Source organism: Carcharodon carcharias, chromosome 9 (assembly GCF_017639515.1).
Source record: "Carcharodon carcharias isolate sCarCar2 chromosome 9, sCarCar2.pri, whole genome shotgun sequence".
NCBI lineage: Eukaryota > Metazoa > Chordata > Chondrichthyes > Lamniformes > Lamnidae > Carcharodon > Carcharodon carcharias.
Window position 1 is genome coordinate 16,918,952 of NC_054475.1, and position 72,089 is coordinate 16,991,040.

General features: G+C 43.8%; 1 protein-coding gene across 1 annotated transcript; it reads left to right on the forward strand.

Annotated features, from left to right (window-relative positions):
- The first annotated feature begins 16,153 nt into the window (after nt 1-16,153).
- On the forward strand, nt 16,154-35,326 carry fam72a (family with sequence similarity 72 member A). The gene is made up of 4 exons (XM_041195923.1): nt 16,154-16,280; nt 21,438-21,515; nt 25,940-26,064; nt 35,228-35,326. Exons 1-4 carry the CDS (start codon nt 16,216-16,218, stop codon nt 35,314-35,316), a joined length of 357 nt encoding a protein of 118 aa, XP_041051857.1. The 5' UTR covers nt 16,154-16,215; the 3' UTR covers nt 35,317-35,326.
- The last annotated feature ends 36,763 nt before the right edge of the window (nt 35,327-72,089 follow it).

Consider the following 72,089-nt stretch of genomic DNA (forward strand, 5'->3'; position numbering starts at 1 on the left):
AACATCTTACCTGCATCTACCCTGTCTATTCCTTTAAGTATTTTGTATGTTTCAATGAGATCACCTCTCATTCTTTGAAACTCTAGAGAATACAGGCCCAGTTTGTCCAATCTCTCTTCACAGGACGGTCCCACCATCCTGAGAACAAGTCTAGTGAACTTTCGTTGCACTCCCTCGATGGCAATAATATCCTTTCTAAGATAAGGGGGCTAAAACTGAACACAGTATTCCAGTAACCAAGCTTCTAAACAAATGAAGCAAGACTCAAATCCCATTGCAATAAAGGTTAACGTACCTTTAGCCTTCCTAATTACCTGCTGCACCTGTATGTTAACTTCCAGTAACTTATTGACAAGGACACCCAGGTCGCTCTGTACATCTACACTTTCTAATCTCTGACCATTTAAGAAATACCCTGCACATCTGTTCCTCCTACCAAAGTAGATAATGTCATATTTTTCCAAATTATATTCCATCTGGCATGTTCTTGCCAACTCACTAAGCCTGTCCGAGTCCTCTTGAAGCCACTTTGCATCTTTCTCACAACACATATTCCCACCTAGCTTTGTGTCATCTGCCAGCTTGGAAATATTACATTTGATCCCCACATCCAAATCATTGATATATATTGTGAGCAGCTGGGGCCCAAGTACTAATCCTTGCAAAACCCCACCAGTCACAGCCTGCCAGTATAAGAATGACCGTTTATTCCTACATTCTGTTTTCTGCCTGTTAAAACAAATTCTAAATCTATGCCAGTGTATTATCTCCCATCCCATGTGCTTAAGTTTTGCAAACCAACCTCCTGTGGGGCATTTTATCAAAATCCTTCTGAAAATCCAAGTATATTACGTTCACCTACTCCCCTATATCGATTCTGTTAGTAACATCCTTAAAAAAACTCCCAACAGGTTTGTCAAACATGATTTCCCACTCATAAATCCATGATGATTATACCCAATCAGACCATTATTATCCTATTAAACATATCACATCCTTCATAACAGATTCCAGCATTTTCCCTACTACTGATGTAAGGCTCACAGGTCTACAGTTCCTCATTTTCTCTTTCCCCCCTTCTTAAATGGTGGGGTGACATGGGCTACCTTCCACTCTTCAGGAACCATTCTAGAATCTATTGAATTTTGGAAGATGATCACCAATGCATCCACTAACTTTACTAATACTAATTTCCTTCAATTCCTCACTCTCTCTAGTCCCTTGGATCTCTAATTCTGGGAGATTTCTTGTATCTTCTTCAGTGAAGACAGACACAAAGTAATCATTGAGCTTCTCTGCAATTTCTCTATTCTTCATTATAAATTCTCCTGACCCTGCCTGTAATGGGCCCATATTTGCCTTGGCCAAATGCAGAAGCTTTTACAATCCGTTTTTAGCCACTTTACATTCATATTCTATTCTCCCTTTCTTTATCAGTTTCTAGGTCCTCCTTTGCTGTATTCTCAAATGCTCCCAATCCTCAGGTTTACTACTATTTCCAGTAACTTTATAAGCCTTTTCTTTTAATCTTAAACAATGTGTATCTTCCTTTGTTGACTGACTTTTCTTTTTGGGTTTTGGGCCTTGAAGGAATCTACTATTGCAACAAACTATGTAATAATTCTTTAAAGACTTTGCCTGTGTACTGTCATACCTATTAATGTATTTTCCCAATCCACCTCAACCAATTTGCCCCTCATACCTTCATAAGATGAGGTGGCGGCATAATGGTATTGTCACTTGGACTAGTATTCCAGAAGCCCAGGTTAATGCTCCAGGGACACGGATTCAAACCCCACTCTGGCAGATGGTGAAATCTGAATACAATAAAAGTCTGATAATGAGCATGAAGCCATTGCTGATTGTTGTAAAAACCCATCTAGTTCACTAATGTCCTTTAGGGAAGGAAATCTGCTGGTCTACATGTGACTCCAGAACCACAGCAATGTGGTTGACTTTTAGAATGCCCTCTGAACAAGGGCTATTAGGGATGGGGATTAAATACTCGCCTCCCCACATCCCATGAATGAATAAAAGAAAAAGGATCATTTCCTTTGTTCAAACTTAACACCCTCACTTTCAAACATAATGTAACATTCTACATATTATGGTCACTCATCCCTAAAGATTCTTTTACAATAGGATTATTAATTAGCCCTTTCTCGTTACATAATACTAGCTCTAAAATAACCTGTTCTCCAGTCGGTTCCTCAACATACTGCTCCAGAAAACCATCCCTAATCTGCTCCAGATATTCATCCTCTGTAACATTAGTGCTCATTAGGTTTTGCAGGCTATATGCAGATTGAAGTCACCCATGTTTACTGTACTACCCATGCTACATTCTTCTCTAATCTCCTGATTTATACCATGCTCCACACTACCACTACAGTTTGGTGGCCTATAAGCAAATCCTACCGATGTTTGCTGCCCCTTGGTGTTTCTTAGCTCCACCCAAACAGGTTCCACATGTTGTTCTTCTGATCTGAGATCCTCCCTTACTAATGTACTGATCCCATCCATTATTCAACCAGAGATCAAGCTATTTTGGATTTCATAATGTGTAATGAGGCAGGCTCAATAAGTGATCTCAGAGTAAAGAATCCCCTAGGAAACAGTGACCATAATATGGTAGAATTTAGCACTCAGTTTGAGATTGAGAAACTTGGGGTCGGAAATGACTGTGCTAAACTTAAATAAGGGTAATTACAAAGGAAAGAGGGCAGAGTTAGCTGTTTAGCAGAAAAGACAGTTGATGAACAATGGCAAACGTTTAAAAAAACAGTTCATTATTCACAACAAAGATATATCCCAGTGAGGAAGAAAGATTCTAGGAAGGGGATAAACCAATCATGGTTAACCAAGGAAGTTAAGGACAGTATCAAATTGAAAGAAAAAATGTACAACGTGGCAAAGATTAGTGGTAAACCAGAGGATTGGGAAAGTTTAAAAAACCAACAAAAGATGACCAAAAAATAATAAAAAGGGAGAAAATAAACTTTGAGGGTAAACTAGCAAGTAATATAAAAATGGACAGTAAAAGCATCTTTAAACATAAAAACAGGAAGAGAGAGGGCAAAGTGAACATTAGCCCCTTACAGAATGAGGCTGGGGCAATAATAATGTGGAACCAGGAAATGGCAGAGAAGTTGAATAAATACTTTGCATCAGTCTTCACGGTAGAAGACACTAATAAGATTTCAAAAATACTAAATAACCAAGAGGCAAAAGTGGGGAAGGAAATAAATACAATAACTATCACTGGAGAAAAAGTACTAGGGAAACTAATGAGGCTAAAGGCTGATAAGGCCCCCTGGACCTCATGGGTTGCAATCTAGGATATTAAAGGAAGTAGCTACAGAGATAGTGGATGCGCTGGTAGTAATCTTCCAAGAATCCGTAGATTCTAGAAAAATCCCAGAGGAGTGCCCACCTGACCTACCCTCCCGCCTGTCGTGTCCAGCCGCATTCAACTCCATTGGGAACGCTGAACACACGTCCTTCCTTCCGTAGCAGCCTTCCAGGGGCTGGCAGGGCCATATTTAAACCGGCCGCTGAGTCGCCATTGGAGCCGGCAGCTGACAGGCCCCTGCCCGCCCCTTCCTGGCCAGTGTGGAGCCTCGTTTCAAACTGGGCGGGCCTTAATTGGCCCGCCAGCGTGAAATCGTGGTTGGGGGCCGATTGCGGGTGGCGGATTATTTCCCAGCCGCTCCCAGGCCCACCCGCCTCACGACCTCAAAATCCTGCCTTGTGTCTTCAGGTGGGGGAACGAATAAACTGTCATGCAATGTTACAAGGAAGCAATGAATCTGGGCAATTGAACTGAAATGTCTTAATTTACTCTTTTAGTGGTAAGGTTATTTAACTTCTCTTTCCTCTCACTCCCACCCTCTTGTCCTGAGCTCCAGTCTAATTCCTGAATATAGGCACGCGAGCACATCTGGCTGCGGCACGGCCAAGCACTGCGGGGGAGGGGGGGGGGGGGGGCGGTATGGGAGAGCTGCCTTGGCTGGCTTTCTCCATGACCCTCTCTCCTTTTTCCAACAAGGAATTGTGGAGATTCTCCCTGCCTGTCCGTGTGCCAATCCCCAATGCTGGAACCAAGACCACGAAATCAATAGAGTGGGGGAAACTCCTGGCAGGAGATGGGCCTTTGCAACACTGTGAAGCACCAGGTCTGCTCTGCTCTACTGAACTCAACCCTGTGTTGTGAGAGCCACCGCTGGGAAAACACATTTTTTGTCAGTTACTGGACTGCGCAGCTCAAGGGAATTCCAGCTGTCAAGTTATAAAAATAAGTGTGAATTCCCTGAAAGCCTGAATGGGAACTTCAAGCTGAATGGCTCCAATGCAATTTTTTTTAAGTTACAGCACATTTTCCAGATGGAAAGTGGTGGATGGATAGCAGGAGTGGGACTTCCCTTTGAAAGCAATGATTTGTATTTATTGAGTTGCTGTCCATACCTCAAGCTGGAGCAAACTGCCTTGTCAGTCACAGTCCAGGGACAATACCACTATGCCACCGCCTCCTTTTTACTGGACTAGTAATCCAGAGGCCCAGGGTAACGCTCTGGAGACCCGGGTTTGAATCCCCCACGGCAGGTGGCGAAATTTGAATTCAATAAAAATCCGGAATTAAAATCATATGATGACCACGAACCATTGTCAATTGTCACAAAAACCCATCTGGTTCACTAATGCCCTTTAGGGAAGGAAATCTGCCATCCTTGCCTGCTCTGGCCTACATGTGACTCCAGACCCACAGCAATGTGGTTGACTCTTAAAATGCCCTCTGAACAAGGGCCATTAGGGATGGGCAATAAATGCTGGCCTAGCCAGCGATGCCCCACATCCCGTGAACAGATAAAAAAAAACACCTTTTCAGGAAGTAAATAAACCTGCAGGCTGGCCTTGTGTTGGATTATTGTGGTCACTGTCAACAGGGAAAATGTTCCCTCCAAATCCCACAAAATTTTTTCAAATGTTAAACAGTATTTAAATGTCCATACAGCATGATGGGTCACCAATCTGTCACCCCCTCACCATCACAAGCTATCCCATCCACTCCCACTCTCCTGGTCTACCTCGTCAATGTAACAATTCCTCGTTACAGTCTTGCCAATCAATGTTCACTGGACAAAGCCTGATCCCAGGTTGGAACTCAGCTTGAAAGTTTCTAACTTTTATTTGTTTGTTTAGATACATGGAGGGTAGCTACTGAACAGAGTCACAGGAGTCAGCTGATGAACTTTTAACATAAGCATAAACCATTTATTCAACAAGAAAAGATGAACTACATTACAATAATCCTTCCTACACAATTAGTACTTTACAAATATATACAGATTTGTAAGGATAGCACAGTTACCAATTGGCTATCTTATACTCTAATGTTCACAGTAAGTACACAGCCTATATAAACCAATAGGCACCCTGTGGTCAGACACACTACGCTCTGAAAGTGACAGTGTCGCCAGATGCCACTCCAGATAGATGCTGTGGATCACTCCTTAACTGCTCCCAGACGCTTGTCACACCATAAGCTAACCAGTCTCACTGAACTCCATCAGTCACACCAGGGTTTCCAATCTCCACTCTTGAAGGACTCGCTTTGGAATCTTCTCCCAAACCGATGCTTTCTCTCAGCCTTCCGCAAGGGTTCACCTCCAGGATTTCAAACTCTCCTTCTGATGTTCCTTTCCCTTGGGTCACCACATGCATTCAAGCTTTCTTCTATGCACTCTCTCTCACCGACTCAGCTATCAACAGTACACCACTGCTTCACATGCCTATAGCAAAGAGTTACAGACCTTCAGCCATCTCTTTGGACCTTTTTGCCTCTTGCAAGCTGTTCTTGCTTTAAATCTACTTTCTGCCGCTTTTGTCTTTTTAAATCTGAAGCTTGGAGTTTTTCTCTCTGCCCCTCACTCTTAACTTCACTTAACAGCACTTTTTCCAGGTTCCTGTCCTTCTTTTGACTAGAAAGTCTGCTTGGGGCTTTTCCCTGTTTCTGTCTCAGTCCTTTGGCCTTGGGACCCTTTGGTTCTTTTGGGAAAGCTGCTCTCACTCTGCAGTTCCCTCTCCCAGTGTCCAGTCTCTCTGGAGTCCTGGCTTCAAACTGAACTCAAAATTGATGTTTCTTTAATTTTTCTGTGCGTGTCTGTGGGAGGGACCTGCCTCTTTGGAACCATGTTGCTAGGCAACAGCACTGTCTTTTCTACTCTTGTTTGTTTAACTTAGCTGCAACAGTCGTAAACCTCTCATCAGAAATGCAGGCACCTTTTAAAGTTAAACGAAAACACAATTGGGCCTTTCTAAATACACAGATACAGAAGTACAAATCAAACTTAAACATTAAAGCCAGAACACATTCCCAACACCCACAAATACCAATATAGCTTGCTTAAACCAGCTCTATTTCCTAACACCCCTGAGTGCTGAGGCCCTACATTACCCTGGGAGTGGGTGCGATCGGATCACTCTGATAGATTACAGACAGTAGAATCTGTAATTTGTGTTGTTCAGTGCACCGAGCAATGCATTTATTTACATATTTTATAAACAGATGGATGTTACTGTCACCACTAAGCACCCAGTAATTTACAGCACTCTTTAATAATTATGAGTGAATGACCCACTGTGTGCACTCAGATGCCACAGGCTACAACAGCATCATAACAATCACCAGGGGAAATAGTGAGGTGTAAATGAGCACATGCAGGCCAACTAAAGGTAATCACATAACAACTACTGTGAAACACGTTTGGACATAAATGGGGGTAATTATTTATGTGCACCGCCCCAATTGATATGTGATTTAGAGCAGTTATGAAATTAAATTTAACATATGTGCTTTTACATTGCTTTAATTCAGAGTCAGGGAAAGACCCTTCTGCCATTCACACAGCTGAATCCAGGTGTCAAAGGTGTTCCAAAGAAGAATCATATTGGATTTGAAAGGTTAACTCTTTCTCTCTCCACAGATGCTGCCAGACCTGCTGAGTTTTTCCAGCACTTTCTGCTTCATCTGGGCAGCAGATTAATAGCCCCAGTTTCCTAGGTCAATGCGTCAATGCCAGAATTAAGGAGCTGGATTAATTGGCGGTATAACTTTGTGACTTAAATTTAAGAATTCTTATTAATACAAGGTAAAAGCAGCTAAAGTAAGACCGCAAACAAAAATGCAACTGGTTTAAGCAGCTTAACCTTTGATTAGTTAGTGGGTAGCAATAAGGACATAAGAAATAGGAGCAGGAGTAGGCCATTCAGCCCCTCAAGCCTGACTCACCATTCAATAAGATCACGGCTGATCTGCCCCAGGCCTCAACTCCACTTTTGTGTCAGCTCCTCATAGCCCTCAACTCCCCGATATTTCAAAAATCTATCTACCTCCTCTTTAAATACTTTCAGTGATCTAGCCTCCACAACTTCTGTCGAAGGGTCATGAGGACTCGAAACGTCAACTCTTTTCTTCTCCGCCGATGCTGCCAGGCCTGCTGAGTTTTTCCAGGTAATTCTGTTTTTGTTTTGGATTTCCAGCATCCGCAGTTTTTTTTGTTTTTAGCCCCCACAACTTCCTGGCGTAGAGAATTCCAGACATTCACTACACTCTGAGAGAAGAAATTCCTTTGTATCTCAGTTTTAAATGAGCGTCCCCTTATTAACAATGTCCCCTAATTCAAGATTCCCCCACCAGTGGAAACATCTTCTTAACATCTACCCTGTCAAGCCCCCTCAGAATCTTGTTCGTTTCAGTAAGATCACTCATCATTCTTCTAAACTCTAATGAATAAAGGCCTAACCTGTTTAGCCATTTTTGATAAATCAACCCCTTCATCCCAGGAATCAGCCTAGTGAATTTCTTTTAAACTGCCTCCAATCCTTTCTTAAATACGGGGACCAAAACTGTACACAGTACTCCAGGTGCAGCCTCACCAATACCCTGTGCAGTTGTAACAAGATTTCCCTATTTTGAAACTCCAATCCCCTAGCAATACAGGCCAAAATTCCATTTGCCTTCTTAATTACTTGCTGCACCTGCATGCTAACTTTTTATGTTTCATGCACAATAACATCCAGATCCCTCTGTGCTGCATTTTTTTGGAGTCTCTCTCCATTTAAATAATGGTCTGTCTTTTGATTCTTCCTACCAAAGTGCATGGCCTCACACTTTCTTACATTAAACTCCATCTGCCAAGTTTTTGCCCACTCAGCTAGAGTGTTGCGTGCAGTTCTGGAATCCGCATTAGAGGAAGGATGTGATTGCAATAGAGACAGTGCAGAGGAGATTTACCAGGATGTTGCCTGGGCTGGAGAGTTTAGTTATGAGGAGAGATTGGATAGACTGGGGTTATTTTCCGTGGAGCAGAGGAGATTGAGGGGGGGCATGATTGAGGTGTATAAAATTATGAGAAGCATAGATAGGGTAGACAGGAAGGAGCTTTTCCCCTTGGTGGAGAGATCAATAACCAGGGGGCATAGATTTAAGGTAAGGGACAGGAGGTTTAGAGGGGATGTGGGGAAGAATTTTTTCACCCGGAGGGTGATGGGAATCTGGAACTCACTGCCTGAAAGGGTGGTAGAGGCAGAAACCCTCATAACATTTAAGAAGTATTTGGATGTGCACTTGCAATGCCATGGCATACAAGGCCATGGGCCTAGTGCTGGAAAATGGGATTAGAATAGTTAGGTGCTTGTTTGACTGGCGCAGACTCGATGGGCTGAAGGGCCTTTATCTGTGCTGTAGACCTCTATGACTCTATGACTGTCTATATCCCCTTGCAGATTCCTTATGTCCTCATCATGACATGCCCTCCTCCCTAGTTTTGTATCATCAGCAAATTTAGATACATTAAACTCTGCCCCCTCCTCCAAGTCATTAATATAGATAGTAAATAATTGAGGCCCTGGGACCAATCCTTGTGGTATTCCACTAGTTACGTCTTTCCATCCCGAAAAAGACCCATTAATCCCGACTCCCTGTCTTGTGTGGCCAGATTTTTACCTTGTCGGGTGGGCCCGGGAGCGGTCGCAGAAGTTCGTGAGTGCGCACAATGAAAGCTCCCTGAGGCACAGAGCTGTCTCAGGGAGCTGAAGATTTAAAAACACAGAAATAAAAAATTTACCACTGTTAAAAACATGTCCCCTCATGTGACTCGGTCACATAAGCAGGGGCATGTTAGGAATGAAATTTTTAAAATTATTTAATTTATAATTGCTGTTGGAAACGGCTGAGGCCTCCTAAATATCCAAAGGCTGCCTTTTAAAGTTGGACGGCGAAAAATTTCAGTCAATTATTACTTTAATGGCCTTAATTGCGCCCGCCGACCGAAATGTCACGCAAGTGCACAATGATGTCGGGATGCTCGTCTGACATCATTGTGCGTCATTTTACACTCAAGCGGCTTGAGCGCACACCCGTCCGCTCAGCGCAAATTTGTGCCTTTTGTGTTAACCAACCCTCAGTCCATGCTAACACATTACCCCAATACCATGAGCTCTTATGCTGTTCAATGACCTTTTATGTGGCACCTTATCAAATGCCTTCTGGAAATCCAAACATACTACATCTACCGGTTCCCTTTTATCAACTCTGCTTGTTGTAATCGCAAAGAACTCTAGCACATTTGTCAAACATGATTTCCCTTTCACAAAACCATGTTGACTCTGTTTGATTGTGTTAAGCTTTTCTAAACGTCCCTCTATTTCTTCCTTAATAATGGACTCGGGCATTTTCCCAGTGACAGACATTAGGCTGACTGACCTATAGTTTCCTGCTTTTTGTCTCCCTCCCTTCTTGAACAGAGGCGTCACATTAGCAGTTTTCCAATCTGCTGGGACCCTCCCGGAATCCAGTGAGTTCTGGAATATTTTGACCAATGCTTCCACTGTCTCTGCAGCCACTTCCTTAAAAACCCTTAGATGCAGGCCATCAGGTCCTGGTGACTTGTCTGCCTTTAGCCCCATTAGTTTGTCAAATACTTTGTCCCTCGTGATAGAGACTGTTACAAGATCTTTCCTCCCATTAGCTCCTTGCTTACCTGATATCTTTGGGACGTTTATAGCGTCCTCCATGTGAAGACCGATACAAAATATTGGTTTAAATTATCTGCCATTTCCCTGTTCCCCATTATCAATTCTCCAAGGGTCCCACACTCAATTTAGCCACTCTCTTTTTATATACCTATAGAAGCTCTTGCTGTTTGTTTTTATATTTCTTGCTAATTTACTTTCATAATTAATTTTCTCCCTCTTTATTGACCTTTTAGTCATCTGCTGCTGGCTCCTAAAATCATCTGGCCTACCACTAGTTTTCGCTGCTCTGTATGCCTGAGTTTTTGATTGGATAGTCTCCTTGACCACCTTTGTTAAGCACAGGTGATTCATCCTTCTCATTCAGTCCTTCTTTTTTTTAAACCAGGATAAACTTTTGCTGAGCGTAATGAAATATCTGCTCAAACGTCTGGCACTGCTCATCCACTGACCTTCCCCTTTGCCTATTTTCCCAGCCCGAGTTGCTCGCCCTCAAACTGAATTTGAGATTCTCTCACCTCTGAATTAGAATGTTGTGGCTTTCACTTCAGAGACCTGAGGACCACATTAAGGTTGCCGGTCCAGTGGAGCACAGGAGGAATGATGCGCAGTCGGAGGCACTGGCCGGGATTTTATGGCCCCATTGCGGGTGGGACCCGCCGTGGGCGAGGTGGTGCTCCAGACTTGTGACGGGACCGGACAATCCCGGAGGTGGGCGGGGTGCGGAAAATCCCACCCACTGTCTTTCAGGTGAGACATTAAATTGAGTCTGCCCTCTCAGGTGGTTGTAAAAAAATCCCATGGCACTATTTGAAGAAGAGCAAGAGAATTCCCCCCGCCAGTGTACTGGCCAATATGTATCTGTCAACCAATGTCACTAAAAACTGATCATCTGGCCATTATTTCATTGCTAATTGTGGGATCTTGCTGTGCACGGATTGGCAAAAAGAGAAAAAAAAGCCTAGGCTAATAAGGGGAAAATTCCTCTGCGACTCCCTCAGATAATTGAAACTGGTCTAGGAGATCCCACGGGCCAAGTGATATTTGTCTTTTGGAACAGTGACTACATATCAAAAGTACTTGGGTGTAAAGCACCTTTGGATGCCCCGAGCTTGTGGAAAGTGCTAAATAATTGATTTCTTCAAAACAAAATGCTCCCAAGATGCCTTAAGCAGATGAGTAAGGGAATAGATAAATGGGAAAAAAAGGAATTGGATATGAACCATGAAAGGAGAATTAGAAGAAGCGAATGAAGCTTGGTCTAAAAAATGAGTTTTGAGAAGGTTTTACTGATGGATATGGAAATTCAGAAGCAAACAGTTTTGGAGAGAGCTTTAAAGAGTAGGCTCAAGGCAACTAGATGGTCTGTCACTAATGATGGGTGAAAATAGGTGAGACCTGCTCGATGAGTATTTTAGATTCAATTTATTTGTGGTGAGGAGTTAGTGTCAATCAGAGAGGACTGTGATGGTGAGTGCCTAGCCAGTTGTGTTCATTCCACAAGAAGTGGCTGACAGCACTAAACAAAATGGTGCATAGAAACATTTTAGTGGTGGTGTTGAAGACCCACGCAGAGCTAGTCACTTCCTTAGTCAAGTTTTCCAGTAAGCTTGGACACTTATTTCGCCACGTGACAATGTGGAAGACTACCTAGTTATGTCCTATTCATAGAAAACAGGACAAATTTAACGTACCAATTACTATACCATCAGTCTCTTCCCAGGCATCAGAAAATTGATGGAAGGAGTTACCAGAAATGCCATCAAGCAACAGTTTCTCACCAATAACATACTTGTCCAGAATCACTTAGCTCCAGATCTCATAACAAACTTGATCTAAACATGGGCACAAAACTGAATGCCAGGAGAGAGGTGTGAGTTACTGCCGTTGATATTGAGGCTGGAATCAACCAACTGTGACACCAAGGAACCCTAAAGGAAACTGAAGGCAATCAGGATGAAAAGGAGAATCATTCAGTGGCTCATAGTTCATAGAATAGTTACAGCCATTCAGCCTGTTGTGTTAGTGTTGGCTTTGTGAAGGAGCTATTCACTAAGTGCCATTCCCTCACCTTCTCCCAGTAACTCTGCACATTCTTCCTTTTCAGGTAATAACCCAATTCCCTCTTGAATGCCTCGATTGAACCTGCCTCCACCACACTCCCAGGCTGTGCATTCCACGTCCCAACCACTCGCTGCGTGAAAAAGTTTTTCCCAATGTCTCCATTGCTTCTTTTTCCAATTGCCTTAAACCTAGGGCCTCTGGTTTTTGATCCTTCCAAAAATTGGAGCAGTTTTTCCCCATCCACTCTGTTAAGAACCCTCGTGATTTTAAACATAAGAACTAGGAGCAGGAGTAGGCAATTCAGCCCCTCGAGCCTGTCCCGCCATTCAATACGATCATGACTGATCTCATTTCAGCCTCAACTCCAATTTCCCGCCCTCTTCTCATAACCTTTCAACTTGTTACTAATTAAAAATCTGTCTATCCCCTCCTTAAATTTATTCAGCGTCCCGGCATCCACTGCACTCTGAGGTAGTGAATTCCACAGATTCACGACACTTTGAGAAAAGTAGTTCCTTCTCATCTCTGATTTAAATCTATCACCCCTTAGCTGAAAACTATGGCCTCTCATTCAAGAATGCCCCACAAGGGGAAACATCCACTCCACATCTACTTTGTCTATCCCCTTTAGCATCTTATATACCTCAATTAGATCTCCTCTCATCCTTCTAAACTCCAGCAAGTATAAGCCTGAACTGCTCAAACTCTCCTCATAAGACAAGCCCCACATCTCTGGAATCAATCTAGTGAACCTCCTCTGAACTGCCCCCAATGCAACTACATCCTTCCTCAAGTAAAGGGACCAAAACTATGCTCCAGGTGCGGTCTCACCAATGCCTTGTACAGTTGCAACAACACTTCCTTATTTTTATACTCTATTCCTTTAGCAATAAATGCCAAAATTCCATTTGCCTTCCTTATTACCTGCTGTACCTGGATACTAGCTTTCAGCAATTCATGCACGAGGACACCCAGATCCCTCTGCACTGATGCATTCTGAATTTTCTCTCCATTTAAATAATAAGTCCTTTTTATTCTTCCGGCCAAAATGGATAACCTCACAGTTATCCACGTTAAACTCCATCTGCCAAATTTTGGCTCATTCACTGAACCTGTCCATATCCCTTTGTGAATTTCTTATTTCTTCATTGCAAATTACTTTCCCACCTATTTTGGTGTCATCTGCAAATTTAGCTATAGTACCTTCTATCTCTGAATCTAACACATTAATATAGATTGTAAATTGTAAACACCTCTATCAAATCTCCTCTCAGCCTTCTCTTCTCAAAGGAAAACAGTCACAACTTCTCCAATCCATGCAAGTAACTGAAGTTCCTGATAGCTGGAATCACTCTCGCGAAACTTTTCTGCACCCTCCCTAATGTCTTCACATCGTTCTTAAAGGGTGATGCCCAGAACTGGACAAATGCTCCGTTTGAGGCCAAACCAGTGTTTTATACCAGTTTAACATAAATTCCATATGGGTCGCCTGTCATTACAGCTCGGGACATTGCTGCACGAGTTTCTTTGGATCGACCACCTTCCTTTGGCTCGTTACTGACCTTCCCTCCATCAGAAAGTAAACAGTGGGGCTGTTTGCTGATGATTCTACAGGATTGACAACTCCTTTGACAATTGAGGAGCTCATACCAGTCCAGAAGATCAGGATAACATCAATAATTGGGCTGACCAGTGGCAGGTAAGATTCTTTTTTCTCATTTGTTCGTGGGATGCGTATATCACTGACAAGGCCAGCATCTGTTGTCCATCACCAGTCGAGAAGGTGGTGGTGAGCTGCTTTCCTGAGCCACTGCAGTCCACGTGGCGAGGGTACAGTGCTGTCAGGCAGGAAATTCCAGGATTTCCACCCAGTGATGATAAAGTGAAGGGGATATAGTTCAAGAAGGCCCACCACACCTTTCCAGGGCAACTCATGATGGACAATCAATGCTACCTTGTTTGTATCAGCCACATCCCAAGGACAAATAGAGAAAAATACCCAACACTCTGAGCACAAGGAAAATGATGTCCAAAAATTGGAACCTGGTCAGGAAAATATTAAGAGCTCATCTCATGGTGTTATATATTGATAATCCAATGTGGTCTCCTATCCTTGTGGCCAACTTTATGATGAAGAAAAATCATGAAATTAAATCAAAATTAAAGAAAAATCATTGTGCCTTAACTCTGTTTCACTCACCACAGATATTGCCAGACCTGCTGAGTACGTCCAGCATTTTCTGCTTTTATTGATCTTGCTGTACCTCATACACTCCAAATAAGTCTTTTAATGTTGTAGTTTTTAGATATTTTCTAGAGCAGATTCACAGAAGTGTTATAGGGTAAATGAAGTTAGGTGCAGTTCCACAATTGCCGGTGTGGAGGCGCAACAGAGCTCAATTCAGAGTAACCTCCCGTTGAGCCTGAGGGTGCCGCTCTTGTCTTCATTCGCTTTCCTCGTCAGACCAAAGAAGGCAGTGAGGACACGCCTATAGAATCAATGCGCCAATCAAAGGAGAGTAGGGCATGCCTTGGGCGGGATGATAGTTTGATTGACAACAGGATTATCCATTCAAGTGGAGAATTTTGGATGATTGGCGTGCTGGCAGCCAATCAACTATTTAATTGGTCCCATTGCAATCGTTAGTAAATCTGGTCTAAGGGATCGGAAATATTTAATATTTTAAATCAACATTAAATTAGAATCGGTACGCGCAAAGAATCGTTTTAAAAATAGATTCCATGCTTGAATTTTATGAATTTCTGCCGTTTTATTTACTTTAACCTACAATTTGAGAATTGCATTGCAATGTGGAGGTCGCTGAGGCTCGATTCTCACCCCGTGCCCATTAACCGCCGTTGTTTAAACTGGCCATTGCATTTAAAAGACACCGCGTCAACCAATCGGGGCCGCCGCCCTGGCTCAGCCAATAAGAAGCGGGATCGCGAATTTGAATGCGGGCGAACGTTCCAGCGTCAACGGTCAAAATGAAGGGGCGGGGCCAAGAGGAAACTGGCAGTCAGTGTAAATCAGTCAGTGTATACTGAGGGGTTAAGTGTATATAGGTCAGTGTACACTGAGAGGTCAGTTAGTGCATGTCAGTGTAAATCAGTCAGTGTAAATCAGTCAGTGTATCCTGAGGGGTCAGCCAGTGTAAATCAGTCAGTGTATACTGAAGGGTCAAGTGTATATAAGCCAGTGTAAACTGAGAGGTCAGTTAGTGCATGTCAGTGTAAATCAGTCAGTGTATCCTGAGGGATCAGCCAGTTTAAATCAGTGTATACTGAGGGATCAGCTAGTGTAAACTAGTCAGTGTATAGTGTATAGTCAGTGCACATCAATCAGTGTCCACTGAGGGGTTAGTGAGTGCATATCAATTTGTGTACGCTGAAGGGTCAGTGGATGCATGTCAGTGTAAACCATTCAGTGTAAATCAATCAGTATACACAGGGATCAATCAGTGTACACTGAGGGGTCAGTCAGTGCATAGCAATCAGTGTACACTGAGTGCATTTCAGTGTACACTGAGGGGTCAGTCAGGGCATAGCAATCAGTGTACACTGAGTGCATATCTGTCTATACTGAGGGGTCAGTCAGGGCATAGCAATCAGTGTGCACAGGTATAGAGAAGTCAGCCACTGTATACTGAGGGAGATGATTGTAATACTGAGAGATGCATAGAGAGAAAGAGGCAAACGAAGGTTGAAGGGTAGGGTGTAGAGAGAGAGAGAGAGAGAAAGAACTGAGAGAAACAGATCCAGCAAACCTTAGGGGTTCTGGACAGATCCTTAATGGTGGGTCAGTGACGCTGTGTACACAGTAAGGGGGTAGAGGTATAGCTCCTGCTGGAAAGATCCAGGCAGGCACACGTGATTAACGAGGGACAGGGAGACTTGTCAAACATGCATTAATGGTCAGAGCTACAAAACCCGCCAGGAGTTGCTGGGTGGTCCACTGCGGCAAATCCGCTTTTTTTTTAAAAAAAAAAATTATCTTTTAAAGTAAGTCGTTATCAAGTTTAGAAACAGGGCTGGGAGATGTCGGCGCTGACGTTTAAGAATAAGCTGGTTGCGCTGCTGTGCTGCAAGTTCTGCGATAATGTGCTGTGTGCCCGAGGCATGAAGGCTGTCCTCCTGGCTGACACAGAGATGGAACTTTATTCTACTGATATCCCCCCAACAAGGTAAGGATCAGATGACATTGCTCACTCACTCTCTCACTCTCTCTCTCTCTCTGCTATTGCACTAAGCCCATCTGTAGTCCTGACATTTTAATGGTTTCTTCACGCCTTGTTGACCCGCAGACTTGGTGAGAAGGTGAAACTCGCTTACCACCCACCACATTGGAACGATTGAGGTGAACCGTGTCGACGTGTTTAAAGGGAAGCTGCATAAACACACACGAGGCAGACATGAATAAGAGGGGATATGCTGAAGGGGTGAGATGAAGAGGGGGGGGGGTGTGGGGGAGGCTCCTGTAGAGGCATGGACCAGTTGGGCTGAACGGCCTGTTTCTGTGCCGCCAATACTATGTAATGACATGTTTACAATGGCACAATCTGTATCAGATGTGAATCAGTGGGTAGCATTCTCCCCCTTTTGAGTCCAGAAAGTTGTGGGTTCAAGTCTCACTCCAGAGGCAACAAAAATCTAGGCTGGCACTCCAAGTGCAATGCTGAGGGAATGCTGTACTGTCAGAAGTGCTGCCTTTTGGATGAGATGTTAAATCAAGGCCTTGCCTGCCTTCTGAGGTTGTTGTAAAATATCTAATCTCACTACTTGAAGAGCAGGGAGTTCCCTCCTATGTGCCCTGGCCAATAATTATTCCTCAACCAATTATTTGGCCATTATATGGCTGTTTTGTGGGAGCTTGCAGTGTGCAAATTGACTACCACGTTGCCTACATCATAACAGTGACCACACTTCAACAGTATTTCATTGGCTGGAAGGAGCTTTAGGACATTCTGAACTTGCGAAAGGGCTATACATAATTTTTTTTTTCAATTTTCTGCCAACTAACTTGATCAGAGCTTATTTAGAAATTTATAGATGGTGCATCTGTTAGCTTAGAGATAAATGTTCTTTTCAGTGGCAATGCTAAGTTATTTAAAACAGGAAGGCTGTGCTGAGTTACCTGATATCAGTCTCAGCATTCCTACACTGGAGAGTGAAAGCTATTTGCCAGGATTCCCTCTCCTATTTGCTGCTGGAAAATGTGCATGTGGACAGAATCTGTTTAAATGTGGTGCAGGCGATGGTGCAGTGGCATTGTTACTGGATTGGTAATCTGGATTCAAATCCCACCATGATAGGTGGTGCAATTAAGATTAAAATGAAAATATTCTGGAATTAAAAGTCTAATGATGACAATGAAGCTATTGCTAATTGTCGTAAAAACCCATCGGGTTCACCAATGCCCTTTAGGGAAGAAAATCTGCCACCCTTACCTGGCCTGGCCCCACAGCAATGTGGTTGACTCTTAAATGTCCTCTAAACAAGGGCAATTAGGGATGGGCAATAAATGCTGACCTAGCCAGCGATGCCCACAACCCAAGAATGAATTTTTTTAAAAATTGTGATTCCTGCCTCTCATGTGCCAACAGTCTTAGGCTTGCAAGTGTAAAGATATCTGGGCAAGTTACTAGAAAGCTGTTGGTGCCTGTGAAATGATATCCCCAAAAAAGGTCACATCTTTTAAGGAGGAACAACATTGCTTTGAAAAAAATATGTATACAAGACATTTAACCATTGTGATTAAACTGGTATGATAAGCAGAACAAACAGCAGTACAATACAAAGTAAGAATGAAGAAAAAGCTTGCGTTTAAATAATGCTTTTCCCAATCTGGGGATGTCCCAAAGGGCTTCACAGCTATTGAAATAACTTTGGAATGGGAGCCACTGTTCTGATGTTGAGAAATGCAGACCCAAGGTCCCACAGACATCGATGGGATGTCAGGTTTCCAGGTAATCTCATTTACGATGTCAGCTGAGGGACAATTATCGATCAGAAGTCCCTGTCCTCCTCCTAACTGTGTTGTGGGATCTTTTACGTGAGAGATCAGTTTAACATGTCCCCCGAAAGGCAGCACCTCTGACGGTGCAGCACTCCCTCAGTTCTGCACAGGAATGTAAGCCAGGATTATGCGCTCGAGTCTCTGGAGTGGAGCTATGTCGCTAAGTGGACAGAGTGCTATTTCTGAGACAAGGTTGACACTAACAAGGACCAGTGTCAGCTCTAGCTGTAGTGTGCAGTGCTTCACTCTCAGTGGGCTTAATATCCCAATAAAGGCAATCCTGTAACACAATTAACCTGATATTAGTGTAGTCAGGCACCTCAATACCCTCTTGTGGTTGGGTTTTCTTTTAATCTTCTTGAAAGCCAAGATAATTAATTTGGGACATTGCAACATGGGGTTAATCATGTTGCTGTTGTGAATGACATTTGTCCTAGGGATGCCCAATGACTCCTTATATGACTCCAAAGCAAACTATTGACTAGTTTCTTAAAAGCAAGGTTATTGCCCTGCAATTTGTAACAAAATAGTGGCTCATGCCTTCAATGTTCATTCCATTTGTGAAGGAAGCTTTATAACTAAGCAGAATGCATGTATTCAGTAATTTTCTGTGAAGTTTCCATTCACATAAAATATCAGGTCCAGTTTTCTGTTATTTTGTTGAAGAGATGGAGTCATTTTAAGTCTTTAAATCAGAACTTCCTCTACATGTTGGCATGGTCTTAGCCTTGCTTTCTTATGATTCACGACAGAGCACCATCAGCTGGGCAGTTATGAGGCCTGAGCTGCTTTGAATCCAGCTGATTACACTTTGCCTGTAATATTTTGGTTGAGTAGCATATCTCCAATATATGGAAACTACTTGCCACATGTGTCAACACACATTGCGTCAATTCAGATAATATTTTTCCTCCTCTACCTTTCAACCTGAGGGATAAAGAATGAAAGGAGTTTCCACAATTAGTATTATTAACGTTGGTGTACTGTATTAAACTTTTTAAAAATAAAGTATTTGAATTAGAGTGTATAGCCTTTATGCCAGCATTATCCTTCCCAGAGGTGGCCTATACATGTGATATTAAGGCACATCACCCTGCTAACAACATTATTTTGCAGAGTTTCTGACCCTTCTGAATTTCACAACAGCACCTTCATTGGTATAGTGCTTTTAATATAATAAAATATCCAAGATGCTTCCTCCCCCACCATCTCAGGCAATGCATTCCAGATCCTGACTACTCACTGCATAAAAAAAGTTTTTCTTCATATCAGCTTTGTTGCTTTTGCAAATCACTTTAAATTGCTATACTTTGGTTCTCAACTCTTCCACCAATGTAATAATTTTTTCTCTATTGCTAAAAAGGGAGATATGTTGCCAGAGCTTTGCATTTTGTACTTATCAGGACAAACACAAGAATGCCAAATTTCAAATGATCACAACAATTTATATTATAGGAGAAAAGGGTGTTGACTGGTTGGCAAGTCGACACCAGTTGGCCAAGGTGTTACTATGAAGAAAGCAACGGGCTCCCCAATCTCCTGGGTGATTCAAAAAAGGTGCAAGACTTGAGCATATTCCTTTTGTTTGCACAGAATGGGTTCCTGCATATGAATATAAATTGCTTCTAGCAAGTGTAAATGAACCATGTTATGAGCTTGATTGATTTTCTCAAATTGGTTGATGAATTTCACTGCTGGTGCGATGCCAGGTATGTTGGCAATATGTCTCAGCGATTGGCTGATCAAATCAAACAGCATGTTCCTTCAGTTGTTTGTAATAGACAGAGTACAGAATGTACTCTACCAGCCCTCGCTTGGAAAACCCAGAAAACAACGTCGACTGTTAGGTGTGATTCCACGATTGGGTAGCACTTGCTGAACGATCTGAGTGCATTAATAACCACACTAACAACCAATTTAAGATAACCAGTTAAGGTCATAACATTGTTCATTTACACTTGCTATAAGCGACTTACATTCATATTCAAGGACCCATTCTCTGCAAACAAAAGGAATATGATCAAAATATAAATATAAAAACAAAAAACTGCGGATGCTGGAAATCCAAAACAAAAAAGAAAAGAGTTGACGTTTCGAGTCCTCATGACCCTTCAACAGAAACTCTTTTCTTCTCCGCCGATGCTGCCAGACCTGCTGAGTTTTTCCAGGTAATTCTGTTTTTGTTTTGGAATATGATCAAGCCTTGTGCCTTTTTTGAATCACTCGGGAGCCTGGGGAGCCTATAGTTCCCTGTTGCTTTCTCCATGACAATGCCTTGGCAAATCAGAGTTGATTTGCCAACCAATCAGCATCCTTTGCTCCTGTAATATAAATTGTGATCAATTGAAATTTGGCATTCCTGCCTTTGTCCTGATGAATGCAAGATGAAAATGTTCAGCAAAATGTCCCACTTTTTAGCAAGATTTAAGTTTTGTGCTACCAAGTGACTGTTTTCTCTATCTACTCTGTCTAGAACCCTCATGATTTTGAACTATTCTATCAAATTTCCTCTCAACCTTCTCCAAGGATTAGAGTTAAGACATTCAGCTTCAATGTTCCCTCTAAGCTGTACAGCTGCTCAGCAGCCTGATAGTGCCTGTGCAGTCTGGGCACAAGTTGTCCCCTTTAAATTACCGCCACACAAAGAAATGGAATGGGGCTGTGTACTCACACAAATTGCACACTCTAGGAAAAAAAATTAGAGGATACATTGCCAGCTCCTCCAATCTATCCACGTAACTGAAGTCTCTCATCCCTGGAACCATTCTGCACCCTGTCTAAATCCCTCACCTCCTTTCATAATGTATAACATCAGATTGTGGTCCTGATTCTTTGATGCCCTAATCACAACTTGCCTGTCAGCAAGGTACTGAGTATCTTTCAACCAAGAAATCCCATGTACTATTGCCAAAATGCAAACAATTTGCAATTTTCTTTCTCTTCACCGGAGTGTGCTTCAGTTGGCAATTGCAGCCCTCTGGCACCTGTCCAAATTGCTTATTCTTTGTCTGGGTAATTTGATAAGGCTACCACTGCTGAAGATCCAATGTCACACCAGTACAAACTATAGTAAAGGTTGCTGGATGGCAATCAGGATCAGGAACCCTGCAGACTAAGTCAAGAAGGGCACATGTACTATGGCTGAGATTATCTACAGAAAAAAAATTATAACTGATAATGGGTGCATTACTTTGGCTCTGAGATTGGTGTGAACACTGGTGTGGCAGACTATGGACATGTTGGGCCAATTATTCTGGTTGGGAACGTCCCACTAACTGATGCAGATTGCAGCTGTTATTTCACGCTGACTTGTTCTAAATTACAGGGCCGTGGACTTTGTTGGAAATTGCTACTCCACAGAAAGCTGCAAATGTAAAATAAAAGACATTGCATGTTTAAAATGGTAAGTATGTTCTCAGCTGTAATTGGAAGTTATAAGTGAATGGCTGTGGAAGAACGAATGTCTGGATTTTGCGGTATCTCATGACAAGAATAGCTACAGCTACAGTAACTCTTCCAGAGGGGTGTGAGGTGGGAAGGCTACCAAAGTGCTGCAGGAAGGCAGAAGGTGGCATTCCTGCTGCCAGTCCATTTTGCCAATGGCAACAAAAGTGGCAGACTAACTGCCGGCCGTAGCCAATTGTAACCAATTAAGTGGCCAAATTAAGGGCCTTTTCCCTCTTCCACTGACACTTTACTGGCCGCTGCGGGACCCTCCACTGCATGGGGAGAATGTCTGATGAACCCCAGCAGGCTCCGGAGAGTTGGGTGGGACCTCCTTTGTGGGCGTTCTTTGGCCCACGAAGGGGCCCATGTCATCAATGGCTACTCCCATGGCCACAGAGCCTCCTGCTTTCAGCTACCCCCCCCCCACCTTTCGCTTACTGGTACCTCGGCACCTCCCAGACCCCAAATGTCACACTTTGAGGATGCTTGTCCATTGCTGCACCATCATCCCTCAGGTACAGTCCCAGCAGTGGCCACTGCTAGTGGACCCCATACCATTGAGGTAAAATCCAAACCATAGGAACAAAAGTAGGCCATTCAATGGTTTAAGCCAGTTTCGCCATTCAGTTAGTTCATGGCTTAACTCCATCTACTCATCTTGGTTCCTTATCCCTTAATATGCTTGCCCAACAAAAATCTAGCAATGTCCCCTAACATCTCATATTTTCTTTCATGCTCTTTAGGTGCCATCTTGACTCAGAGTGTTGGCACTCTAATCCCTGTCAGAAGTTCATGGGTTCAAATCTCCCTATAGATTTGAGCACATAACCTGGGTTAACACTTAGTGCAGTGAAGGAGTGTTGCACTGCTGGAGGTGCCATCTTTCAAATGAGATGTTAAACAAGTTCCTGCCTGCTGCTCAGGTACTCAGAGAAATCTGAAGCACTATTGGAAGAAGAGCAGGAACTTCAAATGGTGTCTTTGGCAACACAGCCATTCATTTAACTATTTGTGAGACCTTGCTGGGAGCAAATTGACTGCTTATGAGTGACGATCTTCAAACAAACATACAGGATCAGAGATTTTATAAATGGGACATAGAGGTACATCAGCAAAGAAGTAATACTATACCTATGCAAATTAGTGGACATTAGTGGACAGTTCAAATATTATGCCCAGTTTTGGGTCTCAAACTTCAGGAAGTAAGTCAACCCTTTGGGTTGCGGGGCTGGCACCATAACTGCTCATTCTATTCAAAAGCAAAATACTGCAGATGATAGAAATCTGAAATAGAAACAGAAAATGCTGGAAATGACAGTGGACTAGCAGCATCTGTGGAGTGAGAAACAGCATTAACATTTCAGGCTGATGATCTTTTTTCAAAACTTCTGATGTAAGGTCACTGACCTGAAACATTAACTCTGTTTCTAGTGTTCTCTAACTTTCTCCTTTCCAAATAATTTCATGTTTGTAGTGTGGGTTGTGTGCATCTCTCACGTTGATTTCTGCTATTGATTCCACGAGTATCCATTTTCATATGCTGGCTTCTCATTTGATAAATGTGCTACTTATAGCTTCCATAAATATATGTATTTTTTTAAAAAATGCTTCTCAGTCGCATTAATAACCTACTCCATATGCTTACCATGAATAGTGCTTTATTGACTCCAGTTTTGCTCGGGTTCTTTGATGTAATTTGTCTGAGTGTGGCATCAAAGAGCCCTAGCAAATCTGGAGTCAATGGGAATCATAGGGAACACTCTCAACTGGTTGCAGTCATACCTAGCACAAAGAAAGATGGTTGTGGTTATCGGAGGTCAATCGTTTCAGTCCTGGGACATTGCTGCAGGAGTTCCTCAGGGTAGTGTCCTAGGCCCAACCATTTTCATCAACGCTGATTCATCAATGACCTTTCCTCCATCATAAGATCAGGAGTGGGGTGTTCACAGATGATTGCACAATGCTCAGCAGCATTTGCGACTCCTCAGATATATGACGCCACACAAGGGCCAAGCAATGACCATCTCCAACAAGAGAGAATCTAACCATTTCCCCATGACATTCAATGGCATTACCATTGCTGAATCCTCCACTACCAACATCCTAGGAGTTACTATTGACCAGAAACTGAACTGGACTAGCCATATAAATACTGTGGCTACAAGAACAGGTCATAGTCTGGGAATTCTGTGGTGAGTAAGTCACCTCCTGATTCCCCAAAGCCTGTCCACCATCTACAAGGATCAAATCGGGTGTAATGAAATATTTCCCACTTGCCTGGATGAGTACAGCTCCAACAACACTCACGAAGCTTGACACCATCCAAGACAAAGCAGCCCACTTTATTGGTACCCCATTCACCACCTTCAACATTCAGTCCCTCTACCACCGACACACAGTGACAGCAATGTGCACCATCTACAAGATGCACTGCAACAACTCACCAAAAGCTCCTTCAACAGCACCTTCCAAACCCGCAACCTCTATCACCTAGAAGGACAAAGGCAGCAGACGCTTCACACTTGCAAGTTTCCTTCCAAGTTACACACCATCCTGACTTGGAACAATAGTGCCATTCCTTCGCTGTCGCTGGGTCAAAATCCTGGAATTCCCTTTCTTAATAGCACTGTGGTGTACTTACCCCACATGAGCTGCATCAGTTCAAGAAAGCAGTTCACCGCTACCTTCTCAAGGGCACTGAGGGTCGGGCATAAATGCTGACATAGCCAGCAACATCTACATTCCATTAAAGAATGAATGTTAAAAATTCTAGAATTTATGTCAATTCCCTTTGAAATCAAGAATATTGAGAAGTGAACGATAAGTTCATGTTTGGATGCCATCCATTATCTTAATTATGATAAAATAAGTAAACAAAAGTCTTGTATTTATATGGTCTTTAATGTCTTGCATAGTGAATTACTTTGAAATGCAGTGATGTGTAGGCAAATGTGGTGCCCATTTTGTGCAAAGCAAGATCCCACAAGACCAATGAATGATTTTTTTTTGACTCCACATCCTATCCATAACCAAGACTGTTACTTCAACCCATATTTCAGCTTCACAACCAATGAAACTCATGTGTTTTTATCCCTAGACTAAATTTTTCTAATGTCCTCTACACTTCATAAACCCAACTTGACCAGAATGCAGCTGCTCACAGTCCTTTTGTAGCTGTTCTCATTGACTTATGTTAGCTCCTTCCTGCAATGCATTGAATTTAAAATTCTCTTCATCAAGTTTTCCAATGCCCTTGCCACATACTTCCTCCAACCCTAGGTCCTTCAGTTCTCTGATTTGAAGAAATTTATGCTTTCTGACTTTCCTCCTACTCTTTAATCTCTCCCCGCAACCCACCGCCCCCCCCCACCCCACCCCCCAGCCTAAACTCCTCACCCATCCCACACATTGGTAGCAGTCTTCACCTACCTGGTCCTGTTTGAATATCCTTCCTGAATCCTTGCAGCTCTTCACTTCTTTCTCCACCTAATCCTTCTTTACCTTTCAATCTGTTTCAGGCATTGGTCCCTTATGGATTTTTCCTTCCCCTTGTATAATTTGTCTTGGGATGTTTTCTATGTTGAATATTCTATATAGATGAAAATTGTTAGAGGTAGCTTCAGTTCTGAGAGCTTCAGTTCTGAGCTTTGGAGAGCAAATGCTACTGTCCACTTTCATCCTCTATTCTCCTAAGGATGCTGATTCCGTACTGGGGTTGGTTGGGGGTTTGTTTCCACAGGTACTATCTACTGTGGCACTCCATCCATTTTTCATGTGTGAGGGTTAGCAGGCTATTCAGCTATGGAAAGCAGCTCAACTCAATCGGATCCTGTTCACAGAACAAACTAGCAGAGTATAAAAGCAAAAAACTGCGGATGCTGGAAATCCAAAACAAAAATACCTGGAAAAACTCAGCAGGTCTGACAGCATCTGCGGAGAGGAACACAGTTAACATTTCGAGTCCGTGAAGAGTCATACGGACTTAAAACGTTAACTAGCAGAGTAACTTGATATGGAACTGAAACCTTGGCTGACTTGACACTGACTTGGGGCTGAAACCTGAAACCTTATGGTCTGTGTGGCTTAGTACTATACCAAGCTGTGCCATATCCAATTGGACTGCTAGTCCCTCAGCACCTTTGAAGCTCACTTCCCAGTTTTCCTTAGTACTAATGTGTGCATTTCAGGACTCTTGTCAAATGTTCTACTTTAACTATATAGTAAATGTATACCATGGATTGGTTCTCAATTTTCTGTCACACAAGAAGTTCATGGCTGAGTTTTGTGCAAGGGAAATGGGCAAGTTGCGGTTTGTAAAGGATTCTATTGCAACAGCTGTGAATGTTGATCAGACAAATCATCACTTTCTCTCATTTTCAGTGGTAATGCTGTTGGCTACCATGTGGTTGTCCCTTGCAAACCGTGTTTGCTTTCCTGTAACAATGGCCATTTCTGGATGTTTCACAGCCAGGTGATCTATGCTGTCAACAGACTGGATTCCTCTGGTAAGCACATTATCAAGCTGAGTGTGGAAAACCGCAGTATTGTGCCTCCATTGTCCAGACAGCTTGTGTTGTATACACGTAGGGAGCTGAGAGCTGTTATTATTGGTGTGTGAAAGGTTATTTTGTAAATGTTGTCCTTGAACTCAAATGCTACAGTATTACAGACATTTAAATTTTTGCATGTTGCACTTTACTACAGGTAGTAACACCTGTTACATATGAACAAGGAGCAGGAGTAGGCCATTCAGTCCCTCAAGCCTGCTCTGCCATTTAATGAGATCATGGCTGATCTGATAGTAACTTCCAATCTACATCTCGCCTACCCCTGGTAACCTATCACCCCCTTGCTTATCAAGAATCTATCACCTCTGCCTTAAAAATATTCAAAGATTCTGCTTTTCAGGAAGCGAGTTCCAAAGACTCATAACTCTCTGTGATAAAAAATTTCACCTCATCTCTGCTTTAAATGGATGACTCCTTATTCTTAAACAGTGACCCCTAGTTCTAGATTCTCCCACAAAAGGAAACATCCTCTCCACATCCACTCTGTCAAGATCCCTCAGGATCTTATATGTTTCAATTAAATCGCCTCTTACTCTTCTAAACTCCAGCGAGTACAAGCCTAGCCTGTCCGACCTTTCCTCATAAGAAAACTCGCCCATTCCAGGTATTTGTCTGGTAAACCTTCTCTGAACTGCTTCCAATGCACTTACATCCTTCCTTAAATGGAGTGACCAATACTGTACACAATACTCCAGTTGTGGTCTTACTTGTGCCCTGTATAACTGAAGCGTAACCTCCCCACTTTTGTATTCAATTCCCCTTGCAATAAATGATAACATTCTATTAGCTTTCCTAATTACTTGCTGTATGTGCATACTAGCCTTTTGTGATTCATGCACTAAGACATCCAGATCTCTCGGCATATCAGAGCTCTGCAATCTCTCACCATTTGGATAACAAGCTTCTCTTTTTTTCTTTCTACCAAAATGGACTATTTCACATTTTCCTACATTATACTCCATTTGCCACATCTTTGCCCACTCGCTTAACCTATCTATATCTTTTTGTACCCTCCTTATGTGCTCTTCACAACTTACTTTCCTACCTATCGTTGTGTCATCAGCAAATTTGGCAACCATCCCACCCATCCCTTCAACCAAGTCATTTATGTAAATTGTAAACAGCTGAGATCCCAGCACTGATCCCTATGGCACACCACTCGTTACATCTTGCCAACCTGAAAAGACCCACTTATGTCTACACTCTGCTTCCTGTTAGCAAGCCAATCTTCTATCCATGCCATTTTGTTATCTCCTATACCATGAGCTTTTATTTTCTGCAGTAACCTTTGATGTGGAACTTTATCAAATGCCTTCTGGAAATCTAAGTACAGTACATTCACTGGTTCCCTTTTATCCACAGCGCATGTTACTTCCTCAAAGAACTCCAATAAGTTGGTTAAACATGATTTCCCTTTCACAAAACCATGTTGTCTCTGCCAGATTACCTTGAACCTTTCTAAGTGCCCTGCTATAACTTCTTTAATAATAGCTTCTAACATTTTCCCTATGACAGATGTTAAGCTAACCGACCTGTAGTTTCCCACTTTCTGTCTCCCTCCCTTTTTGAATAATGGAGTTACATTTGCTATCTTCCAACCTAATGGGACCTTCCCTGAATCTAAGGAGTTTTGGAAAATTAAAACCAATGCATCAACTTTCTCATTAGCCACTTCTTTTAAGACCCTCGGATGAAGTCCGTCAGGACCCGGGCACCACTTGTCAGCCCGCAGCTCCAACAATTTACTCAATACCACTTCCCTGCTGATTGTAATTTTCCTGAGTTCCTCCTGACCTTCCATTTCCTGATTTACTGCTGCCTCTGGGATGTTACTTGTATCTTCTATAGTGAAGATTGAAGCAAAATACTTGTTCAATCCATCTGCCATTTCCTTGTTTTCCATTATCAATTTTCCAGATTCACTTTCTATAGGACCAACGCTCACTTTGTTAAAAACAAAAAAACTGTGGATGCTGGAAATCTAAAACAAAAACAGAAATACCTGGAAAAACTCAGCAGGTCTGGCAGCATTGGGGGAGAAGAGCAAAGTTGACGTTTCGAGTCCTCATGACCCTTCAACAGAACTAAGTAGAAATGGGAAAGGGGTGAAATATAAGCTGGTTTGGGGGGCGGGGGGGTGGGTGGGGAAGAAGGGGTGGAGGGTTGTTGGGACAAGCAAGCAGTGATAGGAGGAGATAATCAAAAGATGTCACAGACAAAAGAACAAAGAGGTGTTGAAGGTCGTGATATTATCTAAAGAATGTGCTAATTAAGAGTGGAGAATAGGACAAGCAAGCTCTAATGGGGGTGGGGGTGAAATAAACAGAGGGTGGAATACATTTAAAAATAATGGAAATAGGTCGGAAAAGAAAAATCTATATAAATTATTGGAAAAAATAAAAGGGAGGGGGAAGAAACGGAAAGTGGGTGGGGATAGAGGAGGGAGTTCAAGATCTAAAGTTGTTGAACTCAATATTCAGTCTGGAAGGCTCACTTTGTTAATTTGTTTCCTTTTAAAATATTTATACAAACTCATTATTTGTTTTTATATTTCTGGCTAGCTTTCTCTCATACTCTCATTTTTCCCACCTTATTAATCTTTTAGTCATCCTTTGCTGTTCCTTATATTCTGTCCAATCTTCTGGCCTTCCACCTAACTTTGCACAATTATGTGCTTTTTCTTTAAGTTTGATACAATTTTTAACCCTTCTAGTTAACCACGGATGGTGTGTCCATCCCTTGGACTTTTTGTTACTCGTTTCTTACTGTTCTCCTAATAATCTTGAGGAACTGTCTGTTTTAAGGATTATTGTTTCTAATGGTGTAACAACAGATTGCTGAAACCTACATGAATCCTCACTCACAAAATTGTGTAGGTACTTGCAAAATGTGATTTTATCACATCTCAAATTTTTAATTCATGTGCCAATGTATTGCATGGAGTAATGGATTCCTAGCTGTCCATAAAAAATGGTCCTCATTCCTGGCTTTCAAAGGAAGGAGTGACTAGACATGGTTGGGAGACTACTCTGGGATTCTGCTGTTATCCACCTGACCCACTGGTTACCGATCATCACTGTAGAAACCAGAGAGCAGGGTATTTCACCATAAGGGGCTGGTACATGTCACAGAGACCTAAAAAAAAATTCTGATACCTGATATTTAAAATAATCACAACTGTTCTATGGGATTAAATATTATCATTTAACTCCTGGATTCACCCCACCATGCATAACTAATTCAAGACTATTTGATATTTTCACCAGTTTTAAAATATTTTATGGGGCAGATTTACAAATTTCCTGGTGACTTAATGTACCATATGGTATGGCACTGAGCCTTACAGATCAGGGAGACCCCATGTTCAATCTGCATCGTACTGTTGGCTGCCTTGATATAGGAGAGCTATAAGGGTACTATAATTATCCACAGCACCCCAAGCATTCAGGAAATAAATTACATTGCTTCCCATTCCTGATTACTACCGAGTTGCCATCACCTGTCCCTCCATTCAAGGATGACTTCTACTCAGGGTCTTGAGTTTCTGCCATAGGTCTTCATGTGACTGAAAAGGCAGATTCTCAACCCACAGATCTTTGGGCAAATGGGGCAGAATGGCCCATTAGGTAGTGGGATCCAGAGTTCAGGATTTTCTTCTTTTTATTTCCTTCTGTATCGCCACTCTGCCTCATCATTAAGATGTTAAGACACAGTGTGATCCAGCTTGTTGCACAAGTTGTCACCATTCTGAATGATTGGTAGCAAGCTCCTCCCAGCCATTAATGTCAATGCTGCCGCACTTCAAGGAGACCTTCAGAGCATCTTTGAAGCATTTTTTTTGTACTGACCTGGAACATGGGCCATTTGAAAGAAGAGAAAACAGGATCTGGCAGGCGAGACAGTTTTTTGTTATCTGAACACAATGTCTTGTCTATTGAAGTTGGTTTTTCAGGATAAAATCAAAATACTATGAATGCTGGAAACCTGAAATAAACAGAAAATGCTGGAAAAGCTCAGCAAGGCTGGCAGCACCTGTGGAGAGACAAACAGAGTTAACGTTTCAAATCCATATGACTCTTCTTCAGAGCTCTGGACGTAGCTTCAAGAAGGGCACTCGTGTTTGTTCGACAGTCTTCCCATTGAATCCGGAGGAAGTGGCAGAGGAATTGCTGATGGAATTGCTCCATGTGTTGCTGATACACAGTCTAGGTCTCATTGCAGGCAACTGCTCTGTACACCAGGACTTTTGTTGATTTGCAAAGGTCTTTATTGTCAATCACTCGCTGCCATAGTTTGCAGAAGGCCGAAATGGTGCAATTGATGCAATGTTGGATCTCCTCACCAATGAGAGAGGTGGCTGCCAAGATATGGGACGTGCTCAACATATTCCAAAATAGTAATTTGGTAGTACAGAACTTAAATATTGCTGAACAAAGAGGCTTTTTTTGTCAAAGCTTTTCATCTTACGCTCATCCGGACAACTTACAAGAAAATACCAGTGTCATGGAAACAACATATTTATACTGTATGAGAAGAGAGTCCTGATTAGTTGGCAAGTGGACTCTAATTGGTAGAGGCGCTGCCATGGAGAATGCATCAGTTGACAGTGACTGACAGTTAACTGCCAAGCATTGTTTGAAATTTAAACCAGGCAGCTTGATCCTGGTTGGTCAAGACAATTACGCCGGGCTTGTAGTGCAGCACATTTGCGTGTACTGGAAGCTACATATATTAATACACAGGGTCCTATTCTGTGCAGATAGATAGTACACACATTGGGCAGAATTTCGCTCTTGGTGGGCCGGCGGGCCCCACCGGCTCGGTGGTGGGCGGCGGCCAAACTCCGCCGCTGAAACGGGGCCCACCGCCATTTTGAGTGGGCGGGCCAATTAAGGCCCGTCCAGCAGCCTGCCCAACAGGAAGCGCTATGCATACGAAAAGGTCGACTGCTCCTTGAGACCAAGTGCTGTCTCAGGGAGATTACTAACAGGTTAAAAAACTCCAAAAATAGAAAAATATTAAAATTATTAACATGTCCCCCTCATGTGACAATGTCACACGAGATGGGACATGTTAATAAGAAACACATAAACTTTATGAAACCTTTTAAAAACGGACATGAAACCTCATCCCGCCAGTGGATGAAGTTTCATGTATAATCAGGAGCCCGCTGGGGCTCTTGGTCTGCCTGCCAGCCTTAAGTTTGGACGGGCAGGTCTTTAACAATCTTAATTAGCCTGTTAATGGCCTTAATTGGCCATTGACACGTTGGCGGGCGGACAGCTGGTTTTGCTGTCTGCCTGCCTTCCTGAAAATTTAAAGGGACCGGGATGATGTCGGGGGTTGCTCCCGACGTCATCCCACGTCATTTTCCCCTCGGCGAGTGGGCCCCACCCCCAAATCGCCGACGGGAAATTCCTGGCCATTGTATCTGTTTCAGCTAAACAAAATAAGTGACAGCCATTCACTGATTCATTCCCCAGGGCAATGTCTTGACCAATCAGATGTCCTGATGAATGCAACACAAAAAGCTTTGACAAAAAAAGTTTCTTTTTTCAGCAATATTTATATTCCAAAATCTCTCCTTCAATAAATATGAGAGGTGGAATATTTAGCTGACCAGGTCTAGGTAGTTATAAGTGACACCTGCTGGAAACTGCATATGTGGATATCCACTGTCAACAGAGTCAGGTTTAATTTTAATGTCCTTAACAGTCTTGTAGTCTGTTAAAATCTGGATAAAGAGTAGTACCTAATGGCTGAAACAGTAGCCCAGAATGAATCAACATCTTCAGTCAGTGGAGGAAGGGAGCACTTAAAAAAAAACTCACAATTTTTTACATGCAGTTAAGGCATTGAATCATGAGATCAAAGACAAAGTTACGGATGGGTGACAGTGGGAGAAAGCAAGGGTTTTCTATCTGATACAATAAAAGCCTGAACCTACAGTTTTAAAAAAAATGTGTGTGCACATTTGTGGGCGATCTAAAAAGATCAGGCTTGTTTGGAGAAAAAGGAAATGATCTGAATCTTTCAAAAGATTAGTGTTTCCCTTGCAATCTGGATAAATTCCAGATCTATAACATTTATCTAACACAAAACAGAGGTCAGCTCCACTTTTTTTTAACAAAACTGCTTCAGAATGTTTTTAAAAATCATGTGGTTTTACAGCACTTTAGCTCCATAGTGCAATCTGTTCATTTGATTCCAAATCCTTTTCCCAAAAAATTAATTCAAATGAAACATGATTCTTTTTTTTTAAAAAAGGGCCTTTGTTTTTCCTTGAGGAAGATTTTGAATTAATGGGCATAACAAGGTGGAGGGAGAGGTACAATGGTTGAAGACCTTGCTATGAATGCTTCAGTACTGGGGAATGTGACAGAAGTTTGGGGCTGGATAATTTATAGGTAAGGTGGAGGCAGGCCTATGAGGGACCTTCAGGTTAAGATTTTGAAGTCAGTGCCCTGGGAGGTGGTGACTCAGTGGTAAGCACAATTGGCAAGACTCTAGGATGGTGATAGGACCATAGAATGGTTACAGCACCAAAGGTGAGATGAGAGTTACTGCCCTTATCATCAAGGCAGCATTTGCCCAAGTGTGGCATCAAGGTGCCCTGGCAAAACTGGAGTTACTGGGAGTCGTTGTTGGGGGTGGTGGGGAGAACTCTCCACTGATTGGAGTCATATTTAGCACAAAGGAGGATGGTTGTGGTTGTTGGGGTTCAATCATCTCAGTTCCAAGAAATCACTGCAGGAGTTCCTCAGGGTAGTGTCCTAAGCCCAACCATCTTCAGCTGCTTCATCAATGACCTTCCCTCCATCATAAGGTCAGAAGTGGAGATGTTCGCTGATGATTGCACAATGTTCAACACCATGAAGCAGTCCATGTCCATATGCAGCAAGACCTGGATAACATTCAGGCTTAAGCTGATAAGTGGCAAGTAGCATTTGCACCACACAAGTGCCAGCCAATGACCATCTCCAACAAGAGAGAATTTAACCATCTTCCCTTGGAATGCAATGACATTACCATTGCTGAATCCCCCACTATCAACGTCCTGGGAGTTACTATCGATCAGAAACTGAACTGGACCAGCCATATTAATACTGTGGCCACAAGAGCAGGTCAAAGGCTAGGAATCACACAATGAGTAACTCACCTCCTGACTCCCCAAAGCCTGTCTACCATCTACCAGGCTGAAGTCAGGAGTGTGATGGAATACTCTCCAACTGCCTGGATGAGTGCAGCTCCAACAACACTCAAGAAGCTTGACATCATCCAGGATAAAGCAGCCCGCTTTATTGGCAACCCATCCACTACTTTCAATATCCACTCCTTCCACCACCGATGTACAGTGGCAGCAGTATGTACCATCTTCAAGATGCGCTGCAGGAATTCACCAAGATGCCTTCGACAGCACCTTCCAAACCCACGACCACTACCACCTAGAAGGAGTAGGTGCGTGAGAACACCACCTGGAAGTTCCCCTCCAAACCACACACCATTCTGAATTAGAACTATATTGCCATTCCTTCACTGTCACTGGGTCAAAATCCTGCAAAATCTCTTCCTAACAGCACCATGGAAGTGCCTAAACCTCATGGACTACAGCATTTCAAGGAGGCAGCTGACCACCACCTTCTCAAGGGTAATTAGGGATGGGAATAAAAATGCTGGCCCTGCCAGCGACGCCCACATCTGTGAAGGAATAAAAAAAAGAGGCCATTCAACTCACTGAATCCTGCTGGCTCTCTGCATGTCATGTCATTCTACTCCTCCACCCTTTCCCTGTAACCCTGCAATTTTTTTTCTGTTACTTATCCAATTTCCTTTTGAAAGCCTCGATTGAATCTGCTTCCACCACACTCTCAGGCAGTACATTGCAGACCATAATCACTCGCTGCATGAAAAATGCTTTTTCATCTTGTCGGTTCTTTTGGCCAATTACTTTAAATCTGATTGTCAAACTTTCCACCAATGGCAAGTTTCTCTCTACCTACCCTGTCTAATTCCCTCTTGATCTTGAGTACCACTATCAAATCTCCTCACAATTTTCTCTGAGGAGAACAATCCCAGCTTCTCAATCCATCCAGGTACCTGAAGTTCCTCATCCCTGAAACCACTCTTGTAAATCTTTTCTGCACCCTCTCTAATGCTTTAAAATCCTTCCACAGTACTCCAATAGGGGCTTGACCAGTGTTTAATAAAGGATCCCCATAGCTTCCTTCTTTTTGTACTCTGCCTTTATTTTTAAAACCTAGGATCCCGCATGCCTTTTTAACGATGTTTTCAATCTGCTCTTCCATTTCAATGATTAGTGCACATTTCCCTCCAGTTCTGTGCTGTGGAGAAGGGTCATATGGACTCGAAACGTTAACTCTGTATCTCTCTCCACAGATGCTATCAGACCTGCTGAGCTTTTCCAGCACTTTCTGTTTTTGTCTCCAGTTCTTTCTGTTCCTGCATCCACTTTAGAATTTAGAATTGTACCCTTTATTTTGTAAAGAGTACACCACCAGCTGGAAGTTCCCCAACAAGTCACTCATCATCCTGACTTGGAAACTCATCTCAGTTCCTTCACTGTCGCTGGGTTAAAATCCTGGAACTCCCTTCCTAACAGCGCTGTGGGTGTACTTACACAACAGGGACTCCAGCAGTTCATGGACGCAGCTCACCACCACCTTCTCAAGGGCAACTAGGGATGGGCAATAAATGCTAACCCAGCCAACGAAGCCTATATGTGAATGAACAATAAAAAAAAATTGCCTCTCTCCATTCCTCCTACCAAAATGTATCACCTCACACTTCTCTGCATTAAATTTCATCTGCCTGTCTATATCATAGTGAAGTCTATCATTATCCTCCTTAAAGTTCACAACACTGCCAAGTTTTGCCTCCTCTGCAAATTTTAAAATTGCGGCTCCACACCCAAGTTTAGATCATTAATATACATCACAAAAAGCAGTGGTCCTCTGATCAACCCCAGATGTAGGCAGTGGAGTTATGGATCCTCTAGGGTTTTTTTCTCACCTTGGATATCGTGTAAGTACTTAGGGGAAACTGATAGCTAATATTAACAGTGCAACTTATTTGATTTCAGGTATTGATTTGCTTCTGTGGGGGAATTTACCAGATACAGAAGATGAAGAGAATGTATATAACCTATCTGATGATGAGTGTATCAGATGATGTAACAAAGAAATCAAGAACTTCAAATTTTGTGCTTTTTTCTTATGTAAATCTACTTTGTCATCATTTCAAAGTTTCTAAACATTTTAGAATCAGCCGCATGAATTCACTGCAATTTGTGAACTGGAATCAGCTTGTTTGAAGTTCTTGTCACCAGGGAAGGATGTGAATGTTTGCACCCTGGAAGTTGTCAAGTGAACACCAGAAAGGATTAGTGAGCAAGTGCCCAATTTTGTGCTTTGCAGCTTTCTAGACACTTGTGATGGATGGCAGCGAAGTCCTTTGCCTATCGTTGAACATGAACATTGGTTTACCCTCACACTGGACAGGCTCTGCACAGCTAATAGCCAGATTTCACAACAGATGTGACATACAAGTGAAGTTGGTGCTTTGGCTGCATGTGGTGTAACACTGGAGTTGGGAAGCTCTCTGCCTTCCCTCCAAATTCTGTTATCAATGATTAATCTGATGTGAAAGCTGCCTTTTTGGCAGGCATCTTATTTGCACTCAAAAGAAGCCAAAAATAGAAAAATTGTTTTAATAGGGAAGCTGAGCAGGAATTTACATTTATTTTAGAGAGAAATTTCCTCTGGAAATTATGATTAAATTGTCTGTCAGTGTTCCCTACCCAGGCTAATGTATATTACAAAAATGGCCAAGAGTGGCTGCTCTAAATGGAGTTGTTCCCCTTCAGCAGAGGAGAAACCTTCATTGCCGCATGAATAAATTTTGTTTGTACATAAAATACAGAATTTCAGCTATTTGATAGGAAAACAATTTCTGGTTTGTTTGAAACCACAAAGGTCACATATCATTAGTACAGATGCCCATCATATATATTTTGCAGTCTATTTCAGAACTCTGAGCATTTAGCTGTCAAATTAATTTGCTTCAGTAGTACTTTGCTTTGCTTTATAGTTTTCCAAAGTAATAGGGATTTGTACAAGCTTCCCAGCTGTGACGACAGCCACCAAATACAATTGGAAACTAGATGTGCACCCTTAGGTTTTGCTTTGAAAAGCAGGTTTGGCTGACTTCAGCACCTTGTGGGTTTCTGTGCATGTCATGCAAACTTCTGCCCTCAGAACTACAGTGGGTTGGAGGAACAGTGCCAGCTTCTTGAATGTTCACAAAAATCAAAGTGACTTTCAATTCAGTTTAATTTTGAAAACATTAGTTGAAATTTAAAGGCGGTACAAAATGCAAATGCTTTTTATCGGGTTCTATTCAACAGCACTTACTAATTTTTCCAGGAATGTTGCATAAAAATGATAATCTGCAAGCTACAGTGATCAGAGGTGGGGGAGGTGGGAATGGGGCAGGGGGGGCAGGGTGGTGGGATTGTCACTGGACAAGTATTCCAGAGACCCAGGGTAACCCCACCATGGCAGATGGTGAAATTTGAATCCAATAAAAATCTGGAATTAAAAGTCTAATGATAACCATGAAACCCCATTGCTGATTGCTGTAAAAACCTACCTGGTTCACTAATGTCCTTTAGGGAAGGAAATCTGCCATCCTTACATGGTCTGGCCTACATGTGACCCTAGACCAAAAGCAATGTGGTTGTCTTTCAACAAGCGCAATTAGGGATGGGCAATAAATGCTGGCCTAGCCAGTGACGCTCACATCCCATGAATTAATTAAGCCAAGTTTCTTTCTATTCATTATTACTCAACAAGTACATGTGTGTGAATGGGATAGAAGTACAGCATTGGGTTGCTGTGTTTCCCATTTTTGCTTTTAGTAAAATAACCCATTGCCATTCATTGTCTGGTCTTATTTGAAAACAACAATAGGAGGATCACCACGGCTTTGGTACTGAATCCAGTTCGGTTGATGTCTCCAGGAGAGAGGTGGAGAAAATTGGTGCCAAAACACTTCTTTTGATTCAGAAATTAGAACTTGTTCAGTGTCTCATGGCCCCTTCAACCAAAGTGCAATGCTACGCAGAGTTGTAATTTGCACAAAAGTGACCCAGTATCTGAAAAGGGCTACTTGTGCTAATGAATTCCTTCTGGCAATGTTCTGTCTGTTTTCTTTTATTGGCCCTTTTTTTTTGAAAAGAAAGGAAATCCTAATATATTTTATATTTGTGTCAGGATTTTTTTGGATTGAGTTGGCGTGAGGGAAGAAAACCTTTGTATTGGGAATGCAGAGTGAATGAATTTGAGGTGGTAGAGTGGGAATGAATAGGTGTTTGATGATGCGATATTCTGTTTATTTGCTGTGAATATATGTGTATTTTTTATTTTCCCAGTTGGCCAGTATATTTGGAGCCAGGATCCCTCAAGAGTAGCATTATTCTGTTTGTACATTAGGCAATTTCAGACTTTTTTTCCTCCACACTTCCCTTTTTGTGGTTGCACTAAATATATAATAATAGGTCCTAGAGACAATTACTTGGCTTCAACAGATTGAAGAGTGTACAGAATGCATTTATTGTGAATTGTTTTTAATAATATATTCTATATTGTGAATGCCTTGGTTAAAGTCAAATGCTTTGAATTTCAAGGACAGGTCCAATATTGTAGAGCTTGAACATTTTCAAGAGGGCATTAAAACCCTTCCCAACATTCTTGCAGTTTTTTTGCAGGAAGTTATAATGTGAGTGTTATTAGCTGGAATGGCCAATTCTGATACATTAAGAATTACGGTTTTCCACTGCAGGGATAATTTATTCTTCCAGTTCAGAAGGTTTGTGCACTGACCTACTGTGATTAAATTCAGGAAATGTACAGCAGATCCACAGAGAGGTCAAGTTAACTGTTGGTGGAGACGTTTTGCTAGAATTCAGTTCTGATGAGAAGTCTCCATTTCTTAATGTTTTTTTCTCCCCCAATGCTGACATGTTTCCAGGATTTTCTGCTTTTTTTTGTGTTTTGATTTACCAAAAATGTAATGTTCTACTGTGTGTCTGTACTCTGAGCTTTGAGTCTCCTCTTAATTTTGCTGTGATTATATTCATTCTGGAGGAACTGTAGCATTTGGTACATGAACCCTTTTTTGTTTAAAATACATGACTTTTTGCTGTACATTTCAGTAAAACTTCTTTGCACTCCAAAGGCTGAGTATTGTTTATTTACTCCCTCATTTCCCCCTCCCCCCTCATTCTTAACCCCCTCACACTCCTCAGTCATCCAAAGGCCTATTATAACAATTCAGTGGCTCTCATGGTCCTGTTTTTGGTACCAGCACAAATGATCAGATTTATTGATTTCAGTTTCAGAACTTGCTGTGGTGTGACTTGAACCCGTAACCATGGTTACTTGATCTAGATTCCTTGGGCTGAATTTTGCGTTTGTTGGGCGGGCGGGCCCGACTGAATCCGCGGCGGGTGGGGAGCCAATTCCTGCCGATGAAACGGGCCGCGCCGCCATTTTGCACGGGTGGGCTAATTAAGGCCTGCCCAGCGTGTTTCAGACTCCTGTGTTCAGCGAGAAATTCAAATCGGTGGTGGGTGTGTTCAGACTGTCGATTCCAATGGGGAACCGGCAGTCTGTATACAGAACGGCCAGGCAGCCTCCTTTAGGCTGTTCACCATGGCCAGCGACCGGGCACCAGAAGAGGTGAGGGCAGAGGAGGAGGAGGGGGCAGGCTGCAGGGTAGGCCAGCGGGGGGCCAATGTGCCCCTCGGTTCTCCGATGCCTGCCTTGCTGACCTCCTCAAAGAGGTGTCAAACCATCGGGAGGTGTTGTTTCCGGAGGATGGGAGGACGAGGGCCCCCCACGTGACCAGGCAGGCATGGCAGGAGGTGGCAGAGGCTGTTAGCTCTCATGATGATGTGCGGCGCACAGGAACCCAGTGCCGCAAGCGCTTCAATAAATTGTTGTGCTCTGGAAGGATGAGTACCGTGTCAGCCTTGGCCATTTTACCCAGCAGGTAGCCTTAGCCTTTGAGGCCCCCCCCCCTCCCCCGATGTCTTAGTGTCGTTACTGCATTGGGCATTTGGCGTACGCTGGATGGGCAAACAGATATTGACCATGCTTACATCAGCCTTAGTGGTTGAGGAGAAGATGGGTTCTCCCCGCAGCATATGTTGGTGTTTGTTGCGTTTGAGTAGTCTGCAGGCAACCTGCAGGGGAGGCAGCTAGACACTCAGAACTCCAACACATGTCTTATTGATGGTGATGAGATGGTGGAAAGGGAGCCTCAAGGTGTCGTGGCCAAGAGCCATCTGCTGGCCTCAGCGCTGCACCTAGTTGCGCCTCCTTGCCATGGGCGCTAAGACCCGCGTGTTTTTCAAAGTGATGGACGCCGAATGTGTCTAAGGTGGCCTTTGGAGGAGGGGGTTGGGAGCAGCCGTACTATCTTCTGGCAACTGATCACCAGTAGTGTGGACAGGAGCCGCTGGAGGCCTCAGATGGGCCACTGTGGTTGGGGTGCATCGTGCGCGTGCAGAGTGCATTAGCGATAAGCCCCAATAAATGCTCTCCTCTGTTCTGCAGGCAAAAACTGAGAACAATAGCCGGGACCATCAATGGACTGGTGATGGGCAAGCCGTGCTGCAGCACCTCACCACTTATGAGGAGCAGGCCATGGAGCTGGGGAGGAGGCAGGCGGCCAGGTCAGCTGGTATCAGCGAAGCTGGGGTGCAGCAGCCAGGTATTTGAGAGACACAGTCCCATCCACTCTGTCTCCCCACCATCCAAAGCACTGATGATTGCTGCAATCGTTAATGCAGCAACACTACTCATTCACAGACTGATACAGCCAGACGTGCGGGTCATACACAAAGGTCCCTCGGCCCCTTGAGGATGCGCGTCTCTAGCACTTTCCATAGTCACTTTATCCCATTCGTGACCACTATCCCCATTGCCTAACATGCCTTGGCATCACTGCTGCACATCCAAAGACTTACTGCATCTTAGGAGGGTTTGTATCTCCACCACTCTTTCAGCCAGTGCGTCCCACATTACTCTGTCCAAAAGGTCCTCAGCACCTCACCTGTCAATCTCATGGCACTCAAATAAATGCCACCACGTTAGTCATCACTGCGCCAAGGGGTAATGTTGCCTTCTGTCCACCTGTTCTATGCCCCTCATAACGGTATGAAGGTTAATAATGTGACCTGTCAATCTCCAGTGCGCCATGGCAAATGTGACAAGTGTATGCAATGTTTCCTCATAACTCCAACTCTCCAGGCCAGCATGCATCCAGGTCAGGAACCTCTGCATTCTCCCCACTCCAATACAATCCCTCCCATGAAGCGCAGGTCACAGCTGAACGCAGAAGTGTAGATGTGGCCTCGACAGCGTTTTCTGCACTTGCAACATGACCTACCTTTTCCTACATTCTATTCCTCGGCTAATAAAGGCATGTCTGACTTTGACCTTGTTAAATGCCTTATGTTCCTGTTCTGCTACCTTAACAGGTCTGCCCAGCAAGGTCCCTGTAATCGTCGTGACTTCCCACGGTCCTACCATTACTCATCTATTCCCGTATCTTGCTTGTCTTGCCCAAGTGCTCAACTGCACATTTATCCACAAAACATTCCATGTGGCATTCCTTAGGCCATCTGACCAGCCTGTCTGTATGCGCGTGTAATGTTTGGGCCTCCTCTTGACTTTTTACCACCCCACCAATGTTCGTCTCCTTAGGTTCTTGAAGGGTGAGCGCATTATGAAGCTAGGGAGGCAAGAGATGAATGGTATTACTGACTGAACGCTAAGTGATGCACTGTCCTTGTTGTTAATTTCAGCATCACCACCACATGGCCGCCACCAACAAGTCCAGAGCCGCCGCTCCATACCTGAGGGCCAAGACTTGCAACTTGCATCACATCATTTCAGCAAGCCAGGCACCAGCGCAGCGACAAACAGTTCGGTGGGGATTATGACGTCAGCTAGTGTCCCGGGGCACAGCGGAGAGGGCACTTCACAATCACTGGAGGAGATGGCACGGACAGATAGTTCCGATGGCGCCAGCAGCCAGAGGACTGCAGGGGCCCAGACACATGCTGAGTCGGGCTGTGATGATGTGCCTCTGGAGATGTCAGCCATGCAGCAGCTGCAGGACAAGCGGCAGGGTGTGAGCGAGCTTCTGGTAGGGTTGCATGAGGGTGGGCTTCACTTGGTCTCTGTGGTGGCGGAATCCAAGCAGAGTGTCAATGATGGCATGAACCTCAGGACAGAGCTTCAGGCTTCCTCCACTGAGAGATTGGCAACTCTCATGGAGAGGGGCTTCCATCAGATTGAGAATCTTCTGATTGGGTTACGCTCTGACCTGCAAGCCCTCACAGCGCTAATGGCCACAGGTGGTCATTCGCAATATGGGACATGTTGTAGGCACCAAGTATTACAGCTCGGTGCCCATCCATCTGCGGTGAGCAGCGAGGTCCAATGTGACCCCACGTTGGTGCAGCAGCTGCCTGTCATCGCTGTGAGCTCCTCTCAGGGCGCTCCAGATGAGGGCAGCAGCTCGTCCGCCCCTCTGCCAGTGACCTTTGTTCTGTTGAGGCTGCGACAATTGGGGAGGTGCCAGTTCTGGAACTGGCCACTCCTTCCCAGGTGGGGCCAGCACAGGCTCCACGAGCCAGAGGTCACCAGCCAAGGTCATCGAGGCCAACAGGACAGCAGAGTCAGCAGGCTGTCTCGCAAGCCAGTCCAAGCAATGGGGCAGCACCTAGATGTAGCACCCGGAAACGTAAGCATAAGGCACGTTAGGCACTCCACGGGTTTGTCACTGGTGATTTTGTGTTGGCCCTAGATTAGGGAATATATCATTATGTACATCAGAGCGTCATTTGTGCTTTATTTTGGTGGCAATAAAGTCCACTTTTCTGACCATGGCTGAGGGTGTTTCCTTTGTGCTGCATTTATATGTTTCACCGACATATCATGAGTGTTTGAGTGGATATTGATGTTTCTGTACTAAACCCTTAGTTGCTACTGATGAGGTGGAAGATGTAGCACCTAAGTGCCGCGTGTGGAAGCACCAGGTATTGCTGGTCCTGCAGGTCCATGTGTGTGGAGCTAGCTGAAGGTTCATTGGATTAAAGTGTGCCTGATGTCCCTGCATCCTTGGTGTAGTAGCAGGTCGGCATGCTGCCCCTTATCATTGCCCTGTGCTTCCTCATCCTCTGAGCCACTGCTGGATTCATCATGTGCAGCCTCATCCACTGCATCAAAGTCTTCATCGTCAACTGCATCCCCCCTTTCCAGCGCAAGATTGTGCAGAGCGCAGCATGCTACCACTATCACAGATTCACGATCTGGGGGGTACTGGAGTGGTCCAGGCAACGGAAACGCATCTTGAGAAGACCAATGGTTCTTTCCATCACAGCCCTTGTGATGCTGTAGTTCCTATTGTAGCGCTCCTCAGCTTCTGTTCTTGGTTGGCGGAGAGGCATCATGAGCCACCTTCTGAGGGGATAGCTCTTGTCACCCACCAGGCAACCATCCAGCCGAGCCGGAGCACTGAAGAGCACCGGCACCGGGGAATGCTGAGGATGTAGGCATCGTGGGAGCTGCCTGGGTACCTTGCACAAACTTGGAGAATTTGCATCCTGTGGTCACACACTATCTGCACATTCATGGAGTGGAAGCCCTTCCTGTTGACAAAGGCACCAGGCTCACCTGCTGGCGCCTTGATGGCCACATGTGTGCAGTCTGTTGCACCCTGGACACGGGGGAAGTCAGCAATGGCTGCGAAGCCTCTGGCTCGCTCTGCCTGGTTTGCCTGGTCACAGCGGAATTGGATGAAAGTCAATGAACAGAGCGTCTGTAACCTGCTTGACACAAATGTGGACAGCTGATTGGGAGACACCACAAAGATCACCCACCGAGCCCTGGAAGGAGCCACATGCAGAGAGGTGGAGCGTTACTGTGACCTTCAGAGCCTCTGGCATGGGGTGTCCACCCACCCAGTTGGGGGAGATCTCAGGGCCAATCATCTGACAGATAAAGTTCACTGTCCCCCATGACAGTCGGAGCCTCCTTCGGCACTGCACCTCAGTCATATTGAGGTAGCTGCTTTGCCGCCTGTATACCCTGGCAGCAGGATAATGGTGTCTTCTGCGGCACCTTCCACCTTGGACAAACTCTTGGCCCTGCGCCCCTTGTGTCTGCGCCTGGCCTCCCAAAGGTGGCTCCCCTGGAGGCTGCTTGTCCACTCCTGGCCTCCTCCTTATTCTATCCCTCCCTTCCTCCTCAGAGGAGCTGCCTCCAGTGGAGATGTCAGAACCCATACCCCCAGGCTAAATGAAAGCCTCCGGAAAGCTGCAGGCCCGATAAAGATTACTGACTGCTGAGCTGAAGCTTCAAAGTACAGAGAAAGCTGTTGGAAATCGATCTGAGCTGCTAATAATCACACAGGCAAGTTTAAAACACTTTCTGCAATAAATACTTCAGATAAAACATTAACAACCCCTCTGAGCCCACATATCCCGCCTGTGGGTGAGATTTGTTAAAAGATCAGTTACCCGCCTGCCCATTGGGCCCGTGTGCCAAGGCAAAGATCACACGGGCTAAGGTCTTTAATTAATGGCGGGCGTGCATCGCACTTTATAGCGCCCGCCCAGCTAAATATCGTGATGCTGCACACTGACCTCGGGACCCTCGCCCGACATCAGCGCGCGACATTTTAAGCGCTGACATGTGGGCTTCACCACCTGCACGTCAGCCATAAAATTCTGCCCCTTGTTTTTATTAACAGTGGGTGTTATAGCAGAATGACCATTAAATACATTCCCTGCTACTGATTTGTTCATACTGAAGAACTAATAACTGGTGCAATCATTGGAACCTTTGTTCGAAGGCTTCATGACAAACACATTGAATTGTAAAATGTAGGTTAAAAAATATGCCTGGAAACGATAACTCTTTAATCAAATACACCTCTAAACAGATTGCACACATTGAACAGCTTGCACTAGCCAATGATATATTACGTGAAGCTGTTTTTCAATTCCTTGCATACTGTAGCAGGGTTTTTAAAAACCCAACACCACGTTATGTTTCAGATGAAAAATGTTTCATTTTCCATATTACCATTTGTTTGGATGAAAGATTAAACTGAGATTTAATTTGCTTGACCCAGTGGTACCCATTCACAATCCCATGTCTTTATCTGAAGAGCAGCGAGGGTTTCTCTTTTCTTCTCTTTCTTTAGTTTGTTATTTGAATTTCCTGATCCTGGAAATTTGTAAGGGGCTGATCTTAGTTTGTTGGTGAACAAATCAAAATCACAACTCTGAGTATAAGGCTTGATGCATATGCATATCATTAAAAGCATGGACTTAAAACTTTATACAGGGTGCTAAGGTTCCAGAATACTCACTTTAGCAGCTATGTAGAAAAGAGCTCAGGTACTGTCTTGATATTCATTTGACTGCTTCACATTTATACTGTTCCTGGTGGGAATTCAGCCTTGCCTCCCCTATACATTCCCACTTACATTCCACATTCTTCTATTATGTCTTCTCTACAGCTGCACCTCTTTCTCCTAGACACAGAGGTTTTAGATTTACATGAAACTGCAGCACAGAAACAAGCTGTTTGGCCCAATTGGTCTTTACAGGCTTTTACGTTCGACTGAAAACTCCACGCCCCTCCCGCTCCTGACCCTTCTTCATCTTACACTTATAAGCATCTTGTTAACTCATTAATAGCTAGAAACAAAGGAATAGGAAAAGGCCGTTTAACCCCTCAAGCCTGTTCTGCCATTCATTGAGGTTTTGGCTGATCTGTGACCTAATCCCATATCCTGCCTTGGCCCCTTATATCCCTTATTTATTATCTTTGGATAACAAAAATTGATAATTTATCAATCCATGATCTATCTCAGATTTAAAATGAACAATTCAACTGACACCAATTACCATTGGCAGCAGACACATGGGGAACACCACCACCTGGCAGCTCCCCTCCAAGCCACTCACCATCCTGACTTGGAAATATATCGCCGTTCCTTCACTGTCACTGGGTCAAAATCCTGGAACTCCTTCCCTAACAGCACTGTGGGTGTAGCTACACCACATGGACTGCAGCGGTTCAAGAAGGCAGCTCACCACCACCTTCTCAAGGGCAATTAGGGATGGGCAATAAATGCTGGCCTAGCCAGCAACACTCACATCCTGTAAATTAATTAAAAAAAAATAGTGGCCAGGAAACTTGAGAAAGCTCCCATGCTTTCCTTCAAAATTGTGCCATAGGGATATTTACGTCCAGCTGATGCTTCAGTTTAACAAATGATCTAACCGTGCAGCACTCCTGCAGTTACTTTGCAAACAGCAGTCTGGATTTTACACACGAGCCTGTGGAGTGGGACTGCAGAATCAGAACTTCATGGACTCGGAGCCAAGAGTACTACCGACTGAAACACAGCTGGCACTGTGAATCTATTGAGAAAAATATGTGTTACAACTGGGATGGGAGGAGTGCACTGTCTCTAGTTTCACTACTCCACGGGTCACAACATACATTTAATGATTTCTCCAGCTAGCTTTATGGCCAAATATGTGCTTTATCTATTAATCTCAGAATGACCACTCAATGTCCTGGTTTCTTTAATAAACAACAAAATTATTAGTTTGTTACAAAACCAGACTTGTCAAGCAGAAAGGCAAACATACAGCAGGAAAACGTAAGCACAATAATTACTCTTTCTAAATACCCTAACTCTCACACATGTACACAAACACACCAACTAAAAGAATAATAAAATAAAATAGAGGAATTCTGCCAAATGGTTAAAAGCCAATGGTTCAATAGTAAAGGATAGATGGTGGAGTCCTTGAAATGGTGTCCAGGTTATACAGTTGATGTCTTGACACTGGTCTGCAAAACAATCGATAACTCTCGCACTACTTCTCAGGAGGAAAACTTGTAGTCAGTTGATTTCAGAACAAAAGCATCTTTGGAACAACTTCCATTCACTTTTTGCTTTGGACTGGGTCAGAAGCTTAAGGAGCTGTTGTCTTCTTTACCCAAACAGTTGACCCTTCTTGTTTCATCCAAAGCAAAAAAGCCTGGCAGCTTTTAAAACACAGTTTCCCAAAGCCATAAACCACCTTGTAAACAGTCCACCAGGGTCAAGAGGTTTCCAGCTTCTTTAAAACTGCCTAATTCTTGTAAAATGCTGTCTTTTCCAGGAACAGCGGCAGCCAGAGTCCTCGCATTAACCCTTGAAGGCACAGTGTCTTTTAAAAAACACAAATTCTTCCAAAATATTCTTAATCCTTGAAGATGAACCATTTTCTGAGATTAAAGTGTTTTTGGCCTACCCAAGTGTTGAACCTGGATCTCACAAATGCTCATGCTGAATTTTAGCACAATGCATTGCAAAGAAGAAAAGTTTGTTTTACATTTTTGATGTGTGCTCTGTGTTGGAAACTGAGGTTAGGCTATTAGTCCCACCTAGTGGACATTCTCAGCCAGAGCATTTAAACAAACCTGTTCATTCCTTCTCTGTGGTGAAATAAAGATTTGGATGTGCTGCTGCCGGAGTTGAGTGTCCAGTGAGCAGCGCAGCAAGTGGCCGTCCCTGGAGTCTTGCCTTCCCCCAGCTCACAATGATTTGGACAGGAATCAAATTCCTGGTTTCTGAATGCGTTGATGAGAAAAGAGAAAAAGAGAACAAATACTGGGTAGAATTTTCCCCCTGTTTGTGGGGGGTGGGGTTGGGGAGTTGTGTGGGGGCGGGGCAGGTGTGGACCTGATCGGCGCCCCCAATCAGGTCTGCGCCAGCATTTTACGTGGGCAGGGCAATTAAGGCCTGCCCAGCGTGCCACACGCCCAGAAGCGCTGAGTGCTCCCTGTGCAGTGGGGTTGGGGCCTGCTCCCTGAATTGGGGCTTGTGCTCTTTCGTGTATGCGCCCGAAAGATCACACAAATCTCCCTCAGGCACAGAGCTGCATCTGGGAGATTAGTTTAAGTTCCAAAAATTTAATAAAGAAAAGAAAAAAATTTAAGACATGTCCCCTGATGTGACAGCGTCACATGAGCTGGGACATGTCGACGAACTTTAATGAAAAAATTTATTTAATTTATAAACCCTTCATGAAACCCCATCCTGCCCGTGCTTGAGGTTCCATGAAAAATGTGAAGGCCGCCTGGGCTCTTCGCCTGCCCCACCCGCCAACCTTAAGATTGGATGGGCAGCTTTCTCAATAGGCTTAATTAGTTCATTAATGGTCTTAACAGGCCTTTGACAGTTCTGTGGGCTCGCAGAACTGAAAATCTAAATGACGCGCGGTGATGTCGGGACGCATGCCCAACGTCACCCCGCGCCATTTTACGCCTTGGTGAGTGGGCCCTGCCCCCGCTCACAGAGCCGAAGATTCAGCCCGCTGTTTCAATGGAGATTATTATGGTCTCTTCATCTCTTATCTTTCTCCCCTTTCCTTTGTATGCAGTGTGACTCAGTTTCCTCACTGAGCAAGGAGATTTTCGGTTCGAACACTACATTAGAACTCAAAGACCTGATCTAGGCTGAAGCTCATTGCTGTACTGAGGCAGTGCTGCATTGCCAGAGATATCGCTGTCCCTTAAGTGAATCCCTGTCTACCTGTCCTAGTGTTTCAGTTGGACTTAAGAGCCCTCAAAGGCCATGTTTACCCTCGCCACCATTCCTCCTATGATCAATGCCACCAATAAAGCCAAATTCCTCCCTGGTCTCACCCTTCCCTAACTCTAACATCCTGCACCCCCCCCACAATATCTGGGCTTTTACAATTCTGGATCTTGGCATGTATGATTTTTTAATCACTCTACCATTGGTGACCATGCCTTAGCTGCCTGGGCCCTAAGGTCTGAAATTCTCTCGCTAAACCTCTACATCTCTCTATCTCTTTCTCCTCTTTTAAGACCCTCCTTAAAACCTATCTCGTTAACCAAACTTTGGGCCATCTGTCCTAATATCTGTTCTAATATCTCGTAGCTCAATCTGAAATTGTATACGCTCCTGTGCAGTACCGTGGGATGTTTTACTCCATTAAAGGTGCTATATAAATGTGTGTTGTTAACGTATCATTCACTTAATTCTTGTACGTAGGATTGTGCTGCTGTGTATATCTAAATCACCGCACATTAAAGCAACACACATGTGAAGCACTTTAAGATATAATGGATTGGTCAGGTGGGCAAAAAAATGGCAAATGGAATTCAACCCAGAGAAGTGTGAGGTGATGCATTTGGGGAGGTCAAATAAGGCAAAAGATTACACAATAAATGGGACGATACTGAGGGGTATAGAGGAAGTGAGAGACCTTGGAGTGAATGTCAACAGAATCCGGCAGGTAGCAGGACAGGATGAAAAGGTGGCTAAGAAGACATATGGAATCATTTTGTTTATTAGCCGAGGCATAGGATATAAGAGCAGGGAGGTTATGCTGGAACTATATAAAACATTAGTTAGGCCACAACTTGACTGTTGTGTGCAGTAATAGTCACCTCTACAGAAATAATGTAATTGCTCTAGAGAGAGTGCAGAGGAGATTTACAAGGATATTGTTAGGACTGGAAAATTGCAGCGATGAGGAAAGATTGGATAGGCTGGGGTTGTTCTCCTTGGAACAGAGGAGACTGAGGGGAGATTTGATTGAGATGTACAAAATTGTGAGGGGCCTAGATAGAGTGGATGAGAAGGACCTATTTACTTTAAAAGTCAGTGACTAGGGGGCATAGATTTAAAGTAATTGGTAGAAGGATTAGAGGGGCGGGGGTGAGGAATTTTTTTTTCACCCAGAGGGTTGTAGGGGTCTAGAACTCATTGCCTGAAAGGGTAGTAAAGGCAGAAACCCTCTCAGCTCATTTAAAAGGTGTCTGGATATGCGCCTCAAGCGCTGTAACCTTTAGCCAGGCTACAGGCTAAATGCTGGGAAGTGGGATTTGTGGCATTTCTCGGCTGGTGCAGACATGATGGACAAAGTGGCCTCTTTCTGTGCTGTAAATTTTCTATGATTTTATATTTCTAAGATACATGATTATTTCTTCTACAAATCAAATACTTCTCTTTTAATTTATTGAGGAGTTAATAGGAGGCTTTTGCTAGAGCTATGAATGCTGGGAGAGCCTTCTCTCCAGGTTACTTCCTTATGTGTTGCCTGTGGCTGAGCTTGGTAGCACACTTGCTTCTGAATTACAAGGTTCTGGGTTCAAGCCCCACTCTTGGGCTTGAACATAAAAATCAAGGCTGCTACCCTGGCAAAGTGATGTCAGTGACCTGGTAATTAGAGGCCCAGCCTAATACTCTGTGGACATGGGTTCAAATCCCATTATGGAAGCTGATGAAATTTAATTAATAAATCTGGAATTAAAGCTCGCCTCAGTACAGGTGACCATGAAACCATTGTTGTAAAAACCCACCTGGTTTACTAATGTCCCTTTAGGGAAGGAAACCTGGCCTACCTGTGAGTCCAATCCACGTCAATGTGGTTGAGTCTCCACTGAACTGGCCTAGCAAGGCATTCACTTGAAGGGCAATTAGGGATGGGCAACACATTCTGTCCTTGCCAGCGACACCCATGTCCCATCAAAGAATTTTTTAAAACCCATTGGAGTACCAAGGGTGCACTGCACAGTCTTTTGGATGAGATGTTAAACTGAGGTCCTGCTCAGATGGATGTAAATGATCCCATATGGCACTATTTTGAAAAAGAAGAGGGGATTTGTTCTTGGTGCCCTGGCCAATAATTACCCTTGAATCAATATCACATTAAACAGATTATCTGGCTATTATCAATTGCTGTCTGTAGGAGCTTGCCATGCACATACTGGCTGCCAAGTTTCCTACATTAAAATAGTGACTACACTTCAAAAGTACTTAATTGACTAAGCACTTTGAGACATCCAGCGGTTGTGAATCAGTATTTAAATGCCTTTCTGTTTCTTGCTTTCTCTCATGCTCGAGTGTGAGAAACTGTGATAGTACGATTTACTAGGAGAGTGGAAGCATTGCAATCGTCAGACAGGAGGCTAGGAGATCACAATTAGATGTGTGGAATGGTCCTTCATGGTAAGAGAGAATTGCTGGACTTGCTCACCACTGGCATGATTCAGTACACTGAAAACAGAGGAAGAATTGCACGAGGAACAGACAATGGATAGAAAACCAAACCAAGATTGATAAGTAACCAGTCAAACCTAAGCACAGCACTGCAACTGCAAGCAGACTGAACTGAAATTTCTGTCTGGTGAGGATTCAGCTTTCAAAGAGTTAACACAATGAGAAAATAAATCAAGCAGAAAATAGAACACATTTCCAATCGCACTGTATTCACTAATGTTAATGGGAGTGAAACATATGCTCGTGAATCTATTTGCATTCAGAAAATATGCCGCCCCCACAGGCAACTCCTGTGCAATTTAAATACAATTTCAATAACTGATTAACTACATCCGGAAGATGATATACATGCTGGCTACAGACTGCATACAAGATGCAGAGGCACATATTTAGTGTGAAAGAGTGTGAGAGTCAAATTAGATGCAGTGAATCAGTCCTGAGGATCCTGCCCTGATCTCATCCCTCCCTGGCTCTGTAATGTCTCCCACCCCCTTGTAATGCTCTGAGCTCTCTGCACTCCTCCAATTCCAACCTCTTAAGATTCCTGTTTTTAATCGCTCCACCGTTGGCAGCCGTGCCTTCAGCTGTGTCAACCCTAAGCTCTGGAATTGGCTGCCTAAACCTCTCCATTTCTCTCATACGAACATACAAATATGCGGGCAGAATATTGCGCTCATCTGGTGGGCGCACGCCCAACCCCAGCAAGTGTAAAATGACGCGCGATGACATCGGGGGAGCACTCACGCAATGTTTCGATCGCCGGGCATTCGCAGGAGTCGGCAGTGCGCCTGCCGACAATTAAGCGGCCTATTAAGGCTCTTAAGAAACTAATTGACTTGAATTTTTCGCTGCCTGTCCAACCGTTTGGTTGGTGGGCGGGCAAAAAGGCCAAGCGGCCTTTGCATTTTTGGGGAATCCTCAACCACGGGCGGGATGAGGTTTCGTCCAGTGATTTAAAAAAACCTTTTTGCACTCGTATTTTACATGTCCCTGCTCATGTGACAGAGTCACATGAGGGAACATGTTTTCATTATTTTAAAATTCTTTATTGATATTGTTAAGAATCTTCTGCTGCCTCAGGGAGCTTTTACTGCACATACCTGCATGTATGCATGAATATAGCGCTCGCACTCCTCTGGCCTCCACCCTGGCAGCGCTGCAGCGCGTGTTTCACGCTGGTGCCTGCTCGACAAGGGCAAAGTTCTGTCCTATAAATTAAGATCAGAAGTAGGCTATTCAGCCTCTTGAACCTGCTCCGCCATTCATGGCTGATCTGATTGTGGCCTCAAATCCACTTTCCTTCCTAACCCCAATATCCTTTGACTCCCTTGTCAATCAAGAAGCTATCTAATTCAGCTTTAAGAATATTCATTGACTCTGCCTCTACTGCTCTCTGGGGAAGAGAGTTTCACAGACCAACGACCCTCTGAGAGAAGAAATTTCTCCTCATCTCCAACTTAAATAGGAGACCCTTTATTTTTAAATCATGTCCCCTAGTTCTAGTCTCTCCCACAAGGGGAAACATCCTTACAGCCTCCAAAGTCCCTTCAGGAAATTATATGTTTTAATATGTCTCACTCTTCTAAACTCCAATGGATACAAGCCCAACCTGTCCTTGAAAGAATTATGCTCTTTCTTAAACAAGGAGACCAAAACTATACACAATACTCTAGATGTGGCCTCACCAATATCTTAACCAACTGTAGCAAAACCTCCTTACTTTTATATTCCATTCCCCTTGCAATAAATGACAACATACCATTTGCATTCCTTATCACTTGCTGCACCTGCATACTAATTTTTTGCAATCCATGTATCAGGACATCCAGATCCCTCTGTACCCCAGAGTTCTGCAATCTCTCCACATTTAAATAATATTTTGCTTTTTTATTCTCCCTGCCAAAGTGGACAAGTTCACATTTTCCCATATTATATTCTATCTGCCAAATTTTTGCCCACTCACTTAAACTATCCATATCCCCTTTCATCAGTGAATTTAGCAAACATACATTTAATCCCGTCATCCAAGTAATTAATATAGATTATAAATGGTTAATGCCCCAGAACTGACCCCTGTGGCATTTCACTTGCTCTATCATGCCAACTCAAAAATGACCCATTTATGCCTACTCTCTGTTTCCTCCATCTCTCTCTCCCCTCTTTCTCTTCTTCTTCGGCAGCCCCTCTGGATTAAGGATGATCCCACAACCAATGGATCAGACCTAAGCTCTGCATTCCTGTCACATCCAGTCGTGAATGGTGATGGACAATTAAATAACTCACTGGTGGAGGACACTCCACAAACATCAGTGCAAAAGACAAGGCTGAAGCATTTTCAGACATCTCCAGCCAGAAGTGATGAGTGGATGATCCATCTCGGCCTCCTCCAGAGGTCTCCAGCATCACAGATGCCAGTCTCCAGCCAATTTGATTCACTCTACCTAATATCAAGAAATGGCTGAAGGCGCTGTATCCTGCAAAGGCTATGGGCCCTGACAATATTCCGGCAATAGTACTGAAGATTTGTGCTCCAGAAGTTTCTGTGCTCCTAGCCAAGTTGTTCCAGTACAGCTACAACACTGGCATCTACCAATGATGTGGAAAATTGCCCTGTTATGTCCTGTCCACAAAAAGCAGGACAAATCCAACCCGCCAAACTACCTTCCTACTACTACTATCAGTCTACTCTCGATCATCAGTAAAGTGACGGAAGAGGTCGTTGACAGTGCTATCAAGCGGCACTTCCTCAGCAATAACCTGCTCACTGAGTTTGGGTTACACTGGGGCCACACAGCTCCTGACCTCATTACAGTCTTTGTCTAAACATGGACAAAAGAGCTGAACTCCAGAGTTGAGGTGAGAGTGACTGCCCTTGACACCAAGGCAGCATTTGACCGAGAGTGACATCAAGGAGCCCTAGCAAAACTGGGCCATATTTGGGCCGTAACCTCTGAGATCCCTAATGTTGGATTTAGAGGGTACACCAAAGATGCGCTGAGGAATCTCTCTGGGAAGCTCCTGGGTAAAGGTTTGCACAGCAACTGACCAGAAGTGCACACTTCCTCTGGACAATTGCACTGCGCTGGGAACCACCTGAAAATGAGGTTTGAATCGCAAACTTTGGATGGTTCTGCCAAGATTATACCAATAGTTACCCAGAAAAAGTTACAAGAATTAAAACCTCTTCTAACTTCTGAGCAACTATTGTAAAGACCCAGACTGATACCCCCACTGGACTCCCCCCACATCAAACCTAATCCCCCCTCCTTCACCATTCCACACCCCCCCCCCCCCCCACCCACCAGGGACTCTCCCTTCCCTGACTAAACACAGCACAGCCGTACGGTATTCCCCATCTGCTGAGCTCCCCATGGGATTCCCCCACCCGCACTGGACTCCTCACACGACAGCCCTCTCCCACGGGCCTAAGTCTTACCCCCCACCGACCTGACCCCCCAATCCCGCCATGTCCAACCCACACTCCCCAAAATTACAAACCCCCATCCCCCCAAATGTCCGACCCCACCTCCCCCCCCCCAACTTCCCCCCCACCTCGATGTCTGACTCCCCCCTGAATGTCCAGCCCGCTCCGCCCCCTCTCGATGCCCGATGCCCCACAACCCCACCGATGTCTAACACCCACCCCACTTGCTCCAGATGTCCGCCCCTCAGCCCCCCACCCCCCAAATGTCCAGCCTGCTCCACCCCCTCCTGATGTCTGATCATCCCACCAGCCTTCCCGATGTCTGACCCACCTCCCTCCCCAACCCCACGAATGTCCCGTCTGCTGCACCTCCTCCTGATGTCCGACTCCCCAAATCACCCTTGATGTCCAATCCCCTCATCCCATCCCCACTCGACCTCCGAACACCCCCACCCCCAAAATCGTTTTCACTTACCTTAGGCACTTACCTTCTCCCCGGCCCATCAATTTCAATGGGACTTTAAACTTAACAGCTTTACAGCAGCCAGTGCACGGAAGAAATTTGGCATAGGTAAGTGGGCACGGAGTGGCAGTCCGACGCCGATTGCCATTCCGAGGAAGCTACGGCCCAATGGGAACCAGGTGGAAAGCTCTCCGCTGGTTGGAGTCGTACCTGGCAGAAAGGGAGGTGTTTGTGGTTGTTGGAGGTTAATCATCTCAGTCCTGGGACATCGCTGTCGGCATTCCGCAGGGGGTCATGGCGGCAGTGGGACAACAGCAGGTTCCCCATCCTGATACCTTCTCCGTTACATTGCCAGCCTTGCTGCCTCTCAGTGAGTCTCCAAAGGGCTGGGAAAATTCAGCCCTATGTTACCGGGGAGGGAGTGGAGCGTGGTGAGTGTGGTCCACTTAAAATAATTTGACTTCCTCTAGTCCAGAAAGACTTTTATTTAAAGTTAGAAGAACAAATGCAAGCGCTTCACTCACATTTCTGTGACACAAAGGATCGACTACCTCTCATCAAGCTCAACAGTTTGGAGAAAGATTCAGTCACTGTCTTTTTTGGTTGATAACTATCCATGTCAAAGTGCATTATACTTCACCTTGTCTGGTGCTGACAACTAACATAATTCCTTTTCATACAGATTTATTGCAGGTTCTCAACCTTTGGGAAGCTCTTTATTCAAATGAATTCTGAGCTGTGAGTTGTTTACAGCAGCAAATGGTGAAGTATGAAGAAGCTTCCTCTAAAAATAGATGTCACTTATTTACCTGTGATTGTGTGATTATTTTAATCTGCTGGCTAGTGTTTGATTCTGCCTGGGTCACGTTTCTGATCTTGTGTTTACAGTTCTGTTGAAAATAACCAAAGGCTGTTTCGCCCCTCAAACCTATCGCAATCAAATTCTGCATTGTTCTACTCAGTTTATGAATTATTTTCTCCCCTACAACAACATTTATATTGCATTTATATAACATTTTTAACACAATAAAAAATGTCTCAAAAACAACAGCTTATATTTTATTGCACTTTTAGAGTAATTGAATGTCCTAAACCCTTCACAGGAGTGTTATTGGCTGAGAGACAGAAAACAGAGAGTAGTGGTTAATAGATGTTTTTCGGGCTGAAGTAAGGTTTGTAGTCGAGTTCCCTAGGGGTCAGTGTTGGGATCCCTGCTTTTCCTGATGTATATTAATGACTCAGATCTTGGTGTACTGGGCACAATTTCAAAATTTGCAGATGATACAAAACTTGGAAACATGGTGAACTCTGAGGAGGGTAGTGCAGAACGTCAAAAGGTGAACAGGTGGCAGATAAAGTTCAATGCAGAGAAATGTAAAGTGTTTCATTTTGGTAAGAAGAACATGGTGAGACAATACAAAATAAAGTGTACAACTCTAAACAGGGTTCAGGAGCAGAGGAACCTGGGCATATATGTGCATAAGTCATAAAAGGCGGCAGGTTCAGAGAGTGGCTAATAAAGCATACAGTATTCTGGGCTTTATTAATAGGGGCATAGAGTATATGAGCAAGGAGGTTATGTTCAGCCTCAGCAAGTATCAGGTCTAGCGCCCAGACCACTGAAGGCACGGCCACCATAAGTGGAATATTATCAGATTAAATAATGCCAAGAGTTGCTGATCCTTGCTGGGATACATTCCCAAGGGCATTGTCTGCTCTCTGGTATCTCCCCCCAGTATCCATTGTTCATTTGTAAACGTAAATGGTGAAGGTGTTAATGGTTCTACTATCTTTACCCCTGGCAATATAAGCCTACCCGCTTGAACTTACTGTTAGCTTAAAACCTTAACTAAAAGAAATTTCAGATCATTAAAGGAACTTAGTCAGCTTGACCAGTTATAGAAATGACCAGCTAGCAGTTTCCATACCAGCAAAGTTATCTCAGGGTATATTATATTAACAGGTGTATTATTGCAGAATAAACTCTTTTTAAGTTTGCCAAATCAGCACCTAGAATCTTAAACAAAAACAGAATTACCTGGAAAAACTCAGCAGGTCTGGCAGCATCGGCGGAGAAGAAAAGAGTTGACCTTTCAAGTCCTCATGACCCTTCAACAGAACCTTAGAATCTTAATTTAGAATTCTAGGATATTGTTATCTATATGTGAGCTCATGAGGATATAAGTATGAGACTACAGCTCTTATATATTTGTTTATGAATATTTAGTGTAAGAACCAATTATAGTTTACATTATAGTAATGAAAACTATGTCACAGAATAGATGGTAATTAAAGCTAGTTATAACATGACAATTTTACTTAAGGTGACTTACAATTTTTGAATCCACCTTAATAAACAATTTGGATATGCAAACAAATGTTGATTAAAGAAGATTATACTTACAATCCATTATAATTTCTTAATAGTTTGAACTGTCTATGTTTCAAACCTTTAGGGGAATTCTAATTTAGAACCGCTTGTGTCCTAAGATGGCTGACTTATACCCTTCCAGGCTGTGTTGGCTTTTTAAGAAAATTCAGCTGTTACCAGGCAAGCTCTGTCCATTGTTTTACAGAAAAACAAATTTTTAAATAATTCTTATCAAACTTAAGAATTGTCGAGGGTCATGTCAGTTATTAACTTGTCTGGAGTTTATAGGTGGCTGGCTGTTTGGCTGCCCTCCAACAATAAGGAAATCCAAGGCCCTTGAATGAATTCCTGCACTTTCTCATAGATAAAGACAAAAACAAAAAACTGCGGAAGCTGGAAATCCAAAACAAAAACAGAAATACCTGGAAAATCTCAGCAGGTCTGGCAGCATCGGCGGAGAGGAGCAAAGCTGACGTTTTGAGTGGGGCCATGAGGACTCGAAACGTCAACTTTGCTCTTCTCTGCCAAGGCTGCCAGACCTGCTGAGTTTTTCCAGGTATTTCTGCTTTTGTCCTGCACTTTCTCTGTTGATTAGCTATTTAGCAATGATTCAAATGCTGCATTGTGTATTTTAATTCCCTAATCCAATTAACACCTCAATTTCTTCATTAAAGGTGTTACTTCTTTTACAAAGGTTGTCAAGTTTTTCAACTATGGATGGCATCCAGTTCCAGTCCTGACCTGACATAAGGTGACATCAGTAGGTCCACAGCCATCCTGCACATCTCCTCCTTGGCATCTCAGCCCTGCTTCCATTTCCCTTTCCTGGCTGCTCGTTCATGTTGTATCCAATGATGTGCTGCCATCCTGGTGCCCCAGTTAACCCTAAATTGAGTTTCTAATCTCTGATTAATTCCCTGCAAAATCACCTCCCCCAGCTTCCCAAAGGTATCTCAACCTTCTGCTGCTGAAAACCTCATCTGGTCCTTTGTCACATGCCAGCATTGCCCCTCCATTTCTCTCAAGTGATTTGCGAGCTTCCTCCTACACAAAGTCAAACCCACCTAGGCCCCCGTCGTGCCTGTTCCCTGCTCTCAGCATCACCCTCACTTGCCGTCGGGCCTGTACAGTTCAGATGCTGATCTGTAAATCTGTATAATTTATCCCCCGCCACCCATGGTAAACCTGTTCCTGCATCTTTGTATAATCTCTGAACCTGGTTCTCTGTCTCCAGAGGCTCTGGGTCAGCCTGATGCAAAATGTGACCCAATTTCTAATACCAAAACCGATGTTGCCCTCTACTGATTGATCATGAAGTTTACAAACAGTCAAGGTAATGAATCTCAATTTCTTGCTGAATAATTTTCTGCAGTGTTCTGTGAATTGATGGTGTTTCCCTGTGGAAGAGGATTCGGATGATGTTTGTCCTGCTTAATCAGAAAGAAGAGATCGAAGCTCAGTCACTTGTACATCACTCAACTCATTAAGACATCCCACAGCCTAAAACAATGTGGAGCGTGACGGTCTGTTATTTAAAGAGTGGGGAGAAGGAAAGAGAGAAAGACATGCATTTATATAACAGCCTAGCTTATCCCTCAGAGAAGAACTTCACATGCAACAACAACTTGCATTTATACGGCACCTATAACGTAGTAAAGTATTCCAAAAGGGTTTCAATGGAGCGTTATCTGGCAAAAATTTGAACTGAGCCGCATAAAGGCCAGGAATTTGCCCTCGTCGGGCAGGCTCGGCAGGGGAGGGCGGGAGTGGTTGGGAAGCCGAGCGCTGCCTGCGATCGGAGCTCAGCCACTTGTACATCACTCAGCTCATTAAGACACCCCACAACCTAAAACAATGTGGAGCGTGACGGTCTGTTATTTACCGTGTCTGTGGTTTCACGCTGGCGCTCAGCGCTGCCTGTGTGGGGGCGTTGGGAGGTGGGGGGGTGGGGAAGACTGAGTGGGGAACTTCACACAGAGCTGCCTCAGGAAGCTGAAGATATAAAAAAATCAAAAATAAAGAACGCAAAAATGTTTTTAAAAAAAAGTCCCCTCTGTTACATGAGCAGGGACATGTTATCAATGAAAAGCTAAAATTTTTATTTAATTTTTATTTGCTTATGGAAACCTCATCCTGCCCATTGTTGAGGTTTCCCAAAGAGTGCAAAGGCTGCTTGGCCTTTTCACCTGTCCACCAGCCGTAAAGTTGGATGGACAACGAAAAGTTACATTTAATTGGGGCTTAATAGGCCTGTTAGTGGTCGGCAGGCGTGCTGCTGACTCCCGCGCGTGCCCACCGACTGAAATATCGGGACACTCGTCTGATGCCATCGCGCGCCATTGTATGCTCACTCGGGTGTGTGCCTGCCTGACAAGCTAAAGATTCTGGCCAAAGAAATATTAGCACAAGTGGCCAAAATCTTGGTCACAGGGGTAAGGGAGTGAAAGTAGCGAGGTGGAGAAGTTTCGGGAGGGAATTCAGAGCGTTAGGGTTCAGGCAACTGAAGGTATGACTGCCAATGCTGTTGGGGGTGACTAAAGTTGGAGATGCTCATGAGACTGGAATTGGAGAGGTGCAGGGAGCTCGGAAAGTTGTGGGTCTGGAGGAGGTTAGAGAAATAGGGAGGGGCGAGGTTGTGGAGGGATTTGAGAAACACCTATGAGGATTTTAAATCCGAGGTGTTTCTAGACCATGAGCCACTGTGTGTCAGTGAGCACAAGAGTGATGGCTGAATGGGATTTCGTGCAAGTTAGGGTGTGGGCACAGGAGTTTCGGATGAGCTCAAGTTTTATGTTAATACAGGGAAGATAAGTGTTGAAAGGGAACTGGACTGCCCCATCTCCCTCGGGTTGTCCCAGTCATACTTTCTATGGAATATTCCAATCCATTCTCACGATCACATGACATTGGCCCATTTGATTTCATCCTTTCAGTATACTAGCTCTAATAACTCCCTACTATAGGGCCAAACTGTTTCTTAAATGAGTTAATCAATTAGTCAAATATTCTTCCCTTTTCACCTTAATGTAGGTGTCCAGTCATCAAGACCTTTTTAAAGAGAGTGGGGCCTTGACTCTGTCATCCTGGTGTTTTGTCGAACTGGATTTCCATGGCAAAAACAGAGTTTTGTCATTATTCTGAGCCACATCACAACAGATTGGATTGGGCCTTTAATAACTGGATTATAGGATGTACTGGCAGAGATTGTCTCCATCAATGGAGAGAAACTGGCAGAGAGAGACATTGGCAGAGACACTGGCAGACAGTAAATTGACAGAGAGACACTGACACAGAATGTACTGACAGAGAGACACTGGCAGAGAGTGTACTGGCAGATAGACACTGGCAGAGAGACACTGTCAGGGAATGTACTGGCAGAGAGACACTTGCAGAGAATGTACTGGGAGAGACTGAACTGGTAGAGAGGGTCTCCGTCAATGGAGAGACATTGGCAGAGAATGTACTGGCAGAGAGACTTTGGCAGACAGACATTGGCAATGAGTGTATTGGTAGAGACTCACAGGCAGAGAGTGTACTGGCAGAGATTGTACTGATAGAAAGTTTCTCTCTCAATGGAGAGACACTGGCAGAGAGACATTGGGAAAAAGACACTGGCAGACTGTATTGTCAGAGAGACACTGGCAAAGAGTGTACTGGCAGAGAGACACTGGCAGAGAGTGTACTGGCAGAGAGACACTGACACAAAATGTATTGGCAGAGTGTGCACTGGCAGAAAGACACTTGCAGAGAGACATTGTCAGGGAGCTTACTGGCAGAGAGACACTGGCAGAGAATGTACTGGCAGAGAGTGTGCAGGCAGAAGGTATCTCCGTCAATGGAGAGACACTGGTAGAGAGTATACTGGCAGAAAAACACTGGCAGGGAGACATTGGCAGAGAGTGTACAACACAGAGATACTGGCAGAGAGTGTCTCCATCGATGGAGAGACACTGGCAGAGAGATACTAACAGAGAATGTCTCTATCAGTTTTTTATCAATGAGGTCAAGCAATTTGACCCCAAATTTTGAAAAGATTGCCAAATTTACTGGCAGAAAATGGCTCTCTGTCTCTTCAGTGTTGGTGAAGCATGGAAACCAACTAGTCAATAAGTTCATCCCAAAATGACCCAAAGATTTAAGGAGAACGAGAAGATTTGGGAAGAGTTTTTGTTGAAAATTGAACTTTCTACTGTCCATTGGAATTTTTGTGTATCTTTTATCAATAAGGACGGAGGGATTGATAAAAAATGCCACCTCAAACATTCCATCCACTTTGCCCAGCAATTCAATCAGTTGCAGAATGAAGTGATTTCTATAGTCAATCCATTAACTCACTTTTCACACAGGAAGGAAGAAGCTATAATAATATAATAATAATAATCATCATAATCATCTCTCTGGTTTGTCCAAATTGAGAAGACTGTTAAAAGAACACATGAGATCCTTTATAAATAGACACATAGTGAATGGGCAAATGCATGGCAGATGCAGTATAATGTGGATCAATGTGAGGTTATCCACTTTGGTAGCAAAAATAGGAAGGCCGATTATTATCTGAATGGTTATAAATTGAGAGAGGGGATAGTGCAACGAGACCTGGGTGTCCTCCTACACCAGTTGCTAAAGGTAAGCATGCAGGTGCAGCAGGCGGTAAAGAAGGCAAATGGTATGTTGGCCTTCATAGCCAGAGGATTCAAGTACAGGAACAGGGTTTCTTGCTGCAATTGTACAGGGCCTTGGTGAGACCACACCTGGAATATTGTGTGCAGTTTTGGTCTCCTTATCTGAGGAAGGATATACTTGCTATAGAGGGAGTGCAGTGAAGGTTTGCCTGACTGATTCCTGGGATGGCGGGACTGACATATGAGGAGAGATTGAGTTGGTTAGGATTATATTCGCTGGAGTTCAGAAGAATGGGGGGGATCTCACAGAAACCTATAAAATTCTAACAGGACTAGACAGGATAGATGCAGGAAGGATGTTCCCGATGGTGGGGAAGTCCAGAACCAGGGGTCACAGTCTGAGGATATGGGGTAGACCGTTTAGGACTGAGATGAGGAGAAATTTCTTCACCCAGAGAGTGGTGAGCCTGTGGAATTCATTACCACACAAAGTAGTTGAGGCTAAAACATTGTATGTTTTCAAGAAGGAGTTAGATATAGCTCTTGGGGCGAAAGGGATCAAAGGATATGGGGAGAAAGCAGGAGCAGGCTATTGAGTTGGATGATCAGCCATGGTCATGGTGATTGGTGGAGCAGGCTCGAAGGGCCAAATGGCCTTCTCTTGCTCCTAGTTTCTATGTTTTTACGTTTCTATAGAGTTCAAAAGTAAGGAACTTATGCTAAACCTATATAAGTTACTGGTGGGATCTCAGCTGGAGTATTACGTTAAACTCTGAGCACCACACTTTAGGATGGATGTCAAGCCCTGGGTGACAGTGCAAAGAAGATTTATCAAATAAACACCAAGATGAGGCACTTCACTATTGTGGAGAGACTGGAGAAATTTGGATTGTTCTGAGTAATGCAGTGAAGATTAAGGGGAAGTTTAATAGAGTTGGTCAAAATTGTGAGGGTTTTGATAGAGTAGGTACAGGGAGGTAGGAGGGTAGATAATCAGAGAGCACAGATTTAAGATAAGTGGCAAGGCAACCGGAGGAAATGAGGAGAATTATTTTCATGCTTAGAGTTGCTTATGATTTGGAACCTGCTGCCTGAAAGGGCGGTGGAAGCAGATCCAATAATGACTTTCAAAAGGGAATTGGATAAGTATTTGAAAAATTTGAATGGCTAAGAGGGATGGAGTCTGATACTTTGCTGATCCCATGCGAATAAGTTTCCCATTAAAAAGAATGTTTAAACATTTGAACTGTTTTCTGATTGCATATAATCATATACTCTGGAGTAACCTTCTCCTCGGGCTCCTGCTGCCCTGCTTTGGCCTTAGGGGTTATTTATGTGATCATTTTTCTTGAATTATCTAACATAAACTAACTCAGTTATAATGACTCATTAAACTTTTAGATCACCTTAAAGGTATCAAAGAGTGAGTAATGTGCAGTTTGTTGTATAACCAATAATTACTTTAACACAGATTATTCACAGTTGGAGATAAGATGCTTGCCAATTTAATTGCATGGTTTTAGAGCTGCCATTATACTGCAATAACTCCATTCAAAATTACAGCCTTATCAGAGCTCAATACCTTATGATAAAAACAAAAAAACTGCGGATGCTGGAAATCCAAAACAAAAACAGAATTACCTGGAAAAACTCAGCAGGTCTGGCAGCATCGGCGGAGAAGAAAAGAGTTGACGTTTCGAGTCCTCATGACCCTTCGACAGAACTGGAACAGTTCTGTCGAAGGGTCATGAGGACTCGAAACGTCAACTCTTTTCTTCTCCGCCGATGCTGCCAGACCTGCTGAGTTTTTCCAGGTAATTCTCAATACCTTATGGATCTTTTTATAATTCAAATTTGAATCTCACTCTGATCTGTTGTTTGTATTGTACTTTGCGATACGAGGAGGTGTTATCAGGATTATGTTTTTGCAGTTTATACAATGGGCTAGTCAGCTCTTTTTGTTCAACTCTGCAAACATTTCTGTGGCAAAAAGCCAGCACAGGTGCAACGGGGTGAATGGCTTCATTCTGTAGAACATGCCTCTGTATTTCTCAGACTGAATAACTGGTGCTAGGGTATGTTTTCAACAAACTGCTCATCACCTTCTTTTCTAGTAACGGTAAATTCAACACTCACGTGCCTGGCTTGCATTGCTCAGAACCTAGGAGACTGAGGGGCGATCAGATCAAGGTGTTTAAAATGGTTAAAGGATTTGATAGGGTGGGTATGGAGAACTATTTTCTCTGGTGGGGGAATCAAGAATTAAGGGATATAATCTCAAAACTGGAGCTAGGCCATTCACTAGTGAAATCAAGAAGCATTTCTTCACGAAAAGGGTAGTAGAGATTTGGAGCTCTTTCCCTCAAAAAGCTGTGAATGACTGGGTCACTTGGAACTTGCAAGAATGAGATTGTTAGATTTTTGTTGGAGAGGCGATCAAGAGGTAGGTGGTAAAATGGAGTTGAGATGCAGATCAGCTACGACCTAATTGAATGATGGTGCAGGAGCGAGAGACTGAATGGTCTACTGCTGTTCAAAACTAACAGGCCATTGGCACTGAACGGCCCCCTCCTGTTCCTAATGTTCCTATGTGGCAACCTTCAGAAGGCAGCCATGCCTAAAGGCAATCAGTGTTACACTGCTGCACTCCAGCCACTGATCCTTACTCCTGTTGAGTGAGGCTCACTTCTGAGTTCAGCAGCACTGGGTTTACCCTGCCCTGGTTTACTTTGGTTCCTTTAACTGTTAGACTCCTGAAGGAAATAGTACTGGACACAATCTAACATTCTTATTTATACATTGCCTTTGACCTTCAAGCTGCTCTTCAATTCAGTTATTAGTTTCCAAAAATGGAATCTTCTCCCCTTATCTTATCAAGATTAAACCATTATGACAGGCAACCTGACCCATCAATCACCCTGTACCAACTTTGATGTTTTTCCTGAAATTATGCAAACTTGTGTAAGTAACGTGAGCAGAAAATGATCACCTGGTGGGTTATGAGTCCGCTGAGTTCATTTAGAAAGAACTCTTGCCTTTAAGCCCCAAAGTGAGATCTGAGCTGTCGTTCCCAGGGCCATTACTGAGGTAGTGCTACACTGTCAGAAGCATGTCTTTTGGATGGCACTATATATAGGGTCCTGCATGTCTCTTCAGGCAATGAAGGTTGAATGTTAAAGTTCCCCATGATGCCATTGGAAGAACAGCAGGGCAGCCCATGACCAATATGTTTCCCTCATGCTAAAACTAATGAAGCGGTCATTTATTGTTGCTGCTTCTGGACTGTCACTGGTACAGAATGGCTGCTGAGTTTGCCATTGCAGTAAGAGCAGCATTGTGTGGAACACAACTATGATATAAATGGATATATTAGTTTTATTTTATTCTTTCGTGGGATGTGGGTGTTGCTGGCTAGGCCTACATTTGTTACCCATCCCTAATTGCCCTTGAGAAGGTGGTGGTGAGCCACCTTCTTGAACTGCTGCAGTCCATGTGGTGCGGGTACACCCACAGTGCTGTTAGGGAGGGAGTTCCAGGATTTTGACTCAGTGACAGTGAAGGAATGGTGAGATATTTCCAAATCAGGGTGGTGTGTGGTTTGGTGTTCCCATGTATCTGCTGCCCTTGTCCTTCTAGGTGGTAGAGGTTGTGGGTTTGGAAGGTGCTGTGTAAGGAGCCTTGATGAGTTGCTGCAGTACATCTTGTAGATGGTACACACTGCTGCCACTATGTATCGATGGTGGAGGGAGTGAATGTTGAAGGTGGTGGATGTGGTGCTGATCAAGCGGGCCCTTTGTCCTGGATGGTGTCAGGCTTCCTAAATGTTGTTGGAACTGCACTCATCCAGGCAAGTGTCAACAGTCAACAGCATAGAATCTGGCCATTATGCCCAATTGGTCTGTACCTGTATTCATGCTCAACACAAGCCTCTTCCCACTCTGCTTCCTCTTACCCCTAACATCATAACTTTTTATTGTTTTTTTCCTCCTGTGCTTGTCTAGCTCCCCCTTGAATGCTTTGTTGGTATTTGCTTCAACTCCCTGTGGTAATGAGTTCCACGTTCTTACCTATCTCTGGGTAAAGATGTTTGCGCTGAGTTCCCTATGGGATTTATTAGTGACTGTCTTATATTTATTGACTTAGTTCTGATCTCGCCCACAGGTGAAGCATATTCTCCACATCTAGCCTGTCAAACATATTCATAATTTTAAAGACCTTTACTAGATCACCCCTCAGTCTTCTTTGCTCAAGAGAAGAATTCCAGCTGGTTCAATCTTTCCTGATAATTATAAACTTTCAAATAAATTATAAACTGTTAAAACCCTTTTGCACCTTCTTCAGTGTTTCTATATCTTATAATGGAGTACTGTGTGCAGTTCTGGTCGCCACATTACAGGAAGGATGTGACTGCACTGGAGGGGGTGCAGAGGAGATTCACCAGGATGTTGCCTGGGATGAAACATTTAAGTAATGAAGAGAGGTTGGATAGACTCGGGTTGTTTTTGTTGGAGCAGAGAAGACTGAGGGGATGACCTGATCGAGATTATGAGGGGCATGGACAGGGTGGATAGGGAGCAGCTGTTCCCCTTAGTTGAAGGGTCAGTCACGAGGGGACACATGTTCAAGGTGAGAGGCAGGAGGTTTAGGGGAGATGTGAGGAAAAACTTTTTTACCCAGAGGGTGGTGATGGTCTGGTATTCGCTGCCTGGGTGGGTGGTGAAGGTGGATTGCCTCACATCCTTTAAAAAGTAACTGGATGAGCACTTGGCACATCATAACATTCAAGGCTATGGGCCAAGTGCTGGTAAATGGGATTAGGTAGGTAGGTCAGGTGTTTCTCACGTGTCGGTGCAGACTTGATGGGCCAAAGGGCCTCTTCTGTACTGTGTGATTCTGTGATTCTGTGAATATGGAGAACTGTACACATTACTCCAAGTGTGGTCTGTCCAAGGTTTTAAACAATTTTAATGTAACTTCTCTGCTTACAAATCCTATCCCTGAAGAAATGGAGCCCCCAGTGCCCTGATTGTGTTTCTATAGCCTGAGTTGCTACTTCTAATGCTTTCTGTAGCATGCAGGATGACGTGCAGTCTTGGAGTTCACTGGTTGCCTTTCCTAGTGCATTCCCAGCTCATGTTTAACTCCACATATTTACACATCAGTCCCTATTAGAATGATCTAGTTATATTTCTTTAGTAAGAGGTGCTCATGTGTTAAATGGAAAGGTGCTGATGTTCTTCTGATACTTTACAGCAAACTGCATGCATCAGTCAACCTATTGTACTGGAAGCTTGCTGTTAGACTGAGATTGCTTCTGGTGTAACTGATAGCAGGCAAATTTCAGGAGATTATCTGACTTTCATTTTGACTGTTTAACAATCAGGAGGAACGTGCATGATTCTTTCAGAAATCTTTTGTTCTTCCTTCTCTTTCTTTCTCCACTCTCCCCTGCTCCCCCGGACAGCAGGGGGTGTTATCCCCTTGCCTAAGTAGCCTTTCCTCATTTGAGAAGCTAGAATATTAGGCTATGGGAGGTTTCACAATTCCCTCCCCAACTCGTATCCAATCATAAGCACCGTTTCCAAAGGGGTCATCGATTAGAGATCAGGAGCAGAATTCCTGGCTGATTTATCTCCCCCGCCCCCACCCACCTCAATCCCTGCCTCACTGCACCAACCACCCCCCCTCCCCCCACCAACCACCTCACCCCACCTCAGTCTGTGGTGCTGAGGCCATTGTCCTGCTTATACCACTCCTGGCTCTGCCTGGGATCAGCCTGAGTGAGGATAGAATGTGGGAATTTCCTTTTCTGCTTGGCTCAGTAAACGTACAGCAGCCAAAGTGCTTCAAGGTGATTCATTGTTTAGAATGTGCTTTGGGCTGTTTCTGACTGATGTGATAGGGTTCTATAATAATGCTTGCTTATGCAAGCAGGCAATACATTGAACCGACGGCAAAGAAGGAATAGTGTTACAAATTGGATTTGGACTGTCTTTACGTGGATGGATCACTTGACTGCGACTCCGGCATCGAATCAGAACATGACAATGGCAAACATAGCCCAGTCAACTGTGCAAACTCCTCCTCATTAACATCTGGGCCCTGCTGCCAAAGCTGGGAACGCTGTCCCACAGCCCAGTCAAGTAACAGCCTGACACGGTAGCCTGAATCTTCAAGCAGGGGTCAGGAAAATTCCAACCCCTCCACCTCAGGTATAAGTGCCTGCAAAGGCAAGGGTCTTCATTGTTGGGGTGGGGTGGGGGCCGTGGGGGGGTAGGTGTGGGCTGGAGTCAGGCCAGCTGACCTGGGAAGAAGTTTGGAGGCAGCCACAAAGACTGCTGGGTGCCAAGGTAGGCTGCTTAAAAGGCCAGCCTTGGTGCTCTGAGAATTTGTCTCAGTTAGAATAAAAACACACAGGCTTTCCAGCCCTTACCCCTCATCCCCCACATACTACCCATGTCCCATCCATGCCACCCCATGCCCCCATGTCAGGCTATGCCCCCCACCATGTCTCCTCATGCTGCCTATGCCAAGCTATAGCACTACCATGTCCGTTGACCCACTATACACTATACAGAACCAATGAACCTTATAATGACGGTAGGATATATAAAATAATGCTTTACAAAAAGTAATTCATTTATTACTTTCCACCATATTAAAAAAACGTGATTTCACTACAAGGCAATAAAAGTGTCAATCATTCAGATCCTTTAAAGTATCAAAAACAAAAACCACAAACCTTTGAAACCACTTAAGCTTGTGTAAACAAACATTGTGAAACTGACAGCAGAAATCAGAGAGCCTGATCTGTCAATCAAGAAATGTTTTCTCTGGGATGCAGCCCCAGTCATCCTGACTTGGTGAAAGTTCAGCCCAGTCATACAGATTCAAGGCTTCTTAGACAGAACTTCCCAAACCTACGACCTCTACCACCTAGGACAAGGGCAGCAGAACACCACCACCTGCAAGTTCCCCTCCAAGTCACTCACCATCCTGACTTGGAAATATATTGAAATTCCATCACTGTCACTGGGTCAAAATCCTGGAACTACGTCTCTAACACCAGTGTGCGTGTACCTACACTACATATGCTGCAGCGGTTCAAGAAGGCAGTTCACCACCACCTACTTAAGAGCAATTAGGGTTGGGCAATAAATGTTCACATCTGAAAGTAAATAATAGAAACAAGAAGTTTTCATACAGGCCTATGTAATAAAGAAGCGAGTTGTTTCAGTCAGGCTGTGTGTTGCTAACTGGAGGAACAACACCTCATCCTCATCTTCCGACTAGGCACTTTACAGCCTTCCAGATTGAATATTGAATTCAACAACTTTAGGTCTTGAGCTCCCTCCTCCATCCCCACCCCCTTTCTGTTTCTTCCCCCTTCCTTTTGTTTTTTCCAATAAATTATATAGATTTTTCTTTTCCCACCTATTTCCATTATTTTAAAATATTTTTAAATCTTTTATGCTCCCCCCACCCCCACTAGAGCTATACCTTGAGTGCCCTACCATCCATTCTTAATAAGCACATTCGTTTAGATAATATCACCAACTTTAACACCTATGTGTTCTTTTGTTCTGTTGCCTGTGCCATCTTTTGATGATCTGCTTCTATCACTGCTTGTTTGTCCCTACAACCACACCACCCCCTCCACTTCTCTCCCCCCACCCAAACCCCCCCACCAACCCCACCCCCCACACACCTTAAACCAGCTTATATTTCACCCCTTCCTTGGATTCACCTAGTTCTGTTGAAGGGTCATGAGGACTCGAAATGTCAACTCTTTTCTTCTCCGCTGATGCTGCCAGATCTGCTGAGTTTTTCCAGGTAATTCTGTTTTTGTTTTGGATTTCCAGCATCCGCAGTTTTTTTGTTTTTATATCTGTGTGTTGCTGCCCTCTACCTACAGAGGACTGTATAGCTGTGATTATCTCTCGATTTCACTGAACATTTAATGATTTACATTCTCTCTCCTTTGTCCTATTGTTACATCTTACTTAATAGTCTTGACAGCAGCTGATTAAAGAAAGTGCTTAGCAATTTCTCTGGAATTTGTGCTTTTCGGGATGCATTTGCTGCAGTTTGTTTACCTCAGCATTCTCCCTTGAGCACCTAGACTGTGTGTGTTGGATGGCGGAGGAGAGATTTCCACGTACAGTTCCTCACATGACTGATACCTTTACTCCATCATTGGGGTTGGAACCTGACAGAAAGTGCACATATGGAGGAGGATCAGGAGCGGGGACTGATTTGAGGTCAGTTGAACAGTTCTTCATGTCACCTTGGCCATGGGAACAAGAAAGGATTTTCAAATCCCTTCACAGCCTCGCCCCACCCTCGCTGAATGAACTCTTGTAGCCGTATGGCTCAGCACCTTACTAACCACTCGACTGGACCCTGGATTATTGCCCACTCCCTGCTCCCTCCATCAAACCATCCATGTTGATAGCTCCAGTGCAGTATGAGGGAATGCTGCACTGCTAGATATGCCGTCTTTCATGTGAGATGTTAAATTGAGACCCTGTCTGCCCCTTCAGGTGAATGTTAAAGATCCCATGGCACTATTTTGAGAAGCAGGGGAGATCTCCTGGTATCCTGGCCAATATTTATGCCTGAACCAACATCACATAAACAGATTACCTGGTAGTTATCACATTGCAGTTTGCGTAATCTTGCTCTTTGAAATTGACCGTTGTGTTTTTGACATTACAACAATGATTACCTTTCACAAAGTACTTCATTGGCTGTAAAAAGCCTTGTGATCATGAGGTTGTGAAAGACACTCTATAAATATAAACCTTTATTTTTATAGCTCACTAATCTGCACAGTTTCATCTTCTTTTCCGATCCGTCCAATTGCCCCATTATTGGCAACAATACCTTGGTTTGAATATTTTTATACACTCAACACAACAAGCAGCCTCTATTAAACATGAGCTCATACAAGAACACATGTCTTAACTTGCACCAAGTACTATTCATCTATCACCACTGTGCACACTGACCTACACTGACTCCCTGTCCGGCAATGCCTCAATGTTAAAATTCTCATCCTTGCTTTCAAATGCCCCCATTGGCTCACCCTTCTCTATCTTGGTAACTTCCTCCAGTCCCACTTACAGGAACCTATATTCCTCGAATTCTGGCCTCTTGTGCATCCTCAGTTGTCATCGCTCCATTATTGATAGACCTGCCTTCGGCTGCCTAGGCCCTAAACTTTGGAATTCCCTCTCCGCCTCTCTATCTCACTTTACTCCTTCCAGGGATTCCTTAAAACTTTATTTTATGACTAAGCATTTGATCACTTGCCATAATATCTGTTAATGTATCTTGGTGCTAATAATCACTCCTGGAAAGCACTTTGGGACATTTCACTACATTAAAGGTGCTATACAAATGCAGCTGTGGAAATGACTGGATGTACACATTCTACAGAAACTAATCCCATTTATGTTTTTTTAGTTCACTCATGGGATGTGGGCATTGCTGGCTAGGCCAGCATTTATTGCTCATCCCTAGTTACCCTGTTCAGAAGGCATTTGACAGTCAACCACATTGCTGTGGGTCTGGAGGCACATGTGGGCCAGACCAGGGAAGGGCAGCAGATTTCCTTCCCTAAAGGGCATTAGTGAACTAGATGGGTTCAGTCGGCAATGGTTTCATGATCATCATCAGACTTTTACTGTCTTACTGCCAAAATAGTTTTCGATTATGTCTAAACTGTGATAATTCTGTCAGTCCACTTTATGTTTGAGTGTGCAAGGACCTCGAGTGGCATTGCTCACACAAAAAGGTTAAAAAGAAATTAGGATCCAACTGGATGTAGGGAAACATCCTTAAATATGATAAAATGCAAATTCTAGTGGGTGAGACTTTCCTGTGACACTGCACCGCTAGAGATTTCTGGCCATCCCCTTGGTCCTGTCCTGGGTCTAAATTTGGAGCAGAAATCAGGACCAGTCTGAAGATCTGTCTCAGGCCTGGGGAAGATGATCAGTGTGGCACCTTCCTGCAGAGTTCATGGGGCTGAGATTCTGACTCAACATTTAAATGGAATGTTAATGCAATGATTTTTTTTCATCCCCGCTACGTTGTACAATTTTTACCTAAGTCAGTAAACTAGGTCACAAACTTTGACCCCGCCGACATGTACATTTGTCAAGTGCATGTACAGTGGTCTGGGACTGGATCTCTTGGGAGCTGATGGCTAAATGAGGTGGGAGGAGATGGTGTAGTGGTATTGTCACTGACTAGTATTCTAGACAGCCAAGGTAATGCTCTGGGGATCGGGGTTCAAATCCCACCATGGTAGATGGTGAAATTTGAATTCAATCCAAAGTCTGATAATGACCATGAAATCATTGCCAACTAAACCCCTTTAGGGAAGGAAATCTGCTGTCCTTATCAGGTCTGGGCTACATGTGACTCCAGGCTCTTAAATACCCCCTGGATAAGGGTAATCAGGGGTAGGCAATACATGCTGGCTTTGCCAGTGATGCCCATGTCCAATGAATAAAAAAACCACTTGTAGTACCAGGCCAAGCAATGAGCCTCACCACCATCCAGATGACATTGGCTTGGCACACCAAAGCCCAGGGGTCAATATAATTTATAGATATAATATTGTGCCTTGTGTTTGATAAGGAAGGAATGACATAGTGATCATACAATATAGGGAATATCAATTAAAAAATAAAGAACCACAAATTGTAAATGTGTCAGTTCATATATACAGCTAAAACCATGCCACTGAATTTACACTTGTACAATTTACAATTGTCAGTTTGTGTTTATAACCCTGTATTTATAACTGTATGTTGTGGTAATCTAAGATGCAATATGCTTTAAGAGATTGTAAGCAGATTGACCACGTGATTGTAT

Excerpts from the sequence above, each read along its gene's own strand:
- fam72a (XM_041195923.1), top strand. The coding sequence starts at position 16,216 with ATGAAGGCTGTCCTCCTGGCTGACACAGAGATGGAACTTTATTCTACT. Across the intron at positions 16,281-21,437 it reads ACTGATATCCCCCCAACAAG|GGCCGTGGACTTTGTTGGAA; the intron begins GTAAGGATCAGA and ends TCTAAATTACAG. Across the intron at positions 21,516-25,939 it reads GACATTGCATGTTTAAAATG|TGGTAATGCTGTTGGCTACC; the intron begins GTAAGTATGTTC and ends TCTCATTTTCAG.